The following is a 72,089-nucleotide window of genomic DNA, read 5'->3' as shown; positions in this document are numbered from 1 at the left end:
ATAACAGGCGAGCGAAACTGACCATTTTTACCAAATGACATCTTCCCAGGAGCGAGAGGGGCAGATCCATCCAGTTGTCTAATTCCTGAGTGATTTTAGCAAAAAGTGGGGGGTAATTCAGGTGGTAGAGAGATGACGGGAGTTTCCCTATTTTGATTCCCAAGTAAGAGATATGTGACTTAGCCGTTGTAAAAATTGAGTTTTGAACCCAGGCAGGTGGGGGGAGGGATCCTAATGGCATAATCTCACTTTTGGAGTAGTTTATGCGCAACCCTGAGCATTTCCTGAATAAATCAAAAGTGTATTTTATTGTGGGCATATCTGCAGAAGGGTCAGCGGAGAAGATGAGGACATCATCCGCAAAGAGGGATGTCCTCAGCTCTTGGCTCCCTATTCGAATGCCATGCAGCGGGGCAACTGTTAAGAGATATCTCGAAAGTGGTTCCAGTGCTAAGTTAAAGAGGAGTGGGGAGAGGGGGCAACCCTGTCTCGTGCCTTTGTGAAGGCGAAATTCATTGGAGAGGAGGCCAGCTGCTACCAGCCTAGCCGCCGGGGAGGTGTACATGGAATTAATAAGATGACGGAAAGGGCCAGAGAATCCCATTTTACGTAAAACCATGGCAAGCCAATCAAAGTTTACATTGTCAAAAGCCTTTTCGGCATCAAGAGTGATAATGGCATAATCCCCCCTTGGATGGCATCTGGCGTGTTCTAGCGCCATCATCACTTTTCTAATATTCATCGTCGCCGTTCTGCCCTTCACAAAGCCGGATTGGGCTGGATGGATCAGAAAGGGGACGATGTCAGCCAGTCTCGTGGCTACAATTTTAGAGAGAATCTTAACATCAAGGTTCAGTAGTGAAATGGGTCTGTACGAACCTGGTTCCTGGGGGTCTTTCCCTTTCTTTTCTAATAGTTTAATTATGGCCTGATTGCCCGTGGGAAGGTAAGAGCCACCAGACCACATACATTGATAAACACTATGAAGAGTGGGTGCCAGGAGAGGATGTAGTGATTTGTAGAATTCGCTAGTTAGACCGTCTGGGCCTGGCGCTTTAGAGGATGCTAACTGTCGTATCGTGGTAGTGATTTCCAGAAGAGAAATAGGGGCATTGAGGGTTTCTAATTGGGAGGGAGAGATTGGGGTCAGAGTAACCTTATCTAGGAAGTCGCACGCCGTGGGTTTGTCAATGGGATCTGCAGCATATAGCGTCGAGTAATAGCGCAGCATGGCAGCGTTTATGCCTTTTTGCGTGTTCGTGACAGAACCATCCGGCTCACGGATGGAGGGGATAATGGTCGGGCGCTAGGTTCCCTTGCTAAGGCGGGCTAGAAGCTTACCCGCCTTATTCCCAAATTTGTGAAGGGTGGCGTCTAGGTATGCTTTCTTGGTCGATTCCACAGTGTCTGCCCAGGTGTCAAAAGACTGTTTGGCTAGTTGCCAAGCAGCCCGGTTGTCAGGGGAGTCTTGTGCATACAATGCGCGTTGAGCCATGTGAAGTCTAGAGCTGGAGGAGTCGTAATTGAGGTGAGCATGTTTCTTAAAGGACGACGCATACGAAATGATGCGGCCTCTGAGAAAAGCTTTTCCAGCATCCCAGAATAAGTTCGGGTCGTCAGCGTGCTGAGCATTAGTTTGCGTGTAAAACTGCCATTCTTTAGTGATGTAAGTTTGGAAATCCGCGTTGTGTTGGAGAAAGGAGGGGAAACGCCAAATTCTAGGGTTGGGATGTATGTCTGGGGTCTCAAGGGATAAGGATATGGGGGCGTGGTCAGAAATGGCTATATCATGTATCTCTGCTTCTGGGATGAGAGGAAGGAGATCATCAGAGCAGAAAAGATAATCTATTCTGGTGAAGACATGATGTGGGTGCGAATAAAAGGAAAATTCTCTATCAGTCGGTTGGTGAAATCGCCATATGTCCCGAAGGTGGAGGGTTTCCATAGTTGCTGCAAGTACCGTGGGGTTTAAAGAAGTTGGGACCGAGGTGGGGCGTATTCCTGTGGATTTGTCATCAATCTGGTGGACGACAGAATTAAAGTCGCCCCCAATAATCTGAGGGAGGTGTGGGTGGCGTAGAAGCCAAGTGGTCAGCATATTGAAAAAGTCCTTTGTGGGACTATTAGGGGCATACACGTTGGATATCGTCAGTTCTCTTGTCCCAATGAGGACACGGATAGTGAGAAGTCTGCCCTGGTCGTCCGAGTCTGTGGATAAGAGTTTAAAGGGGAGACGTTTGTGAATGAGAACAAGGACTCCTGCTTTGCGGCCTAGAGCCGCAGAGCCCACAACTGTGCCCACCCAGAGTTTCCTCATCCGAGCAAAGTCGGGTGAGGAAAGATGGGTTTCCTGAAGTAACGCTATGTCTGTGTTCAGTCTTTTGAGATGGCGAAGGATCTTCATCCTTTTAGAAGGAGAACGAAGGCCCTTCACGTTCCACGAAATTATCCGTAGCATTGTGAGGATAAGTTAGGGATATGTTGTAAGGGTTTTATAGATATGAGAACAGCGGGGCCTGAGCGAGGAAGATAGCTAAAAACTGCCGAGGGCTTAGCTTCCCCAGGCCTAGGAAGGGGATCAGTGCAGGGGCTCATAATATCAACGGGCCTTAAGGGGAGATGGGGAGACAAAAGGGGGGAGGGGGAGGGCGGGTATGTGTACCAACAGTATATGGAACAAAAAAGAATATACGCATTAACCAACTTCGCTTTTTTCCGCATGGGGGTCACCGTGAGGACCAGCTCCCATAACCAGCCCTGTGCCTGAAGTGAGGGTTTCCGCCCTACAAATGATAAATAAAGTATAGTAACTGCGGCTGTAAGGAATAGGAGCGTGGGTGTAAATCCGCACAATGGCACCCAGGGGAGGAAGATATGAGCATACAAATAGTAAAAACAACATCTAAGGTATCAATAAAGATAAACTAAACCCTATCATAAACTGTAGCAAAAGAATAGCACCTGAGAACAGCAGAGGTTTCAGGCCATAACGGACCTTGAGGACGCTGGGGATAAACCCCTAACCATAACATTTTCGTCAAACAGTACCTGAGAGGTGTGGACGGTCCAGTAAGGAGAGTCCAAAAACAGTTCACCTGGAGTAGGTCGGTGGGGGCCAGGAAAGGCCTTTCGGGAGAGAAAAGAGAGTGTGCCGGGGGGGCACCGTCAAATGCTTTGCCCCTCAGCGGGCAGTGAGGCCATGTTGTGTTGGGCCGGAAGCCCTAAACCGCTTGGGGGAGTCTTTCCGTGGGCTCCGTTGATCCAAAGTTTGGTTAATTGGTTGGGCTTTGGGTGAGGGGCTCAGATGCGAGCCCGAGCGGGAAGATTTCAAAAAGGATGCCGCCTCCTCAGGATCATGAAAAGAAAGTTGTTCCCCCGGCGGGTGTTTTGATCCGCAGAATGCCTGGGAATGCCAGGGTGAACTGGAGTTGGCGTTGATGAAGTTCTGCGCAGATGTGCTGAAAAGCCTTACGCTTCTTAGAAACGTCCGCCGAGTAATCAGCAAAGATTAGGATTTTGACGCCATCAATCTGCACAGATCTGGATTGACGGTACTTTTGCAGTATGGTGGCCTTGTCGGAGTAGTTGAGGTATTTGGCGATTATCGGTCGCGGTGACTTGCGTTCCGAATTAAAGGCTCCCACTCGGTGAGCGCGTTCAACTGTGTAAGGGCCTCCCAGGCCCAAAGCCTCAGGAATACGGCGGGCACAGAAGTCAGACAGGGCAGATGAGGGAAGCGATTCGGGGAGTCCTACAAATCGCAGGTTGCTCCTCCTGGACCTATTTTCAAGGTCATCGAGTTTTTCCAGAATGAACTTGTTCGTTCTATCTTGGGCATGTTCAAAGGATTGCGTCTGGTAGAGTTCATCTTCAAGATTTGAAATACGGTGTTTTGCCTCATTTAGTCTGGAAGCATGTTCCCCTAGCTGGGCTTGAATCTTTTGCATTCCTGCGCTGACAGCCTTTTCTACTGATGCTGCAATCATAGGGGATAGAAGAGCAGCCACAGCTTGAGCCAAAACTTCAGTGTTGTGGTCCTGCAATGGCTGAGGTATGAGGGGTTGCTGCGCATGGAAAGATAGTGCAGGGCCAGAGATTTGCGGCGATGCCTGGGGTTGTATAGGCAAGGAGTCCCTCTGGTTGGAGTGCGTGGCCGACTGATCGCCTACCTCCATAGCCGGGGCCGTCTCCGCTGGATAGGCCGCGCAGGCCGGTTCCGTGTAGGCCGAAGCCGGGGCCTCGATTTGCGGCGGGGCCGACCGCGCGTTTGCGGCCGCATAGGATCGCGGCCCGGTTTTTTCCACGAACCTGTCCATCGCGCGGTCGGATACGTGGGGATGGTCGCAGGGAGCTTTTTAGGCGAAAAACGTCGAGTTTATATGCCGTTTTGTAGGGCGGTCTACGGGAGCTGTGAGGAGAAACAGCTACTCCATGCGGCGCCGGAACCGGAAGCTTGATGCCTTTTAAGTAACTGACACATTGCCTGTAGTGGAAGGCGTGAGCTGGCGGAAGGGAGAACCTCTCCACTAGGAGTGAAAAGGGCAGAGGGTGGCCAGAGTCCAGATCACAGAGTGCAGCAAAACTGGTGATACCCTGCTCTTTCCAGATGTGGAATGGCTTGTGGAGTAGGCCAGGGGAGAAAGTAGGGTTCCCCTGTATCGGGAGGTGTCTGGAAACAAAAGGGGGGAGTTTGAGGCACTTCCTGGTTTCCCTCCAGGCTATGGCAGTGTCCCTGAGTAGGAGATTATGTTGGAGCAGAGATGGTACCGACTTCCACCTGCAGTGGAGGAGAGCTGTCAACGAGAGTGTGGAGACCATGGCGGCTTCCATGGAATAGTTGGAGTATCTGGAGGATTGAGAGATCCAGTCCAGGCCAGTTCGCAATAAACATGACAGGTTATACAATCTTATATTAGGCAGGCTGATACCCCCCTCGTGTCTGGGAAGATGCAACTTTTTTAAGGCTATACGTGGGCGTTTGCCCTGCCATATAAAGGAAGAAAAAGCCGATTCCAGAGTCTTGATGTCCTTGTGAAGAAGGAGCAAAGGGATGGTTTGAAGCGGGTACAGTAGCCTGGCAAAGCTAACCATTTTTAGCAGGTGGCATTTTCCCAGAAGCGAGAGAGGCAGATCCATCCAGTTCACCATTTCCTGAGAAATTTTCGTGATCGGGGGGGATAGTTGAGATGGTAAAGGGAGGAAGGCAACTTTCCAATTTTAATACCTAGGTAGGTGATGTAGGAGCTGGCAGTCGAAAAGATAGATTGTTGCGTCCAGGGGGGTTTGCGAGAAGACCCTATCGGGAGAATTTTGCTTTTACCATAATTTATACGGAGCCCTGAGCAGGATCTGAAGACGTCAAAGACCTCTTTAATGGTGTGCATGTCGGAAGGGGGGATAATAGGGGGATAATAGGGGGATAATAGAGCAGCCACGGCCTGGGCAATGCGCTCTGTAGTGGAGTCCCCAGCAGGCTGTGTGGGGAGAGTGCCCTGAGATGGAGGGGCTTGAGATGCCGGTAGGGGTTGTCCAGAGAGAGGGGAGGCAGGGTCACAGCTCACCTCCATGTCCGCTGCGCGCTGCGAGGAGAAGGGAGCCGAGTAGGCCGAAGCTGGGGCCTCGATTTGCGTCCGCGCCGCGGTCGTGGGTGGCGCCGTATTCGCTCGCAAGCCGGTTTTCTCTACAAATCTGTCCATGGCTATGGGGAGCGATGCCTGAAGGTGATCCGGTGGGTGCCCGGCCGCTCAGCAGAATTTAGAAGCAGATTTTAGGGTCGCGCTGCGGGAGCTGATGAGGAGAGCAGTCACTCCATGCGGCGCCGGAACCGGAAGTCGAGAGCGATAGATTTAATCTCCCTCATGCAATCTTCATGGGATGGAGGCCCCTCCCAATCAGGATATGTCCTTTCTATAGACCTCCAAAAGGCCTTTGACACAGTCACCTGACCATACCTCTTTACTATTCTACAAAAGTGGGGCTTTGACCCAAAATTTCATAAAACCCTGACATCCCTTTACTCCTTCCCAAAGCACAGATTAAACTGCAAGGTCACCTTTCTGACCAATTTCCAATCCTGAAGGGTACCAGACAGGGTTGCCCCCTTTCCCCCATCCTATTTGCCATTGCGATAGAAACGTTAGCTCTGGCTATCAGACAACACCCGGATATTCATTGAGTAAAATGTGGTCAACAGACCTACAAATGCGCCCTTTTTGCTAATGATGTCCTACTGTTCATTACTTCCCCCCTCATCTCAACTCCCAACATACTCCAACTCCTCAAAACATTTGGTTCAGTCTTGGGCCTCCACATCAACATGTCCAAATCAACTGCCCTCAACATCTCAACTCCCCAAGACCTAGTGGACAAACTTAAAAACCACATCCCCTTCTCCTGGAGCTCCTCCTCTCTGCCCTATTTAGGTATATTCCTCACTCCTAAAATCGAACCACACAATTACCCCCCTATGCTCAAGAGGCTGTCAGAAGATCTTGCACAATGGTAAAAATATGCTGGCTGGGGAGAGTAAATGCGGTCAAGATGACCCTGCTAACCAAGATCTTGTACCTCTTCCATTCCCTACCTATACCCATTAAAAAACGCCTCCTAGACAAACTACAGTCAGCAATTATATGGTTCATCTGGGGGGAAAGGGACATTGCATTTCTAAGAAGGTCCTGTACAGATCAAGGAACAAGGGGGCTGGGACTGCCTAACTTTCAGTGGTATTATCAAACCACCCAACTCTGCCAATTCTCAGTCATTTACTCCAAAGGACCAAAACCAGACTGGGTGAACATAGAAAGACAGGCAACTCCCAATCACACTCTAGATTCCTTAACCTGGAGACCACAAAAAGAGAGACCCCCAATCCTATCCCCCACACTGTCTCATTCAATGGCCCTATGTGACACACTGCATAAAAAAAACGCTCCCTGATCTCTGCATGGCACCCTCTGGCACACATTTTCCACAACCCCCAATTCCCCCCCGGGTCTAAATATCAAGGCTTTTAAAGTGGTGGCTCGACAAGGGCCACTACAGAATAGGGCAATACTTTAACAGCAATGGCTCTCAATCAACTACTGCCTTTCCAAATTGGGCATGCCATCCTCGGAAATTTTCCGCTATAACCAGCTGTCACATTTTTTAAGCATGGTTTGGAAAAGTTCTGGAACCCAGTACGAACTCTGGTGCTCATCAGCCACGGGCTTGAGGGGTGGAATCTCCCTTATCTATTTAGCATTAGCTGATTCCCTGGGGAAAATGAACTATATTTTGAAGTAAGAGCGAGACCTTCAATTTGAATGGGACCTGGGCACCTGGCACACAAATTGTGCCCACTCCTACAGGGGAATACTTAATAACTTCCTTGTGGATGCGGACCTCAAAGTCATTTCCTGATGGTATCTGGTCCCCACCCTTCTCACCAAATTCTATCCTTAGTTCTCTCTGTTTCAGAGGGTGTGGCCATGTAGGCTCACTCCTTCACATAGTTTGGGAGTGTCCCAAAATCAGAGGGTACTGGAATAGAATCTTTAATATCAATCGAAAGTCCACTGGATACACAGTAAAACAAGATCCCAGCATTGCTCTTCGAAAATATGCAAATCCTGGATGTACCTAAATTGATCCTCTCTCCAATCCACTTTATCCTCCTGGGGGCTAAGATTACAATAGCCCTCTCATGGAAATCACCCATGGTCTCCTTCCGCCAGACCAAACAGAAGATTTCCTGGATAATAATAAAAATATCTAATGCGATTTTGGACGACTCAGAAAAATTCAGACTCCCATGGGAGCCCTGGGCTAAGTATATAGGAATCTCTCTACTACCCTAAAACAGAAGCCCCGGCAAGCCCTTTCAGATTATATCACCCTCCAGCCTCCTTTCTCCTCCGCAAAGGTTCCTGCCTCCCTCATCCCTCCTACATCTCTTCCACTTCTTTAGATCTACTCCATGTCCCCCCCTTCCCCGCTCTATGTTTATTTCTTCTCCTTTTCATCAGGCTCAGCGTTAGGTTGATTCGACCTACCACACGGTTCGGAGTAAGTAATACTCCAGTCTGACAATCCAACCATTTGGCCTGACCCATATGCAAACAGTGGGGAGTCTTTCCTCCCTACCTTGACAACCTTAAACCACCCATGTCATATTACTCTGGTTATTAACAGACTCACCTTTTTAATTTTACTCCCACAGGGTTTGTTAGTCTGGTCAGGAGAATGGCTTAGCCCTCCCCCTTTGATTTTTAATTTTTCGTTCACCGGCTCGGCCCACGCACAGCAGTATCCCATTTGGGGTGCGTAGGTCGGACAGGGGAGGGTCCGGAAACAGAACCTCCCCCACCATTTCCATATTTACTGTCGCCTCCGATCCACTCCTCTACATAGTCTGATTGCTGCCTTTTGAAGTTTACCGGTTCTCTTTATGTTTTAATATCAAAGCCTCATATGATCTGGTCTCATTTCTGTAGCAATGTTATACATTTTGTATGAACTTTATTATTGTTCTTTTGCCATTGTTGTACGACTGTTTTGATCTAAGTTTGAATAAACTTTATTTAAAACTCACAAAAAAACAAACTCACTCTGAGCTATATAGTCAGTGTTTATAATACAGTTTCTGCATAAACATTAGTTACCCGACATAATTTTTGGCTAAGATCTGGCTTTGGTGGTAACAGTTTGAGATTCAGAAAGGCTAAATGTTTGTGATTATGAACAGAGGTGAAGGATAAATTACATGGGTTGTTGTTACAATGTTGGACAAAATCCAAAAATCAGGCTCTGGACCATCCCAGATGACAATGTCATCTATGTATCGCCCATAGATGATGATATTGAAAGTGAAGGGACTGTTACACCAGATGGAATTGGATTCCCAAAGCCCTATAGCAATATTTGCATAACTAAGGACAAAATGTGCCCCCATTGCTGTGCCAGTAACCTGTAAGACGTAATCCCCATTGAACTCAAAATAGTTATGAGTTAAACAGAACTCTGTGGAATCCACTATGAATTGGGCCTGCTTAGGGTGAAGTAGTCTCTGCTGTCTCTGGTCTGGATGGGATTCCTCACCTCAGCCCTGGGAAAGATTGTCATCCCTGTCCACTGTCTTCCCTTGGAAATAGGCTGGGCATCAATACTGGGCCACATTGTAAGTTATAGATTTTTTTTTTTATATATGGTTCTCCATTTAAAGGAGTATCCTATATTTATAGATTTCACTGATTTAATTTCAGAGCATTTTACTCCTGATGATTGGCATGAGCCATGAAACTTGCGTCGAGTATACATCGAACTGATGTATCATACCCTGTTTCCCCGAAAATAAGAACTAGCGTGATTGACGGTGATGGTTGCAATATAAGCCCTACCTCCCAAATAAGCCCTACCCTGAAAATAAGACCTACACGGACTTTAACTAGGGCTTATTTGGGGCATAGGGCTTATATTGCAGCCATCACCGACAATCACGCTAGGTCTTATTTTCAGGGAAACAGGGTAGTATATTGTGTCCTTTATCACAGACACTTTTTATAACGACACTTTTTATAATGTGATTTGTATTTAAAAACCGTGAATAATATGAATAAGGTATCCATTCAGTGACATGCCTGACACAAAGTCCCATTAATCTATCTCTTCTGTCATTCAACATATATCAGGGACGAAGGCTTGCCATTGCTATAACCAGTTTGTGCCAGGTCGCATTACTATATTATGTATTTTAACTGTAGTAAAGATTATGACTAGGCTTGGTAACTTTTGGATGTTAACTAAATGTAAATTAGGCACAAATATATCAAAATTAACAGGCTCTGGGGAAAGCCATTTTGGAGTAAATCGAAAAAAATGCTTATTATTATCAAACGACAATCTTTTTACTGAAAATATTTTTAAACATCACCAAGATACAATCAGGAAAATGAACCAAATTAAATATTTAAAAATGCTAATGCTGTGTATAAAACAATATTGCCATTGTCATTAATCTGTAAATAAATGTAAAAATATAATTTTTTTTTTTTTTTTTTTTACTTGATAATACTATGTTCAATAGAACCAACATTTTATTAAGTATGGAACAAATGATGAAATGCAAAAACATACCAGTTGCTAAGATTTTTATTAAGCATGGTCATTTAACAAGCGACAAAAGATTTACCATCGTACAATGAGAGGAGTGTGAGTAAATGAGTAGGTCAGATTCTAGGCACAAAAATGATGTATTCATTTATCACAGCAGAAATGCCCTTGGCCATGGCAAGGATCACAAGGATCAGGACAGCAGGGGACAACACAAGGATTACATGGATTGCATGGATCTGTCAAAGAAAAAAAAAATAGATTAATTAGTTATATATTGCATCCTAACCCCTTTATGACCAGAGGCCATTGAAGCCTAAATGCTCAAAACAAAATTAGCAGCGTCACTATATGTTGGCACTCTTGACAATAACTAATTTGCCTACCTGAATAACTTTTAAATTGTTTAACGACCTATTCATGCACTGTTTTAACCACTTGCCGACTAGCCATCGCAGTTATACGGCTGCAGATCGGCTCTATTGTGTGAATCGCCATAGCTGTACATTGCTTTGACCAATAGATACAGTGGGCATGTGCCCACTGCACGGGTGGGCGTGGGCACGGTGCTGGAGCTGATGCGCATGGGTGGAAGCTGCGATGTCCACCAGCCACCCACGATCGCTCCACAGAGAGCCAGAACAGGGATCTGTCAATATAAACAAACAGATCCCTGTTCTGGCAGGAGAGTACAGAGAGAATGTATTTTCTTAATGATTAGAAACAGCGATCTCTCTGTACTCCCAGTTAGTCCACTCCCCAGTTAAAAACACCTCCCATGGAACACATTTAACCCTTGATCAACCCTAGTGTTAACCCCTTCCCTGTTAGTGACATTTATACAGTAATCAGTAAATTTTTATGGTATTGATCACTGTATAAATGCCACTGGTCCCAAAAAAGTGTCACACCTATTAAGGATCCTAGGATATTTGCAGTTAGTTGTGTGTCACCTTTATTGACTTTTTCTTTGGGCACTTAATTAATTTCCTTTTATTGTGGATTTATATTATATATAACTTAGTTTGTGGAGATTTATACAATAATTATGTGACAACGCAACACTATTAATTTTTTATTTTAGTAAATGCATATAGTTTACACTATGCTAAAGTGGAGGTTGTCAAAACCATTCATATTAGAGTCCTTTTGGCAAGGAGTACCAACCACCACATATTTAAGATGCAGTTAAATTTCACTTCGTGTTGCATTAATGTGCCCGAGCTATAGCGATTGATCTAAAACGCCACTATTTTTACCCACTGTGTTGTGACTGGTATAAGAAAGGTTGCAGCATCAATGCATACATGTGGAGAATGTATATGATTTTTAATTAATTTCTGCCCGTAGTAGGAATGGGGAGTTCATATAAGTATTAGATGGGTAAAATACTTTTTAAGCACAAATAAGAGCGAAAGGTTATAGTTATCATGTTTGGTGTTCTGTTGGACAAAAACATGCATGCTTAACTCTATGGCAATTTTTCCCATTATCAAGTAAAAGTATAAGTGCTTTTATAAACCACCTGTATGAGAAACAGGTGGTTTATACAGAAAATGTGCAGGATTTGTGATCTGTGAACACTAGAGCTAAGAATTGCCCTTCCTAACGATGGGAGGATTGTCTTATTTAAACGTATACACTCTTCATCCATTATCTTTAATGCTCAAAACAATAATCTATTACTCCCCTTTACCTTGTTGGGGAACATAGACAGTGCCATGGTGATGATGATGAGGCTTACATGCTAAAGAAATACAAACATATAATCAAAAACACCAAGTAACTGGTAAAATCAACAAAAGAAACGTTAATGTTACCAACCAGCAAAACACTGCAACTGTAATAAAGTCTACTTACAGTAATTTATTCTTAACCTAAAATGTAGTAAGCTTTTGCACTTAAGCCGCATACACACGGGCGGACTGTCTGGCCTACTTAGTCCGCCGAAACAGATTTCAGCGGACAGTCCGCTCGTGTGCAGGCTTCAGCTGACTTTTTCAGCGTGCAGTCTGGCGGACTAAGTATTTCGGAATTTCCGTAATACTGTCCGTCGGACTCGCATTTCGGCGGACAATCCGCCCGTGTGTGTGCCAGTCCGCCGTACTTTTGAAATGAGCGGACTTTTCCCGCCTGGAGAAAAGTCCGCTCATTTCGAGCGGGTATCCAGGTAGGCGGGGCCCGCGAAGGAGACGTCGCTGGCCCCGCCGCCTGGTATGGACTTAAAGGGGAACCCCAACGCCGAAAAAAAACGGCATGGGGGTCCCCCCCAAGTCCACAACAGACCCTTGTCCGAGCACGCTGCCCGGCCGGCCAGGAAAGGGGGGCGAGCGAGCGCCCCCCCTCCTGAGCCTTACCAGGCTGCGTGCCCTCAACATGGGGGGTGCCTTGGGGAAGGGGGGGCGCGTGGCCCCCCCACCCCAAAGCACCTTGTCCCCATGTTGATGAGGACAAGGGCCTCTTCCCGACAACCCTAGCCGTTGGTTGTCGGGGTCTGCGGGCGGGGGGCTTATCGGAATACGGGAGCCCCCTTTAATAAGGGGGCCCCCGGATACCGGCCCCCCACCCTATGTGAATGAGTATGGGGTACAATGTACCCCTACCCATTCACCTGTAAAATAAAAGTACAAAAAAAACACAACACACGAAATAAAATACTTTATTGCACAGCTCCGGGGGTCTTCCGTCTTCGGGGGTCTTCTCGCCGGACTCCTCCGCTATCTTCTTGTAGCTCTTTTGCTAGCGGAGGAGTCCGGCTTTCTTCCTCGCCGCCGGCCTCTTCTCCTGACTTCGGGGGTCTTGTCCCCCTCTTCGGTTCTTCTGCCGGGCCACCGCGCCTTCTTATAGCTCCTTTACAGGCGGTGGCCCGGTCTTCTGTCGCCGCCGTCGCCGCCGCCTTCCGTTCTTCTTCTTCTTCTTCTTCTTCTTCTCCAGGAGATGTTGCCTCGACGATCTCTCCGGCCGGAATGCCAGGGACGCACTGCGCGGCCACTTATATAGGGACAAGGGGCGGTGTCACATGGCTTTATGTCACATGGGTTGGTCACATGGGCTGATGTCACATGGGGACTATGACATCGTAAGGGGGTGGGGTCACCATGTGACACCAACCCATGTGACATAAAGCCATGTGACACCGCCCCTTGTCCCTATATAAGTGGTCGCGCAGTGCGTCCCTGGCATTCCGGCCGGAGAGATCGTCGAGGCAACATCTCCTGGAGAAGAAGAAGAAGAAGAAGAACGGAAGGCGGCGGCGACGGCGGCGACAGAAGACCGGTAACCTTTAAATAGGCTGTCTGGTGTCAATTGGCACTAGGCACACGCATAGGCACCTAGGGCATTTGCAGTTGCCCATGAGCACGCGCATGCGCCAGACATTTTCCAATGGTTTCTAGCTCTTTTACAAGCGGTCTTCTGTTGCCGCTGTCTTCTGGCCTGCTGTTCTCTTTTTCTCTTCTTCCCTTCTTGAGCTGTTGCCTCGTCGCTGTCTCTGGCCACAATGACAGGCACGCGGCGTGCGGCGACTTATATATTATATATTATTTGGTCTTTGTGAAAGTTATAGAGTCCACAAGCTATGGTGCCAATCTCTGAAAATTGATCACACCTGGAATACTGACGGCCCATCTCATTTCTTGAGGCCCTAACATGCCAGGAAAGTAAAAATACCCCCCCAAATGACCCCTTTTTGGAAAGTAGACATTGAAAGGTACTTAGAGGCATGGGGAGTTTTTTGAAGTTGTCAAATTTTCCCACAATTCTTTGCAAAATCAAGATTTTTTTTTTCACAAAATTGTCATATTAGCAGGTTATTTCTCACACACATCATATGCATACCACAAGTTACACCCCAAAACACATTCTGCTATTACTCCCAAGTATGGAGATACCACATGTGAGACTTTTACACAGCGTGGCCACATAGAGGCCCAACATGCATGGAGCATAAATTATTATTATATTGTATTATCATAAACATCTAATTTCCTGACTACCTCTTACATTTTGAAGGCCCTGAAGCACCAGGACAGTGGAAACTCCCCAAAAATGACCCCATTTTGGAAAGTAAACACCCCAACATATAATCTATGAGGCATAATTATTCTTTTGAACTTCTAATTTTTTCTACAAAATCTTGGAAAATGTGGAAAGAAAATGAAAATGCATTTTTTTTTAACAAAAAGTTGTCCGTTTATACAATATTTCTAACACATAGTATGTACATACCAAAAATGACACCCCAAAATAGATTTTCCTATTCCGCCTGAGTATGGAGATACCACATGTGGGAGGCTTCCACAGCCTGGCCACATACAGAGGCCGAGCACTGCTGGGTATGGCTGGGTATCGCTGAGTATGACTGAGCATGGCTTGGTAAAGCTGGGTATGGCTGAGTATGGCTGGGTATCGCCGAGTATGGCTGAGCATGGCTGGGTACGGCTCGGTATGGCTGAGTATGTCTGGGTACGGCTGATTATGGCTGGGTACAGCTGGGTATGGCTGGGTATGGCTGAGTATGGCTGGAGGTGGATGGGATGGCTGAGCATGGATGGATGGATGAGTATTGCTGAGTATAGTTGGCTGAGCATGGATGGGTGGATAAGTATGACAGCGGGATGGCTGAGCATGGATGGATGAGTATGGATGGATGAGTGTGGATGGCGGGATGGTTGAGCGTGGATGGTGGGATGGCTGAGCGTGGATGGTGGGATGGCTGAGCGTGGATGCATGAGTGTGGATGGCGGGATGCATGAGCGTGGATGGTGGGATGGATGAGTGTGGATGGCGGGATGGATATGCAGGGATGGCGTGATGGCTGAGTGTGGATGGCTATTACAGAGGGATGGATGGATGGATGGCAGAGACTGTAGTGTGGATGGCTAATACAGAGGGATGGATAGATGGATGGCAGAGGCTGAAGTGTGGATGGCTAATACAGAGGGATGGATGGATGGCAGAGGCTGCAGTGTGGATGACTAATACAGAGGGATGGATGGCTGGATTAGGCTGCAGTTGTCACTGAGCAGCGCTGAGGGCACTACACATCCAGCCCACAGCGCTGCTGCATTCAATCTCTCCCCTTTCCACTCACCCTGATTGGAAAGGGGAAAGAGAAACTGGATATCATACCGGTTTGTTTACATGTGATCACTCCGTCATTTGACGAATCGATCACGTGGTAAACGGCCGGCGGTCACGGATACTCCCATGTGCTCACTCCCTGTGTGCGTCCTCCCAGAGTTATCGAACTGCCCTGTAGCCATCATTCGGCTATGGGTCGGTTGTTAAGTGGTTAAGCTCTAAAATCCAGGAGAAAGATAATGAATGAAAGAGTAAAAATTATTTTAGGTGGCAGCCATCCTAAGAGTGTGTCCAAGACTTTGTAGAAAATTATAGAAAAGGAGGGGAAAGGTAGGGGCACCTAAGTGTACTATTAGTAACACAGTTTATTGAACAAGATACATTGCACTTACAAGATAAAAGCTATAAGAAATCATCACCCTCAAAGGCTTCCACGGTCCACTGTGTCTCCCAGGGTCCAGGTGGCTGTGGAGGAGAAAGCTGGGACACAGGACACAGGAAGTGTCAGGAAGTCTGGTCTGTTCCGCATGGACCACACGGGAGGAAGTGATGTCAATCAGAGCATGGATAGGACAGGAGGATGACTGGCTACACACTCGGAGCTCACTGCTCCTTATACTGGCCTGCTGCACCAAGGAGGTTGCAGCTTAAATACACAAACACACTGTGTGTGGCTGACCACGGCCATGGAACTACAACGGCCAGCGGACACTGGACTTTAAATCTATTGTTTATATTTTAATGTACGTTATTTTGATATATTTAAATACTTCATTTAAAAAGTCATATAGACCATTATTTTAATATTAAAAGTTTATCATTCCAAACAGAAGCCAAACAATAGAATGAAAGGAAAAGGGAGGGTGAGGGGGGAGAAAAAGAGGGGCTGGGCTATAATCAGTGACATGAAAAACTAAATAAATAACCAGCCTTGAAGTACTTCATTTAAAAAAAAAACATGATAACATCTCCAAAGCAGGGCTGTCCTTCCTAAAGAGAAGCTTTTATGAAATCTTATTTTTATCACCTGCCAGAGGTCCAAAAGGACCAACAGAATCCCCCAGGACGGCCCATAGTGACCTCCATAGAGAGTGTAATAAGTGGGTTCTTGGTTCTTGATTCACATTGACAGGTTTCTCCAACCCTTGGTCCAAAACCTACCCTCATATACCAGCTTACACTGCGCCCTGATTGGGCCAAGCTTTTCTCAATCGGGGCACAGACTGCACTGTGCAGTGCTCAGTGCATTGCAGGGTGTTCATCTGGGCGAACACCCGGCGAATAACCTGCAAATTTGGGTGTTAAACGAACAGCCGAACAGGCAAATGTTGGGCCCGAACTCATGCTCGAGGCTGAACCGCTTACCCATCCCTATTTTTAAATTAACATTTGTGGGTTTAACTGTAATGGACATACATTTGGCCTTGTTTGAAAGAGTTTTTTTTGTGTAAAGCCGCGTACACACGATCAAACAATCCGCCCGTGTGTATGGGCTCCGGCGGATTTTTTTTACCCAAAAGTCGGACTCGCATTTCGGCCGTGTGTGTGCTAGTCCGGCGGACAATATGGCCGTGTATGTGCTAGTCTGCCGTACTTTTGAAATGAACAGACTTTTCCCGCCCGGAGAAAAGTCCACTCATTTTGAGCATGGCTCCAGGCAGCCGGGACCAGCGAAGGAGGTGTCGCTGGCCCCGTCACCTGGTATGGAGTTAAAGGGGAATCCCTACGCCGAAAAAACGGCATGGGGTCCCCCTCTAGGCCCCCGGATCCCAGCCCCCCACCCTATGTGAATGAGTATGAGGTACAATGTACCCCTACCCATTCACCTGTGAAAAAAAAAAAAAAAAAACAACACACAAGGGTTAAAATAGTTTATTGCACAGCTCCGGGGGTCTTCTTCCGTCTTCGGGGGTCTTCTTGCCGGACTCCTCCCCTATCTATCGCTCTTTTGCTAGCTCTTTTACTAGCGGAGGAGCCAGGCTTTCTTCTTCATTGCCGCCGTCCTCTTCTTCCGACTTCGGGGGTCTTGCCCCCCCTCTGCAGGGGTCTTGTCCCCATCTTCGGTTCTTCTTGCCGGGCCACCGTGCCTTCTTCTAGCTCTTTTACAAGCGGTCTTCTGTTGCCGCTGTCTTCTGGCCTGCTGTTCTCTTTTTCTCTTCTTCCCTTCTTGAGCTGTTGCCTCGTCGCTGTCTCTGGCCACAATGACAGGCACGCGGCGTGCGGCGACTTATATAGGGACATCACCGGATGATGTCCCCGCCCATTATGATGTCACAGTCCCAGCATCCTCTTGTCGGGACAGGGTTGTCGGGAAGAGGCCCTTGTCCTCATCAACATGGGGACAAGGTGCTTTGGGGTGGGGGGGCCGCGCGGCCCCCCCTTCCCCAAAGCACCCCTCATGTTGGGGGCACGCGGCCTGGTACGGCTCAGGAGGGGGGGGCGCTCGCTCGTCCCCACCCGCTTTCCTGACCGGCCAGGTAGCGTGCTCGGATAAGGGTCCGATATGGACCTAGAGGGGGACCCCCACGCCGTTTTTTCGGTGTAGGGATTCCCCTTTAACTCCATACCAGGTGACGGGGCCAGCGACGCCTCCTTCGCTGATCCCGGCTACCTGGAGCCGCGCTCAAAATGAACGGACTTTCCTCTGTGTGTGTGGGCGAGTCCGTTCATTTCAAAAGTACGGAGGATAGTCCGGCGGTACGGCGGACTAAGTCCGCCGGACCTAGTCCGCCGGACCTAGTCCGCCGCAAAAGTACCGTGTGTGTGGGCAGGTAGCTCGTTCAGAAAGTCTGGCGGACAGTCCGGCAGTTTGTCTGCCAGACTAAGTCCGCCGGATAGTCTGATATGTGTGTATGCGGCATAAGACTTGTTTTTAGCTTGATATGTATGTAAGAAATCCAGATTCTGTATGGTCACAGCTTGTCATGTACAGATGCTGTTTTTGAAAAAGTGGTAAGAGCTCTCTACTGTCAGTCTTCAGGTGTAAATACACTTTCCCAGATATCCTTGTGATTGGGCAGTCATTGGTCTAAATACATTAATAATGACAATAAACTATTGTCATAAGCCAAAGTTTATTTTTTACATTGTGTGTTTTAACAGCAGAAATGGTTATGACCAAGCTTGTTAATTTTTGGATACTAAACGTCCAGTAAATTAGACACAAATATCATACCAAAGTTAACAGGTTCTGAGAGAAGCCATTTTGAAAAAAAAAGCTCAATAGTTTTTATGTTTAAGTTATTTTTTGTCATTAATATGATGAGGCATATCAAATGAAAACCTTTTACTGCCCTAAAAATATATTCAGACATCACCATGATGCCATAAGGACCTTTGCCCATTTTGTAAAGCTTTACTGGGGAATAATGCACTCTCAGTAATATATATATAATTGGGATACCTTTTGTGACACATTCAATGAGCATCTATTAACTGCCTGCAGGGCCTCCTCCCACTGTTCCTCTGCAATGGGACCTTAATCTGCTTCCAATTGTGTCGCTGCTTTCATGGGATGTACCTTCAGGAACAATGACAACAGCATATGGTAACATTGAAATAGTATACCTTTTGTGTCTGATGCGTCCTGCAACATATGAAAGACAGGATTGGGAGACTGTACCCAGATCACTGCGTCTCCCTGTGCCCTAAGGCCGCGTACACACGCGGGGACTGTTCGCCCAACTTTGTCCGCTGAACAGTGTTTCGGCGGACAGTCCGCTCGTGTGTGGGCTTTCAGCGGACAGTTTCAGCGAACAGTCCGCTGAACAAGGTTTTTCGGAAATTCCGTAAAACTGTCCGCTGAAACTTTGTTTCAGCGAACAGTCCCCTCGTGTGTAGGCTTGTTCGTCAAACTAAGTTCCGCGCATGCTCAGAAAGGATTTACACGCCGAAAGTTATAATGCAGTGTATAGGACGTTGTATTTTTCGTCCCGTCGTACGTGCCGTTCACGTCATCGCGCACGGTTTCAGCAAACTGTTCGTTCGTCGTGTGTGGCCATGTCCGTCCATGCTAATTTTGAGCGGACTGTTTGCTGAAACTGTTTGACGGACAAAGTTGGGCGAACAGTCCCCGCGTGTGTACGCGGCCTAACAGTATGTCTTAGTTGTAGGTAATAGAAGAGTCTGTTGGATGATAATGCATATTTAGACTATAGGTTGCTGAAGGAAAGCAGAGTCCCATTATGAAAAACATGTCTTAAGTAGGTTATTCCAATTGGGCGCCACCTGGGTCCCTGTTGGATTTTGGCCAATTTTGTATATGTTTTGTTTCCCCAGAGTGGGCTGTAAGCTGTATACCTTGTTATGTTCTGTAGCTGTTTAGCCTTGTTCCACACCTTCTGAAGGAGTGTGTAAGTAGGCATTTGTTTGTTAGGCCGTTGAAACTGCTGAGCCTCTAGGCCCTCTTGTAACTCCACCCCCAAACCAATCAGCATAAGTTTAGCTGGGGAGCTTGCAGGAACGGGAGCCATAACACCTATCAAGTGCTGCAACTGTGCATCCAGGTAGTATATCCAGGTGTTAGGGAGAGCAAGACCCCCTCCCGCCTTTGGGTACTGCAGCTGCTCTAATTTAGTCCTGGGGGGTTTGGAGTGCCATAGTAATAGCCTAAATATGGAGTTAACCACTCTAAATATTTTGAGTGCATTAACTACCAGCGTGTTGAGTAGCGCGTACAGGAATTGAGGCATTAAGATTATCTTAATAAGGTTTGTGCTTCCTGCCAGGGACATTTTGAGTTTGTTCCATATATTTATTTTGTCTCTAAAGCGAGTCAATAGAGGATATATATTCAGTTTACAAAACTCTGTCAGTTTGGGGGATATACTGTGTATATATATAAGTATTTAGAGGAGGTCACTACGGGTACCGGACAAGAAAGTCCTGTGCCCAGCCCAGGGGTCCAATCCAGAAACATCAAAGCTGACTTGGACCAATTGATGGTAAGGCCTGAAAAATTGCCAAAATCTGTGATAAGGGATATTACATGAGCCAATGAATCATCCACGTCTTCTAAAAAGAGGAGCATATTGTTGGCGTAGAGCATTATTTTCTCATGTAATTCACTGTAGCAGAATCCCTTGGTCTGTGGGAAATTCCTCACCTGTGCCGCGAGAGGCTCAATGGCCAGCACAAAAAGGAGGGGAGACAGGGAGCATTCCTGCCTAGTCCCCCTGCTCAGTGCAAAGGTATGTGACATTCTATCTGACATGCGTATGGCGGCCCGTGTCGTGTCATATAGTAGCCTCACCCATGTGATAAACCTGGGCCCAAACCCAAACTTAGCTAATACAGCCCACAGATACTGCCAGCCAACAATATTGGATGCCTTATCGGCGTCAAGAGACCACAGTGCTCTATGCCTGGCCACAGCTGATAGGGTCTGCATATTTAAATAAAGTCCTCTGGGGTTGGTCGCAGTAGACTTTTGTCAAAGCTTAATTGAACATGGTGAAGATAGAAGCTGAATGATTAATATGCACAACTGCATCAGATTCTGTGTGTTCCAGTTTTTAGTAAATTTCCCCCAATAATGCCGTTGTCATTAATCTTTAAATAAATGTGAAAATATCTCCTTTCTACATTTTTTTAAACCTCCTATTGGTATATTAATATGTTTGATACAACCAACAATTTGCTAAGTATATAACAAGTGAGAAAACACAAAAACATCAGTTGCAAAGATTTTATTGAGCAGGGTTATTTAACCAGCGACAAAAGATTCAGAATTTAGCATTGTACAATGAGAGGAGAGTGGTTTATTTTGCAGAGAAGTAAATGAGTAGATCAGATTATAGGACAAACATGACATCTTCATTTATCACAACATAAATGTCCTTGGCCGTGGCAAGGATCAGGACAGCAGGGGACTACACAAGGGTTACACGGATTGCATGGATCTGCCAAAAAAAAAAAAAACCTTCATTAGTCATATATTAGATCCTAACCCCTTCACGACCAGAGGTCATTGAATTTTAAATGCTCAAAATGAGTTTAGCATTATGATTGGCTGTCATAATGATCACATGATGAAAAAAACCTTTCTAATTGGTTCCTGATCATTTTAAATCTTGTTTACATTTGAATTTGGGAGGTGATAAAAACGTGTGACTTAGCTGCATTTTTACTGCCCCTTAATCAATCCCTCTTAAAGCGGACCTTCAGTAATTTTTTTGACTTTCTATCTTTTAAATCTTCTGCATTTAAAAAAAAAAAATATATATATATATATATATATATATATATATATATATATATATATATATATATATATATATATATATATATATATACACATACATGTCCCCCAGACCCCCATACCCCTTTCCATCTTTTTTTTCCTGCCAGTAATTACCTTATACAACCCACTTCCTGTTTCTTGTCTGATAAAAAGCCTAGGCTTATGACATCATGCACAGCTCTCTCACTAACTCTTGTGAGAGTTTGCCTGGAAGGGTGGGGGTGAGTCATAGGAGGGCCAATCAGAGCTGCAGGGCTGCAGAGCTGGAGGTGTGCCTCTGTGTAAATCCAGGAAGTGAACAAGCAGCAGCTTCAGCTGCCCACAGTTAAAACGGCTGCAGCCAGACATAGTAGAGGGAGATTTCTGCAGCATATTTGGTAAATACAGAATCACAGTATATATAAAATAATATGAAAAATGGTTGGAGGAAAGCTTCAGAATGGCAATGATGTTTTATTACAAATTATGTGAGCAGACTGCAGTTTCTCTTTAAGCTGTAAAGGCAGGTGATCACATGCCAAAGCCACAAAGGGCTTTACAGCAGCAAAAAATGCTATACCTGAAAGGGTATGTGCCACTACAGTGTAATGCACAGAGCTGGTGTGAGTTTTTAGGGGTCAAAACATCTCCTAGCTATCCACCATGATCTGCTCTTCGAGAGCCAAACGGTGTGGAAACAGGCACTTAATCTGAGACCTGTGGCTGTGATAAGTCCCAGAATTAGTAAAGGGCAGAGATGTGCACTCCTAGTTCACAGTTGCAATATGGACTAACATTATCATTTTCATGGTAAGGAGAGCTGAGATATCTTTATCTACAGACTGTAGATGAAGCGTGCATAAGCAAAATATATGTGATTAGTAAATGCATATCATTTACAGAGGTTTGCAAAACAATTCATATTACAGTCCACTTGGCAAAGAGTGCCAACCACCTTATTGGTAATTAGTTTGCAATCATGTTTCACTCCATGTTGCATTAATATACCAAAGCTATGGGAAATTAAAACTCCACTATTTTTACCAACTGTGTTGTGACTGGTAGGAAAAGGTTGAAGTATTGCTACATACTTGTGGAGAATTTGTAAGGATATAGTTGTCACTTTTGATCTTCTGTTGGACAAAAACAACTGATATATTCAGTAGTGCTTAATTTTGTGAAGATTTCCCCCATTATCAAGATCATAAGTGCATTTATAAGCCACCTGTAAAAGAAACAACACAAAATGTGCACTGTTTGTGATCTGTGAAGAATCACTTTTCTCAGTGATGGGAGGATTGGCTTATTTTAAAGTATACACTCTTCAACCAATATCCTAAATACTTAAAGAGGAAGTAAACTCAGAGGAAATGTTCCCAGTAATCATATGACCAGTATGTATAGAGTTTATAAACTCACCAGGATAAGAATTAGCATTCTAGGATCTCTCCTGCTGTTTCTGCAGCTTGGTATCTTTTTTATTTTTTAATACCTAAGCCAGCACCATGTTTGCAGTTGCCTTTCAATTCAGCCTCATCTTCCGCCCTTTTCTCTCTGAACAAGCCAGAATCTTGGGCATGTTCAGTAAAGATTAACCAAGCCTCATTTTAGTTAACCATTACCATGGCAATGTCCCGACAAACCAATAAGAGCACACAAGGAAATTTCCTCTTAGTTAAAGAATGAATGTCCTTGTTGACACCCCCTGTGATATAGTTGGTCACATGGGGAGTTTCAACAACGCTGAGATCTCATGGAATTGTGATACCATAAACTCTGCTATCAGAGGCACAGTGAAGCAACGTCACATAGATGAATAGACTGACATCTTGCTGAGTGTGCCATAAATGAGGGACAAAATGCGCGAGTGACGTCACTAAAACGTATATCGGCGATATCTCCCAAACAGAGCAGTTTGTGACATTTTTAAAGCCACCTGCAAGCAAGTGATTGCAAATTGCTTTACATGAGGTAAAGTTGGGCAGGGGGGTTTACAACCACTTTAAAACAATAATCTTTTGCTCCTCTTACCTTGTTGGTGAACATAGACGGTACCATGGTGATGATGGTGAGGCTTACATGCTGAAGATATACAAACATATATTAAAAAACACTAAGTAACAGGTAAAAGCAACAAACTAAACTTTAATGTTCCCAGCCAGCAAAACACTGCAACTGTAGTCAATTCTACTTAATTTATTCGAAAACCCAAGATTTAGTAATCTTTTGCACCTAGAGTTCATCATAAGCTTTTGAGTGGTATTACCACCACAATGACATGATTCTGTCTTCTGCAACTAACTTTTTTTTTTATCTCTTAGGGAAAGGATGGAGGATGCGGTAGGTGAAATAAAAACATCTGACCTTGTTTTCCCCAGGTTGAGGCTTATAGTAGATTCCAGTCAGATTATAAAAATTAATTCTACTCTTCAGTCTGTATGCATAAATTCAAACATTTATCAAATAATATTTAATGTTATTAGCCAAATATCAAAACCACAGTTAAATCTGCATAATTGAATTTTTCCCCGGATTTAATAATCTACTGCAACTGGAGTTGATCATGTTCTTCTGAGTGTTATCACCATCACCATGATATGATTGTCTTTTTTTTTTTTTGCTCTTACATACAGGAAGGAGCCCGCAGTAGGTGAAATCAGAAAACCTGACCTTACTTTCCCAGGGTTGCGGCATATAGTAGACTTCAGTCAGATATTCTGCACATAAGGCCATCTGTTTATTTCATATCAGACCTTTTCAATCTAATTTCTCTTCCAACCTATTTGGGACAACAGATGGAAATTCCCAGTACCACTACAGGAACACAATGCTGTATACTGTATGTAGCTGATGCTACATACATTTTATACAGCACTGACAGCGGACAGAAATCAATTAGTAATGGAAATAGTTTGTTTGGGCCAGCTTATTTGTGTATTTAAAATTAAAGTAAACCTACATTCAAGTTTTTAAAAGAATACAAGTCCAGCTAAAATTTAATTACAGTTATTTATACGATAACTTATACACACGCCTACCCAAACATCTTTAGCAGGAAATTATAGGAAAGAAAGACTTTTACAGTGGAGGAAGTACATTCAACCTTTTTACATTTATCTATGTATAAAAACGATGTAGTTTATAAACACAACACTTACGGTCTTGGCATGGATCTTTGCAGACTACTACGTTTTGGCAAGGGTTGCATGGATCTTGGCATTGGATCTTCTGGGCAACACATTTCCCTTTTGTTCCAGACATATCTGCTTTTAAGTTTGGTTTCCTTCTTGGAAAATTCAGAAGAATTTTTTGATTGTTTGAATAATGTATGAGGGCACCTTTTTATATATACTGTAAGTGGAGGTGGAATTAGAACACATTCCTCCACTGGCTGGTCATACCAGATTTACAAGGTGTTTAAACACTCTCCACATATTTATCGTTTACTTTTGTCTATTTGTTTGGTCTTTATTTAGCACTTTGCTAATTATTTACTGTACCTACACTCTATGATTCACACCTTTTAATAGTTTTTTTTAAATTCATTTTTAATTGTTTTATATACTGATGCATAGTTTTAATTTGGGATTATATGTTAGAGTGCTGATTGAAAAATTGTAGTAGTAGTTATATTTTATATTGCCGCATGTTGCTAATATTAAAACGTGTGATATTACTCAAAAGCTAAACATGTTTGCGTATATGGGTCTTGATTATTCAGAAGTACATCATTACTTGTCCTTTGTTTATGCTCTATTCACATTTACTTTTTAGTGCATATTCAGTTTGACACATAGAGACACAGTCTAACAATCCACATTTTCAGAAGCAGGCCAACTGTGGCAACCTTTGTATCTCATCTTCATGACAAATGTAATGTAAAAACTTGGCTGATAAAGTCTGCTGATTACAGACCCAAATAAATTGGTCTTAAATATGGATTCACAAAGTGTTTTCTCATTAGAACAGCTTGGCAGTGGATGGATCTAAGCCACAGGCCATTACATGTCCTGTAAAATTGCTTTAGCTATTACATTTCCTTATCTTCCTTTCCATGCCATTCAGAGCAGACTGCGCTGTCAGTCAAGCAACTGTCAGAGATGTCACATGACATGTGACGTGCTGCAGGTGTAGCTTTGCCTCAGCCTGGTCTGTGCTGTGGGAATGAGAATCATGATCACATGACCTAATAAGTAAGCCCTGTATAGTAATACACTAAGCATAGTACACATATACTATAGTAATATCCTTAATATACAGTAGTACAATGTACTATACATACCTTATTTATCAGCGTATAACACACACTTTTTTCCCCTTAAAATCAGGGGAAAATCGCGGGTGCATGTTATACGCAGATCCTCCGTGATTTCCGCATGGTTTTTTGGCTCAAGGCGGCTTTCAGCCGCCTTTGGCCCTTCTCGTGGCTTTCGGCCCTTCTCGAAAGATCCGAGAGCGGCCGAAAGCCGCCGAGTACGGCCCAGGTGGCTGAAAGCCGCCGAGTACGGCCGAGGCGGTCGAAAGCTGGCGAGAAGGGCCGAGGTGGCCGAAAGCCGGCGAGAAGGGCCGAGGCGGCCTAAAGCCACCGAGAAGGTCGAGATACACAGGACATCTCGGCGGTGCCATTTTTAAAAACATAAGCTGACATCACTGATGCACAAGGCTACAATGATGGACAAACTGCATGACAAGGCTGCATGACAAGGTTGCATGATGGACAGGCTGCATGACAAGGCTGCATGACAAGGCTGCAATGACAGACAGGCTGCATGACAAGGCTGCATGACGGACAGGCTGCATGACAAGGCTGCATGACGGACAGGCTGCATGACAAGGCTGCAATGATGGACAGGCTGCATGACAAGGCTGCAATGATGGACAGGCTGCATGACAAGGCTGCAATGATGGACAGGCTGCATGACAAGGCTGCAAATGACAGATCTATGTACAACGCTATATATATATCACAGAAAGGGCAGGGGAGAAGGGGGAGGGGGATGACGGGGGATTTTTTATGGTGCAAAGTATAACAAAAGATCTAATTACAATGTACTAAAAATTCATAGAAATGTTATTAATATACATTAAAAAGCATGACAACAGCAAATGCAATATATGAGATTGTTAAAACAATATGTGCAGTGTTACTCTGCAGGTGGAATCCCAGAGATAAGGGTTGACAGGCTAGATAGCACTTATTCCCAACATGTTTCGCAGATTGCTTCGTCAAGGGAGATATGCAACTAACAACAAACAATAATAAAAATTAATTTACAGATAAAGAAAGACATGCACTGAATTCACAATACAAAACAAATACATTTAAATCATTGATAATGATAACAACACAATTGGAAAGACTTATAAGCTTATGGGCCTAAAAAAGTGTGATCTAGTAGGATGGCGCTTACCCACTATTGCCAGACAAACCACATGCCGAAGGATGACAGCATAGATGTAAAACAAAGTATACACCTGACCTAATCACCAGCTGCCTCACCCTAAAGGAGGACATAGATAGGGGTAAGAGCAGTGCTAAGGGAATAAAAAAGAGATGATATGAAATTGAATATATGAGAGAGACATATTATATAGATATATAGATTAAAGGGAATATTTTTTATAGATAGATAAAAATATGTAATACAATAATGGAGCAACCTCAAAACTATGAGGAAAACGGGCAACAGCCTCATTAAATAGAATTGGATAAAAAAAACAAAAAAAAAACAAAAAAACAAGACAAATAAAGGAATAAAGTAATAAAGATATGAGAGATATGAGTGAACGAATTGAAATTAAATTGAAAACTATGAAAAAAAGTTGAGAATAAAAAGGCTAACAAATAAAAATGAAATGTAGAACAAAATAAATGGCAAATGGAAGTGGACTTACTATAATAGTAATGATTGATAATGGAGCAGATAGAAGTGTCCACTAAAAAAACTTTTCACAATGTGGTTTATAAAGCTCAAAAAGTCTACAGCTGAGCCGGTGAGAAAGTGCAGAGCTGGGCTGCCCCTCTATAGGTAGTTTGCCTGGGGAACAACCAAAATAAACCAGGTAAGTAAGAAATAATAAGTAGGGGGGCGTGGCCTAACGTGAAGGCGGAAGGTCGGGTTTTCTCTGAGCTCCGCAGGCCGGCTCTAAAATCCGGAGCCATCCTGCTCCTGCGGCCCGGTTTTTAAGCCACAAACACCTCGGCCGGCCATCCGAGGATCTGACAGTCTCTTCCCCGCAGATTTGGAGACCCGCGGACACCCGATAGGCCCGTGATCAGGCCCGGAGCCACCGCCAGCCACCAGACATTAGCTGCCATCTTACGGCATACGGGAGCTCCGGAGCCACCGCGCTTGATTGCGGAGGGGGGCGGCCATCCTTCAGGCGCGAAACGGAGACGATCTGCTCGGCCTGTCCGCGGATTTGGGGACCCGCGGGCGTCCGATCGGCCCGCGACCAGGCCCGGAGCCGCCGCCAGCCACCGGACACCAGCCACCATCTTGCGGCCTACACAACCTCCGGAGCCACCGCACTTTATTTCTGCAAACGGAAGAAAGCGGCCACCCATCCAGTGCTCACCGGAGACGATCCACTCTGCCTGGGGGCAGTGCTCAGAGGGCACCTGGATATAGCCGACCACACATAGCAGAAGGGAGCACTCCGTGGATAGAGGTAGGTGGCAGCCATCTTGGTGCACCCAAACCTCTCCAGCAAGCCCCTCATCCCCAGACCAGAGCCAGAGCCTAACCCCCTCTAAACCATACTAATACCCCACTTGGAGGACATGACCCGGAGGGGACCCGACATGGCCATGTAAAGGGCCAGCTCCCACATACAGAGGGCATCCATCAGCATTTCAGGGGGCCTAAGTGACACCTCAGCAGCATGGGAAAATCCAATAAAAGCGCATCAACACCCCGCTCCCAAAAGGACCCAGGTGCCCAACTATCTGGAAATATTCCAGAGCTATTCAGAACCCGCCAGGCAACGCACCACGAGGCATCGCAGACGTCCCAAGCGGCACGAGCCTTATCTCCGGCCATGCATAGCTGCTCCGCCGAGTCGATTATGGATGAGGATGACAGTGGACTGCGTACCCCTCACCTCAGCCTTCTGGACATCCAAAGAGACCTCCAAAAGGTTGCCTTGCACATCAAACACACCTTGACAGAAGCTATAGCCGACCTAAAAGCTGATATCCATGAAATGAACAATCGACTCACTGATGTAGAGGAGAACTCCCGGATACAGGCCACAGCGATCAGGCAAGTCCAAAAAACCTATGACTCACACTTACCACACATGTTTGAGCTGCACAGACAAGTGGAGGACCTGGACAATAGGGGACGTAGGCATAACGTGCGAGTAAGGGGAGTCCCCGAGAACATAGATCAGCCCGCACTGCCACAAGCCGTCTGCTCCCTCTTTAACGATCTACTTGACCGCCCCGCAGACTCCCCCATTGAGATGGAACGGTTACATCGAGCACTAAGACCCCCTCCCCGGGACTCGGAACCTCCCAGGGACATTGTCTGCTGCATAGTGAACTTCCCCCTTAAGGAAAAAATCCTCAGAAAGGCTAGGGACAGGGGTCGGGTACTATTCAACGGCACTGAGATAAAACTTTTTCAAGACCTGTCTCAGATCACACTACAGAACAGACGCAGCCTACGCCCCCTGTTGGACGTTCTCCGCGCTCGCAATATCCAATATCGCTGGAAATTCCCTTTCTGCCTCTCTGCCACGAATAGGGGCCGCACGGCACTTCTCCGGACCCCAGAGGACCCGCCCTCCTTCTGTGAGCAGCTGGACCTGCCTCTGGTGGACCTGCCTGATTGGTGTTCCTTCTACTTCCCCACGGAGCCATGGAAGCCAGTAGCCCACAACGCCTCACCTAAAGCGCAAAGACACCGATCCAGACGTCGCAGGCTTGACCCCATGTCACCAGGAGACAGATCTTTGCGCCGAGACTCCTCACTCCGCAGCCCAGGTCCGGCAGTTACACCACGTAGAAGTCACCCAATGGCTTAAGACAGCAAAGCCACGGACCGCGCTGCGCTCACACAGACTATCCTAACTTTTTTTTTTGTATGCTTTTTTTTTTGTTTTTTTGTTTTTTGTTTGTTCTCCTGGATTCTGGTTGTTCCTGATGCCATCACCACACAGGGACCCGGACCACCTTTGGACACTTCTCCAGGATCCAGCAAGATATCAGGTACTCTCTTACCCCCCAGTACACTTACGCCAAGACCAGTGGACGTGTCTCCTTTTCTTCCCCTCGGCGTCTACTGATGCTTGATCTGGCACACCCTAAGGGACCCCTCCCTTTTTTTTTTTTTTCTCTCTCTCTTTCTCCCCCATATGTGTCCTCCTTATATGTATTTCCCCCCCCCCCCATTATGTGTGTTGCTATGTAGGTGTATATCCTTCACAGTAGATCAGCAGGTGGGGGAGGACGGAGCTCTAGCCAACAGGGGATGACCCCTATCCTGATACGATCCGTACGCCACTTAATAGCGACAAACGACAAATGTGGTGGTTCCCCCCCCCCCCCCCCCCCCCCGGTGTGGGCTTCAGCCTCCTCCACCTGGAGCACTGTCTAGAGTTTTGATTATAGCAGTTTTTACGCTTCACACACTGGTACACCTACTATTCCTCTAGTAGAAGAACACTTTCCCGTCCCACAGGTGCCAACAGTGGACTAGGTTCCGGGCCAGCCAGCCAGTGGCAGTTGAAATGCATATATCTCCCATTTGCTAGCCACTGACCACCTTGTTGATATCCATCATTTATTGGCATCCCTCTCTCTCCGTAAGATAAAACTTTAACAGAAGTGCATGAAAGCCGGCCATCAGAAGGGTGAGGGAGTCCTACACGGTAAATCCGGGGGAGCCCCATATTGCCTTCCATACCTCGTACATTATCCACACTACCACTTCTCTCTGGAGGAGAAGACATTTAGCGGGGGGAGTAGTCCTAGCCCTAGGTAGCTGCTACGGTGACCCCCCATGTGCGGGACTGATAGTGTACTAAATCGGGGCTGGTCTCCCTTTCTAAAAAACTGATCACACAACTGCCCCCCAGTAAACGTTAGGTCTCAACCTCCCTAGCTGATAGGGTCCATTGCATACGCCAGGCCCTTTTGACTCTCTGAGTCTTTGAATCTCTTTATATTGTGCTCTCTGAACAATCTAGGTACTGTTCAACTACTCTGTATGATCTCTGGAATACTCAGGATAACCTGTGTGAGGTTTCTGTGACGCAGAGTAGCGTTTTGTTTTGTTTTACATGGTTTCACTTTGATTCGGTTTAGTTCTTGTTTAGTTCTTTCAAAGGGGGGGTGTTTTTTTTTTTTTTTTTTTCTTTTTATCGTTTTTATTGTTGGTCTTGCTTTCCAGCTGTATCTTTGTTTATGACCTCAATGCTGCCCCAGGTTTTTACCTGAGGTTGCTGTTCCTAATGTTCAAGGGCTAATCCCTTCTATGTACCCCTTGCCCTTCCCTATAAGGCAATCCTTACCTTTCGACCCCCCCTCCATTGTTCTGCTATTGAAAGCCTGCCCTCTCCAATGTCGGAGCACTAGTCCACCCTTGGGTTTACAGTCACCCCACAGCTGCCCCTACGGGCCTTAGCTGACACCCCAGCCCTGACCTCCTATTCAGGTGGATTGGAGCCTCCAGTTCCACCTCTGGTAGATAGGCACACAGTATCTGTGTGTACCCTGTAAGTTTAGACGCACACAATCCACTCCGACCTGATCTTCCACCCATCCCTCCCTCCACATCCACCCCCCCACCCCCACCCTAACACCTTTTTTCACAGCTCGCCCCTCTCCTTCGTTCCTTCCCCTCCTCCCCCTTCTTCTTCTTACTCTACCCATTCTTACTCGTTTCCCCTTATAGAGGTGGGAGCCGCCCCCTCCCCGGCCAGCCTCTTGGCCTACCCGCCGACCTCCAGTGATCCCTACGAATTCTCTTCCGAAGTAGAGGGACTTGAAATAGAAATAGTAGTAACTGATTCCCAGACAACGAGTGGCATTAGATCCCTCAGCCGTAGTGTTGAACACAACCCTCCTTGATCATGCAGCAACAACTAACCCTGAAATGCGTATCGCTAAATGTCAAAGGTTTAAACCTTCCAGAGAAAAGATCGCAGGTACTAACAGCCTTGACGAAACACAGAGCCCACTTTCTGCTCTTGCAAGAAACACACTTCCGTACCGACGCTATACCCAAGCTAGCAAACCACATTTACAATAAGGCGTTGCATTCCACTAATCCTGAAGCTAAAACTAAAAGGGTTTCTATCCTTATTGCAAAACACGCTGACTTTCAGCTTAAAGAGACCAAGAGGGGAGATATCTCTTTATCAAGGGCACATTTGCGTCTAAACCAGTCACACTAGCCAACCTTTACTGTCCCAATGAACATCAGATATCCTTCCTCAGAATGGTTTGCGACTTACTAGCCTCCTTCCAAGAAGGCATAGTGATACTGGGGGGAGACTTCAACGTTCCAATGAATCCTCTCCTAGATACCTCCACGGGAACGTCCTCACTCCCATACCGTGCGCTACGCCAAATTAAAAAACTATTTCAAAATCTGACCTTACACGACACTTGGCGGACCCTATACCCGACTGTCAAAGACTATACTTTCTTTTCCTCACCACACCAAAAGTACTCTAGATTAGACTATTTCTTCCTATCCCAACGCGACCTGGACTACCTCTCCCAAGCGTCCATAGAGCCGATGTTTCTATCGGACCACCATCCTATCTCAATGACTCTCACTTTCCTGGAATCAACCACCAAATCCAAAATCTGGAGGTTGAATCCATCCCTTCTAAAAGATCCGACAACTCTGCAACAGATACAGACTCCAACTGTACTTCAAAGAAAATCTAACCCCCGACATGTCGCCCCTTACCATTTGGGAGGCCCATAAATGTGTCATTAGAGGGAAACTAATCTCCCTAGCAACCGCCTCTAAAAAGAAAAGCCAAGAACAGATCAAGCCCTTATTGAACTGATACACAAACTCGAAAGGACACACAAACAGGCCACTTCACTATCAACGCTCCAGGATCTTACGCAAGCGCACGCCAAGCTCCTAGACGAGCTAGGGAAACACACCAGGAGGCGATACATCCTGGGCCAAAAAATATTTAACGAGCATGGTAATAAAAGCAGGAGACTTCTAGCCCACATGATACAGGCGGCCAAGTCCCAAACTACAATCCACCAGATACGTGATAGCAAGGACAACATAATCTCTAAAATCAAGGACATTGCCAAGCACTTTGAAATGTTTTATTCTAAACTCTACATTTACCAGGGGACAAGTCGGGGACACTTAGGGCCGGCGACCGTATCGACAAAATTAAGGACTTCCTATCCCAATACTGCCCCAAACCAATCTGACCCCAGGCCGCATGCTGGAAGCACACAGTTATCCCCAAAAGCGGTAAGGACCCAACGCAAGTGTCAAAACTATAGACCCATATCTCTACTTAACGTGGACATCAAACTCTATGCAAAGATGCTTGCCAACAGACTGCTTCCGCTTATCCCTGACCTCATAGCATTGGATCAAGTGGGCTTCATCCCCGGTAGGGAAGCCAGGGATAACACTATCCGTACGCTGAATATACAGCACTGGCTTAACTCAACACGGTCCCAGGGGTTCTTTCTGTCCCTTGACGCTGAGAAGGCGTTTGACAGGGTGGCCTGGGGCTACATGAGGGCTGTACTGCAAGGAGTGGGACTCCCTCCTGTGCTCCCACATTGACGCCCTGTATGCAAACCCTTCAGCTAAAGTAAAGGTCAATGGCCTCCTGTCGGACGCCTTCTCCATCAGCAACGGGACTCGGCAGGGATGCCCCTTGTCGCCCTTAATCTTTGTGCTGACACTTGAGCCCCTGCTAAACAGACTAAGAGCCAACCCTGACATAAAAGGGGATAGGGAATTTAAGGTGGCAGGCTTTGCTGACGATATCCTGTTGTCATTACAGGCCCCGCGTATTTCCCTACCTAATCTTCTCAGCGATTTGAAACACTTCGGGGAGTTGTCAAACTTAAAAATCAACTAGTCTAAATCATACGCCCTTAACATCTCGCTGCCGCCACAAGAAACTGCCCACTGTCAGGACTCCTTTCCTTTTAGGTGGCAAAAAGATAGCATCACGTATCTAGGTATACAAATTACTAGTCAACTGTCAGAGTTATATAAGCAAAACTTTGTGCCCGCTCTCACCAAAATCCAGACGGAACTAAATGACTGGGCCAACCTAAATGTTTCCTGGTTCGGCAGGGCGGCTTTAATAAAGATGATCGTACTCCCCCGACTCCTGTACCTGATGCAAACAATCCCGATTCACCTCCCTCCCTCATTCTTTGCAACGTATAAAAACACATGTACCACCTTTATCTAAGAACTCTGCCCCCTGTATTAAATACTCCCGCCTAAATCGGGCGAAAACAAAAGGGGGGATTGGACTTCCAGACCTCCCCAAATACCACCTAGCTTGCCACTTAACCAGAGTAGTGGACTGGCGGATACACCAATCCAGAAAGGCTTGGATTCCTCTGGAGAATCATTTTACAGATGGCCTGCTACACTCCCTTCCCTGGCTTACCCCGAATCATTGGAACCAAGCCACCAAATCACATCCTCTCATTTTCCACTCTCTATTGGCCTTCAATCAAGCCTTGCGTCTCTTCAAAATATCCTCGCGACCGGGACCCCTGTCCCCCATACGCAACAACCCAGATTTTCGGGAGAATGTTCTTCATTCTTAAAAAGAGAGTGGCCACACGAGGAGGTGTTAGCGCACCAATTCTTCCACAAAGGTAGACCACGCCCATACGAAAACCTAGCTGCACTCTCCCCGACCCGTGGTTTCCCTTTATGGTCCTATAGACAATTGAGGCATTTCCTCGCCTCAGAAGACCCAGCCACCATTTGGTGTAGACAACTTCTCCCATTTGAGCGCCTATGTACAAGCAGAACCCCGCTGAGACATCTGATATCAAGCATATATGAATTGCTTCAAGATGGGCCTAACCAGATGGCTCACACACTGAGCTCCTGGGAAACAGATTTACAGATTAGCCTTACAAATGATCAGAGGGAACACATATTTACGTACGCTCACAAAGGCTCAATGAATGTAGCAATTCAAGAAAACGGGTATAAGATCGCAACTAAATGGTATAGGACCCCTGCTAGGCTACATAAATTCTCCCCTGCAATTCCCAACGTTTGCTGGAGATGCAAGACAGCGACAGGCTCCATGCTACATATCTGGTGGGAATGCCCCCTAATCCAACCCTTTTGGCAGGAAGTTCACGCCATCATTTCACAGGTCACCACCTACACCTTAAACTACAACCCCGCACAATATCTCCTCCACCTTACGACTCTCCCTAAACAGACCTATCTTAAATCCCTAGCCATGCATATGGTTAACGCTGCCAGGATGTGTATCCCTACACACTGGCGATCTACTGATTTTCCCTCCATTCGGGAATGGCTGTCCAGAGTTGCTAAGATAGAGGAGATGGAGGAGCTGATATATACCTCACATGAACGTTTACAGAAATTCTCAACGATCTGGGCCTGCTGGAAACACTTCCAAACCACAGACAAATATAAGACGTTCTTTCCCCCACTACGTAGGGACACTTCAACTAAGTTACAATGCTAAGAGATGAGAGGTCGGCAGGGAGAGGGGAGGCCGGGAGGGGTGCCCACCCCATCTCTCTCTCCCCCCCCGAAACCCCCCCCATTCTTCCACCCCCTGACCCCCTTTCCTTTACCCCCTTCTGCCTACCCAATCAAACATTGAATATGTTGGTCGACATATTATGACGATATTTGTTTAGCGCAGTTCCTTTAGCCACGACCATCTCAGCATTGAATATGTGTTACCTTGTTTGCGATTTGAAAAGGTCGTGGCAGCATGTTCTATATTTGATGTAAAACCTGTTTCACTTGTGTGTATGCTATGCATCTTTCAATAAAACCTTTTATGGAAAAAAAAAATGAAATAATAAGTAACTAGTGAAGATACAATGTGTCTAAATAAAATAAACAAATTAATTACCAATGAATTTCAGAGTAGCGCTCTAACGTGCAGGGAAATGTACGCCCCGCATGTAGAGCTGCGGAAGAAAGCCTGCCTTATATCTCCCCCATCCATCGAGCCGGCGTCTGACGCCACCGGCTCGATGCGGACAATGTGGGGAGAGAACTGGGCATGTGCAGGAGTGGAAAGGCTAGCGGCGAAACTACAGTATCCAGCATTCCGCTGTGCTGGGAGAGAAACAAACACAGCAGAGCGGACGCCAGCAAGAGATGACAAACAAAGGGGCTGACCATCCTATCATTCGACAACGGCGGAGAGAGGAGGCGGGTGCAGACCTGCCGGCCAATCCATATGTCCCAGACAGAGGGAAAAACGCCCTGGGACCCTCCCAAGACGGGTGTCCCCGGCGGTAACAAGCCCTCGGGGACACCCTGTGTGTCCGTATGCCCTCCAACGATGAGTGAGACGGCATAGCGACCATGTGTCAGGGAAACCTAGGAGTAGATATAAACTCTGAACGGGATGCCGGCAACAAGCGGGGCGCCATCCAATGGGTGAAACTCATAGAGAACAACAGAGATTCGTATGTAAGAGACCCAACTGTCGCACCCATTGAACACACAGCAAGAGGATACAAACGTATTATACAAAATTGAAACATATTAACAGAGAAATAATGTATTTACAGACAGTAATGACATAATAAGATGATAAAAAGAAAAAATAATGAATAAATCAAAATAATAATAAAAAAAAAAAATAATTCAAGGGAGCTACAAGCGGGGATAGAAAGGGACTGTGACCAAAGGGAATATGTCCCCAAAATTCTGGGGATAGGAGATGGAAAAATTATAAAAAGGATCTGAAACTCATATTTTCATTAAAGCCAGGGTATTGGGTAGCCTTTAAAGTGAAGATCCATTTTGCTTCGGTCTGCAAGAGTAATTTATCGACAGACCCTCCTCGTGAATTTAGGGGTATGTGATCCAAAGCTACAAAACGGATCCAATCGGGATCAAAAGAATGATAGATCCCAATATGCCTGCTGATAGCCGTTACAATTTTTTTGTTGAGTATGGGTTTTATGTGATCTTTAATACGGATTGAAAAGAGTCGCTTGGTCTTACCTACGTAAAAACTGCCACACCTGCACTGTGCCAAATACACAATGCCTGGTGTGGCGCAAGTTACGCGGGACTTAGGAACCAACCATCTACCATTAGGTAATTTGACTTTACAAGAATTATTAATGTACGGGCACATCTCACAGTGGCCACAAGGATATGTGCCAGGTTGTGTCACTCTATTAAGTAATGAATTATCGTTAAAATGGCTTTCAACCAAACAATCTTTGAGAGACTGTGCTCTCTTGAAGGTAATTTCAGGTGAATCATGTATGTATTGGTTCACAATGGGGTCAGCCTGTAATAAAGGCCAGAATTGTTGAAGAATGGCCCTAAACCGATTATATTGGAAAATTTAGTAACGAACCGGACAGTGTCAATTTTGGTTTTATTTTTAGTAGAGAAGAGCAAAGTAGCTCTGTCATGTTCTTTGACTCTATTATATGATTTTTTTCAAGGAGGCATGACTATATCCACGTGCTCTAAGTTGTCTGTAAAGATCTTTAGCTGCCGAACGGAAGTCTTCATTATTACTGCAATTCCGTTTGATTCTCAAGTACTGACTGTAAGGAGTGAAAACTGGTAGCGTGCAATATGGTGTTGCCTGCCATAGGTTTTCTGTAAAGGGCAGATTGAAGATTACCTTGTGGATCAATTTTGATGGTTAAATCCAAAAATTCTATTGATTCTTGACTATACTTGAGTGTAAATTTAAGATTAAAGGAGTTCAAGGAAATTAAATCAAAAAAACATTTCAAATCGCATTCCGAGCCTGATCAAAAAAACAGAACATCATCGATGTACCTGTGCCAGGCTAGGATGTTGTCCAAAAATAAGGTAAGATCATCGCGTGAAAAAAATTATTTTTCCCACCCCCCCAGGTACAGGTTGGCATACGATGGGGCACATTTAGTCCCCATCACAACCCCCTGCACCTGGAGGTAGTGGGACTGATTAAACTGGAAGACATTGTGTTTAAGAATGTGATCCAACAATTCAATGACAAAATCATTGTAGGCAGAAGCCGCAGAACCTCTTTTTTCCAAGTAAGTACGCACAATATGTAAACCTTTATGGTGTGGAATAGCGTTATATAAGCACTCCACATCAATGGTAACTAACCAGCAATGTTGAGGTAAAGAGATGCCTTCGAGTGTTTTTAGGAGATCGATTGTGTCCTTTACATAGGAAGAAAGAGAAAGGACATGTGGGGTCAAATAGTTATCAACAAGACAACTGGCGTTTTCGGTTAGGCTTTCACAGCTCGAAACGATAGGACGACCGGGAGGGTCCACTATAGATTAATGCACCTTGGGGAGGGCATAAAAAGTTGGTAATTTGGGGTCCTTTATGTTTAGAAAGTCCCATGTGTTTTTGTCGATGATACCAGATTGATAGGCTCTGAAAATAATTTTGCGATACTGAGAGTCATAATGAGAGATTAAAGAGGTGGAAATAGTACGGTACCAATCACGATTTTTGAGTATTTTAGAGCACATAGCAATATACTGGGTAACATTCATAACTACGATGTTCCCGCCCTTATCGGCGGGCTTGATGACAATATTCGAATTCGTTTGAAGTTGTTTAAGAGCCATCTGTTGATCGTGGGTTAGATTATGCAATTTATTGGACAACAAATTATTTTTTTCTATTGATTTGCAAACTTGTTGGGTGAAAGCCCAGATGTTGGGATTGGTATTAAGAAGTGGGAAAAGTGTGGATCTTGGTTTAAAGATCTGTGGTGGGGGGAAGGACACGGACTTAACCGACAAACCAACAGGGCCGGTGAGCTCCTGGTCTTCGGAAGTTCCGTGACCTTCCTCCCAAAGATCCATTAAATTAGAGAGCACCTGATATTCCAACATATTCTCATCCATAGAAAGATTGGATGTAGATGGACCCTGTATGGTGTTAGGTTTATGAAAAATTGTTCTGAACAGTAATTTACGGGCAAACAAATGTACGTCCTTAATAAGGGAAAACTTATCAGAATTAAAATTGGGACAGAAGGTTAGTCTAAATTTTAGGACCTCTCTTTCAATGTCTGTAAGAGCATGTGATGATAAGTTGATAATAGAGAGTTCCATGCCTGAAAGAGGTTCCTGATCGACAATTGAATCATCAATTATACAGGTGTCAGGGGAGGTTCCTTCCCTAAAAAAAATAGGGGCCAGGCGGAGATCCGCCGGTAGGGGAGCACCACTGGGTGAAATAATGATGTATAGTTTTGAGGTTGCTCCTTTATTGTATTACATATTTTTATCTATCTATAAAAAATATTCCCTTTAATCTATATATCTATATAATATGTCTCTCTCATATATTCAATTTCATATAATCTCTTTCTTATTCCCTTAGCACTGCTCTTACCCCTATCTATGTCCTCCTTTAGGGTGAGGCGGCTGGTGATTAGGTCAGGTGTATACTTTGTTTTACATCTATGCTGTCATCCTTCGGCATGCGGTTTGTCTGGCAATAGTGGGTAAGCACCATCCTACTAGATCACACTTTTTTAGGCCCATAAGCTTATAAGTCTTTCCAATTGTGTTGTTATCATTATCAATGATTTAAATGTATTTGTTTTGTATTGTGAATTCAGTGCATGTCTTTCTTTATCTGTAAATTAATTTTTATTATTGTTTGTTGTTAGTTGCATATCTCCCCTGACGAAGCAATCTGTGAAACATGTTGGGAATAAGTGCTATCTAGCCTGTCAACCCTTATCTCTGGGATTCCACCTGCAGAGTAACACTGCACATGTTGTTTTAACAATCTCATATATTGCATTTGCTGTTGTCATGCTTTTTAATGTATATTAATAAAATTTCAGTGAATTTTTAGTACATTGTAATTAGATCTTTTGTTATACTTTGCACCGTAAAAAAATCCCCCGTCATCCCCCTCCCCCTTCTCCCCTGCCCTTTCTGTGATATATACATTTTTTTGGGGGATGAGGTGACTACCATTTTAGGTGTCACTGGGTAGTTTGGACCATATTGCTACAACGCTATATATATATTTTAAGGTTTAGAATCACTTTAAGCATGGGTTTCAGACCGCTTGTAATTGAAGTTAATCCAAGGTTCCCCTAATGAGTTACTTTCAGCTCTGCTCTTCTAGTAGACCCTGTAAGCCCTTGTATACACGGTCGGACATTCCGACGGAAAATGTCCGATCGGACCGTGTTGTCAGATAATCCGACCGTGTGTGGGCTCCATTGGACTGTTTCCATCGGAATATCTGACCGACAAAGTTTTAGAGCCGGGCTATAAAATTCTCCGACAACATGATCCAATCAGACTTTGTCCGATCGTTTGTAGAGAATTCCGATCGATCAAATTACGAGACCAAAGCTATTGGCTACTAGCCTGAAAGTAGTCCTATCGTAACAAAATTACGTCATCAAGTTCCGAACGATCGGATTTTCCGACAACTTTGTCCTACCGTGTGTATGTAACACCAGTTTCGGACAAAATCCGATGGATTTTGTTGTCGGAATGTCCAACTGTGTGTACAAGGGCTTACAAGTAATTAGACCAGTGAACACCTTATCACAAGAAATACCTTTCATATTGGTCCTGAAGAAGCGGTATTTATTCTGTGAATTGCATTGATCTGTGTCTTTGAAATAGTTTTATATGTATAACAATTGAGTAATAGCTGTTGAAACGTAAATGCTTAAAATGTTTTTTTTCTTACACACTTAGTGGGGATTTACTAAAACTGGTGCACACAGTATCTGGTACAGCTGTGCATAGTAATCAATCAGCATCTAGGTTATATTGTCAAACTCGAATTGAACAAGCTGAAGTTAAAATGGATTGGTTACTATGCAGAGTTTCTGTGTGCACTAGTTTTAGTAAATCTCCCCTTTAATGTACTTGAGGCCATTTATCATGAAAATGTCTAGAGAGATTTTATGGATTTATAAATACATTTTGTATTTTTTATAAACAGTAGTTTCTAATATTTTTCTTGAGTGTGATGTTTAAAGTCCCATTTAGTAGTGATAATACTGTCATTGGGTGGTGAGTCATTTTGGCAGTGGCGAAAAATTGTTGGGCAGTAGCCACTATGATTGACTATAGATCTACATCTGTCACATACCTGACTGAACTGAAGAGAGAGCTTGTCTTAGATCTCCTATCCACTATCCCTTGGAGTTGGTGTAGCAGAATGAGGAGTAGAGTTGGATTGAACACCCCTCAGTTTGGTTTGTGCCAGAACTCTCGAACATCGCAAAAGTTCGAGCCTGAACCACAAACCCCATTAAAGTCTATGGGACCCAAACTTGAAAAATCAAAAGTGCCCATTTTGAAGGCTTATATGCAAGTTATTGGCCATAAAAAGGGTATGGGCAACTGAGTACTGCCCTGGAGCATGTATGAATGCAAATAATGTTTTTAAAAAATATTGTTTTTGAAGGAGCAGTGATTGTAGCTTCCCTGACGGTATGATTATGTCAGATTTTTGCGTCTCAAAGCCGTACAATTGTTTTGCATAGAAATTTTACGTTTTTATATTGTAGGCCTGTAATTCTTAGCAATAGCACACTTAAATCTGTCCAAACAAGAGTCTAGTAGATATCCCGGGTATGGTAAAGTTTGAAACACAAAATCATAAATTATAATATAATAAATAACTATAAATAATTATAAAAAAATAATAATATAATAGTTAAATTGCTCAATTCTGAAAGTGATCTAATTTACTATCACTGTTTTCTAGCTGATCTAAAATCACTTTTGATGTAAAGGGGCACTTCTTGGTTGCTATGGATAATCTCAAGTTTTCAGGCAGAAAGAACAGTATATATAATGTAAAACTGCATGCAGGGCATTGGACAGACTACTAGGGACAAAAGGGTTGTGAAATAATTTCATACAGTAATGTAATCAGCAAGATTACAGTGTACTGTATGTATTATGAATTTTCAATTTTTTGAATTTGCTGCCGGGCTCCACCCCTCGTGCATCGTGATGCTTGCAGGGAATAGAGCCCAGCACACAGGACATCAGGATGGAGGGCAGAGCCTGCAGACACAGTGGGGGGACATCGCAGGAACCTGGAGACAAGGTAAGTACGCTGTACCAGGATCCTGCAATGCAATCCCAAGTGTGGCTCAGGGTTTGCACTAATGGTACTGAAATTCAACCCCGAGCCACACTCGGGAAAAACACCAGGGAGGTTAATGATGCTTAAATTGAAACAATAAAAATGAAAAATTCCTTTAAATATAATGCATGGGGGTCCCCTTAATCTGCCTGTAAAGTTGCACATCTGTACAGTTGCTGCACAGTTGCTGCACAGTTGCTGCAGCAAAATTGACATATTTAATGAAAAAAATTAAATTTAAATTGATTTTCCTGGCTGCAGGTTTTCAAACCATTGTCAGCAGTACATAAATGTGAAAAAAACAGCGTGGGGGTCCCCCATAACCATACCAGGCCCTTTGGGTCTTTTAAATTTTATCCAAGTCCCCACTAGAATGATATAATTCTTCCATAGTACAAGTATATTCCACTCTCCTTAATTTCCCATAGATGGAACTTCTTGCAACTCCAGAACTTTGGACTCAATCCGTTGGCTGCAGTTAATAAATGTGGAATTTAAACCCACTAATTACCCATTAGTAATCAAGACTGTATTGTTAATAACATGTCACAGAATGCACCCTTGTGACTAACAGAAGCCAGGTGATAGCCAGACCGTTGTTCCTGATTTTTATGGACAGTTTACTGACTGGAATGGTACTGGCTGATTGAAGAAAATATCTAAAAAAAGGGCCCAGATTTATATCTGAAACCTATAGGCCAGTCAGTCTAACATTAATAGTTTGTAAACAATTGGAGGGGATGATAAGGGACTATATCCAAGAATTTGCTGAAGAAAACAGTATCAGTAGTAATGAGCATGGATTCATGAAGTATCATTCCTGCCAGACCAACCTGTTAACATTCTTTGAGGAAGTGAGCTGTCGCCTGGATAAAAGTAGGCCTCTGGACGTAGTATACACTATCTGGATTTTGCAAAGGTATTTCATACAGTTCCCCACAAACATATACTTTGCAAACTGTCAGCATGGACCATAGAAAGTGTCCAAAGGGTGGTGTTAAATAGTGAGTACTCAGAATTGTCTGGCGTGGTCAGTGGGGTCCCCCAAAGATCTGTCCTGGGACCAATTCTGTTTCATTTATTCATAAATGACATAGAGGTTGGTATAAATAGCTCAATCTCAGTGTTTGCTGATGATACAAAGCTAAACAGGGTCCTTGTGAAAAAAAAAAAAAAAAAGCTAAACAGGGCAACAACTTCATAGCAAGATGTGGAAACCTTACAAGAATACCTAATTAAAATAATGGGTTGGGCAACTACATGGAAAATTAGGTTTAACCACTTGCGCCCACCCTATTACAAATTGACGGCGGCAAAGTGGTTTCATAATCCTGATCGGCCGTCATATGACGTCCTCAGGATTATGAGCCGCTGCGCGCCCCCTGCAACCCACCCTGCAACTACGATCTCGGTAAAGAGTCTCCGACGGAGACTCTTTACCATGTGATCAGCCGTGTCCAATCACGGCTGATCACAGTGTAAATAGGAAGAGCCGGTGATCGGCTTTTCCTCACTCGCGTCTGTAAGACGCGAGTAGAGGAGAGCCGATCGGCTGCTCCTCTGACAGGGGGGGCCTGTGCTGATCGATTATCAGCGCAGCCCCCCGGAGGATGCCCACACTGGACCACCAGGGACACCACCAGACCACCAGGGATGCCCAGGATAAGGTATGCCACCCTAGACCACCAGGGATTCCAGTCAGTGCCACAATGGATGCCAATCAGTGCCCATAATGGATGCCAATCAGTGCCCACAATGGGCATCACTGATTGGCATGCATTATTGTTTGGCACTGATTGGCATCCATTAGTACAGTATATTATAATACAATGCCGCCTATCAGTTTCCATCCGTGCCGCCTATCAGTGCCCATCCGTGCCACCTATCAGTGCCCATCCATGCCCACCTATGCCGCCTACCCATGCCCACCTGTGCCCCCTACCCATGCCCACCTGTGCCGCCTACCCATGCCCACCTGTGCCACCTATCCATGCCCATCCATGCCGCCCATCCATGCCCATCCATGCCAGCTATCAGTGCCAATTTGTGCCACCTATCAGTGCCCATCTGTGTTGCCCATCCATGCCACCCATCAGTGCCCATCAGTGCCGCCTATCAGTGCCACATATCAGTGTCCATCAATGCCACCTCATCAATGCCACTTCATTGGTGCCACCTCATCGGTGCCCATCAGTGCCGCCTTATCATTGCCCATCAGTGTATTCCCATCAGTGCCCATCAGTGAAGGAGAAAATTTACTTATTTACAAAGTTTTGAAACTAAAACAAAAAAAAACATTATTTTTTCAAAATTTTCGGTATTTTTTTATTTGTTTAGCAAAAAATAAAAACCGCAGAGGTGATCAAATACCACCAAAAGAAAGCTCTATTTGTGGGAAAAAAATGATAACAATTTTATTTGGGTACAGTATAGCATGACCGCGCAATTGTCATTCAAAGTGCGACAGCGCTGATAGCTTAAAATTGGTCTGGGCAGGAAGGTGTTTAAGTGCCCGGTATTGAAGTGGTTAATGTTGAGAAGTGTAAAGTCAACTTCCGGCCAGGCGCCCCATAGAGTAGCTGCGTCCCCTCACAGCTCCCGCAGCGCAATCAGAAATTGGCCAATATAAAATCCTGCCCGACCTCCGATGGCCGCCGCGACTACGACAGGCCGACTGCCTGTCACCAGGCGAATATACTTCAATTCAGCGGGCGCGGACACCCTCCACAGACGGTTCACTCCGCCCGGCCGCTCATCAAATTGAGGCCCTGGCTTCGGCCTGCTCGCACAGCGCCTTCCACCTGTGCATCAATAAATAGACGCTCAGACACATCAAGCGGACTTATCGGGGGCCCCTTTCACCCCCCTTGCACAGACTTGGCCAGGCTTTAGTCCAGAATCCCCTGCGTGCAAGGCCTCGCCACTCTGCTGGACACAGCCATAAATTGAAGCCCCGGTCTTGGCCTACAATCCCAGCAGCACGGCTAAAAAGGGGTTTGGATCACTACAACACCCAGACTCTGGTGTACAGAGGCTCCCCAGGTACCCGCACATGGACCGTTTTGTGGAAAAAACAGAGCACGCTCCCAAACGACCGCATTGATCCACCAGGCCCAATCCCAAATGGAGGCCCCTGCTCCGGCCTCCCCGGTCTAAGAACCAGACATGGAGGTGAGCACTAACATATCATCCTCCCCCCACTCCTGATCTCTTCCCCCCGCATGCTGCTCCCTCATCTCTGAATCAGGGGGACTGCAACACTGACCACATCGCTCAGGCTGTAGCTGCCCTTTTGTCCCACATGATAACGGTCTCAGTCGAAAAGGCGGTGGGTGCGGGGATGAGACAAATAAAAGCGCAACTAGGGGAACACTCCACCAGAATTGGTGAAGTTGAACACAGTCTTAACAGTTTGGAGGAAGAAATCTACCAGACGCAAGCCACGGAACAATCACAGGATAAGACAAATCAATACATACTAGACGATCTAGAAAATAGATATAGAAGGAGCAATTTGAGATTTGTAGGGGTTCCAGAATCGCTACAATCATCGTCACTCATGGAATTCTGTGCCAGACGCATTCCCAATGCACTGGGCCTCCCTGGCCCCTGCACGGTCGAACGGGCTCACCACATGGGCACATATAATTCTGACCGCAAGCTTCCTCACCCGATCACTGCAAAATACCTCAATTATTCAGTTTAAACCACCATCTTGCAAAAGTTCAGACAAACTAGATCTCTTCAAATTGATGTTGTCAAAATCTTGATCTTCGCAGACTACTCCTTGAAGGTCTCAAAAAAGAGGAAAGCGTTCCAACACTTTTGCGCAGAGCTTCATCAACGACAGATGAAATTCACGTTGCCCTTCCTACGACTCTCCGCCTTAAAATCCCCAATGGAGATCAACTATCCTTTCAGGAAGTTTCCAAAGCGAAGCCCTTCCTGCAATCTCTGTGATCAGATACACATTCTGACTCCCCGCTGAAAGCCCCTTCAAACAACCGACTCCTGGACCAGCAAAGCCCGAGAAAGGACTCACCGAGATGCTTCAGGTCGTCTGATCCTGCCCACCGCAATACCCCACGCTGATACGAACTTCTAATGCTACTGTGACCCTCTTAGATCCACAAGTGAAGCTTGCCCTATTAACACTCAAGTCTCCTTTGCAGGCTAACTCAGGTATTGAGCTATGAAACATTTGACTGTGCTCTTGTTTTGACACCAAGTTATCCAGTTTCTCCTTCCATAGTCTCTCTGTGCTTGACCCCCTCCCCTTCTGCCCACATGTTCATGCGCAGGCCGCCATAGTGGTTACCAGCACCGAGCCTGTAAGGGCATGTATTGACCAATTGCCTGGATCACTGAGGGAGTTGATATACACAGAGACTCTATGTTAAAAAAAAGTGAAGTTCCACTTTTGGTTTGTGTTGGTTTTGTTATTCATTTTAACCTCTCCTGTTACATCCCCTCCTATTGTACCTCTCCGGCAGCACTGCTATGCCATAAGCAGGTCGCTCCGGTAAACTTTGATGGGTCCACTAGAACCATCAGGCCTCTACATATTAGGCACAATATACTTTCACATACCACACGCAAGATACTCCCTACAGGAGAGTGACCTCATGGAACGTAAAAGGTCTTAGATCCCCCTTTAAGAGACTAAAAATACTCATCCACCTAAAGAGGCTTAAAACCGATATAGCCCTGCTCCAAGAAACTCATCTAACTTCTTCTGACTTTCAGCATTTGCGGAAACTCTGGGTGGGTACCGTTCTGGGCTCTAGCACACTTAATCACAAGGCAAGGGGTTATCGTTCTGATCCACAAAAATCTCCCTTGCGAAGTACTGTCAATCGACAGATAGTCAGGGTCGCTTCATCACAGTACATATAAAAATGGGAAATAGAACACTGTTGATCTCCAACATTTATGCACCAAACAATCCCGGCAAGCCATTCTTTAGCGAGTTGTCAACTTGGCTGTTACGCACACTGCATCTTCCACACATAGTTGGAGGGTACTTCAACACCATCATGGACCCCTCAGATGATAGGTCCTCCCCTAAATGACAGCGACCTCCTACTTCGCTCTCTGACCCCTCTCACTTTGCTTCAACTATGGACTCCCTCCACCTCCAAGATGTTTGGCGTCTCTACAACCCATCTGACTGAGACTATACCTTCTATTCTATTCCACACAACATTTTCACTAGAATTGACTATCTCTTCTGCTCCGAAAGCCTCATCCCAATGATTTCAGGGACTGACATTCACGATATTGCCACATCGGATCACGCCCCCCACTTCACTTACTCTAGATACCCCCAACTTGCATCCCTCTCCGCAGATCTGGCGTTTTCCCTTCTATCTCCACAACAACGCAGATTTCCAGCACTACATGGAGGGAGCCTGGTATGAATTTTCTGCAGCCAACTCCCCCCATGCAGGCAACCCAAACCTTTTCTGGAAGGCTGCTAAAGCCTTCCTCAGAGGTCGTATCATATCTTACGCTGCCTCATTTAGGAAAAACAATTTAGCAAATTATAAGAAAACCAGCGACGAACAGAGCAGTGCTCTCTCTAGACAAAAGATACACCTGAAAACAGGCGATCGTGGCAGGCTGCAAAAAGTTCCTTTGATACCTGGGCAGACACCCACGAAGGAACACGCAGGGCACACCTGGATGCCACTCTCCATACATTTGGGAATAAAGCCGGCAAATTGTTAGCCAGGCTCTGCAAAGGCCCATTCTGTCCAACACACATTACTTCCCTTCCAGATTCCACGGGCAACATAAAATACTCTCAACAGGACATAAACGAGATAATGCTGCATTACTACTCTTCGCTCTATGCCATAGACCCCATAGACATGAACAAAACCAACTCTTTCCTAGAAAACCTGGACCTACCCACGATTTATCCCTCCTAACTTGAATCCCTCAATGCCCCCATTTCCCTACCTGAAATATCTAAAGCTATTAGGAATCTAGCTCCCTCAAAAGCGCGGGGACCGGGTGGGTCCATCAGGGAATTTTATAAGACCCTACACTCCATAACCGAACCCACTCTCCATGCTGTTTACAATGGTATATGGGCCGGTGGTCCCTACCTACCCACTGGGAACCAGGCCATCATCAAATTGATTTCAAAAAAGGGTAAAGACCCCCAGGAACCAAGCTTGTACCACCCCGTTTCCCTTCTTAATCTGGATATAAAGATACTTTCGAAAATAGCAGCCTCTAGACTAGCTTCCATTATCCCCTCTTTGATTCCCCCAGCCCAATCAGGCTTTGTGAAAGGAAGAACAGCCACCATAAATATCCGAAAGGTCATGATAGCCCTGTAATATGCCAGAAACAATCCGGGGGAGGGGGGGATCACGCCATCATCATCATGGACACGGAAAAAGCTTTCAACAATGTCAGCTTGGATTGGTTGTTTTTGACGTTGTCAAAAATGGGCTTCATGAGTCCCACTCAGCATCTTGTTCATGCCATGTACACTTACCCCGCAGCCAGGTTGGTGGTGGCTGGTCTCCTCTCACCAGAATTTCATCTCCACAAGGGCACAAGACAGGGCTTCCCCCTTTCACCTCTTCTTTTTAATATAGCTATAGAACCCCTTTCTTGTTATCTCACGCATAAGGCCCCTTTACACTGTATCAAAATAGGCACACAAGAACTAAGTACATCACTATTTGCTGATGACATACTCATCTTCTCGACAAACCCCTCCTCTAATATGCAGACTATAAAAACAATCTTTGATGACCTTAAACTCTGCTCAGGTTTACGCATAAATTATGGTAAAAGCAAAATACTCCCTATAGGCACATCTTCCTATCCTACCTGGGCTCACGACTCACCTTTCACAGTGGACAGTTCCCACATATCATATCTTAGTATTAAGATAGGGAGGCTACCATCCTCCATATACCACCTTAATTATCCCCCATTGATTAAAAAAATCTCACAGGAACTGAGTAACTGGATGGACCTGCCTCTTTCGCTCATGGGAAGATGCCACCTGATAAAAATGGTCAGCTTTGCCCGTTTGTTTTATCCTCTCAGAACGATCCATTTGCTTTTGAAACACAAAGATATTATAACCCTCAACAATACATTCTCCAAAGTTTTATGGCGCAACAAGCGACCACGTATAGCCTTTGCAAAATTGTATCTTCCAGGCGCGAAGGAGGTATTAGCCTCCCCAATGTTAGAGCCTACAACCTCTCTTGCCTTTTGAGGATAGGATTGGACTGGATATCTCAACTCTCTCATTATTCGTTTACCTCCTGGAATCATCAATGGCCCACCCATACTCCCTAGCAGCCCTTCTTCACTGCAGGTGGAAAATTGTCCCCCCACTTCTACAACATTCTCTTCTTAGGGATACAGCCTGGAGGGAAACGGTAAAAGCACTGAAATGATCACCCTTCATGTCAAGCCATCTCCTGTTTCAAGGCAACCCCAGTTTCATACCGGGCGTAGATTGCAAGATCTTCTCAATCTGGCAAAAAAGGGTCTTACAAATTTCTCAGATCTGTGCAATATAGACGCAGGCGCCCCCTTACTTTCTCAAGCATAGCAGGACCTTCTCCCTCCCTCAATCGCATGTTTTCCATTATGCGCAATATGGCAGCTTTCTGAGAGACTCCTGTGGTGAAGAGAACAAGAGATTCCAGCTATCTTTCTTGCACCAGCTACTACGGGGTGACTCATATAAGATTTCGGGCATATACAAACCCTTCTTGCTAAAATGCTCACCCCCTTTAGCTTCTTCATCAGTAGCGAACTGGAGCAAAGACTTTCCTAAACCAGACTTAGTGCAAAAGCTACTGCAAGGCTACAAAAGAACCCTTCAGTTGTTTCCCAACGAAGTTTGGAGAGATACTCAATTAAACATTTTACACCGTGCTTACATTCCCTTTCTGTCAGATAAGAACGTTGAGGGCGGAGCCAGATGCCCCAAATGCCGCCAGCCAAAACCTCCCCTCGCTCACGGGTTTTGGGCATGCCCCTATATCTCTACTTTCTGGAACCAGGTTCTCTCATACATCTTCGAAATTACATTGCTAAAAGTACCCAATGACCCCCTACTACTCATCTTTGGATACTGGGATGACCAACTGCTGCCGTGGTCCCCTACCACCCATCCAGTCAGCAAGGACTGGGTCTCGATTAGTCTTTTATTAGCCAGAAGATTAATCCTGAAAGAATGGATCCCCCCACACGGCTCTCAGACCTTCCAACTCAAACAAGAGCTTCTGAGGTTGCTTCTAAAGGACAAACGTAACACCGATTTCAAGCAGGACAAGGCCAAAACACGTTTCTACTCCAGATGGTGGACTTTCATGCACACAACCTTGTCGCAAGAGGAACTGCAAAACTTTGAAAGCTTTGCATTCTCCTACTATAGATCTCCTTCGGCCACTCCAGAAGAAGCAGACACCTCAGTTTTAACTGTATCTGTGGACCCAGAGAACGCAAATGCCTCTCAGCTTAACCTTTCTCCCTCATCGCCGTCCATCTCAACCACTCCTGCCTTACATGAGTGATCCTAATTTGTCATTTGTAACTTGTACCTGCATCCCAATCTTAGTGACGGACTCCTAGGTCGAGTCTCTCTCTTGCCTGTGGACATTGTTTAGTGTTGTCCCCCTAGTTCTTTTTTATTTTTCCTTTCCTTTTCTTCTCCCCCTTCCCCCCCACTACACCCCTCCAGTACCCCCTCTTCTTCAGGGACCCTCAGTATTCAATCTATTCAGTTGTATCAGCGTGGTATTTGTCTCTGAGTCCCCAGGCACGTTTACCTGAGTTATTTTTTCCCATATATATCTGATAACTATCAGACCACTGTGTTATACCAAATGCTCAAAATTGATTGTAACACGATTGTATAATCACTGTTATGACTCTTTGTACTGCCTTTCTTTCAATAAAATCTATTGAAAAAAAAAGAAAAAGATAACTGTAAAGTAATGCATTTGGGTGCTAAAAATATGATCGTAAGTTACTTGCTAGGGGGAGAACCACTGAAGGAATCCAGGATGAGAAAAGATCTGGGGGTCCTAGTGGATAACAGGCTCAGCAATGGCATGCAATGACAAGCTACTGCATAGACATGTGCAAAAGGAAAAATTTTGTTTGGTTTTGTTTCGTTTTAATTTGATAATTAAATAATTTCGTTTAGTTATATTCGTTAAATTCATTAAATTCATTTTCAGATTTCGTTTAGTTTTCTACTGAATTCGATAAATCAGTCCCATTCAAAAATATTTCAACCAAATTCGAAAATATTTCTACCGGATTCGAAATTATTTCAACCGCATTGGAAACTATTTCAACCGGATTCGAAAATATTTTGCGACCTGACTTTAGGGCCAAGTATCTCAGGGTGACTTGGTGCTAGAAACAAATTTGGAGATGTTGTAGTGCTAGTTCTATTGTGTTTTCATACCAAATTTGGTGTTTCTAGCTATAAGTGACCCCGAGATATGTGGCCCCAAAGTCGGGTCGCAAAATGTCATTCTCTGCTGCAGAAAAGTACTTGGCCCCAATTCTATGCTAATTGTAAACCTGAACATACTCTCAATAAAACCTTTTTGACTGTGAAAAAAAAAAATTCCCCCAATAATGCCGTTGTCATTAATCTTTAAATAAATGTGAAAATATCTCCTTTCTACATTTTTTTAAACCTCCTAATAGTATATTAGTATGTTTGATACAACCAACAATTTGCTAAGTATTTAACAAGTGAGAAAACGCAAAAACATCAGTTGCAAAGATTTTATTGAGCAGGGTTATTTAACCAGCGACAAAAGATTCAGAATTTAGCATTGTACAATGAGAGGAGAGTGGTTTATTTTGCAGAGAAGTAAATGAGTAGATCAAATTATAGGACAAACATGACGTCTTCATTTATCACAGCAGAAATGTCCTTGGCCGTGGCAAGGATCACAAGGATCAGGACAGCACGGGACTACACAAGGGTTACACGGATTGCATGGATCTGCCAAGAAAAAAAACCTTCATTAGTCATATATTAGATCCTAACCCCTTCACGACCAGAGGTCATTGAATTTTAAATGCTCAAAATTAGTTTAGCATTATGATTGGCTGTCATAATGATCACATGATGAAAAAACCTATCTAATTAGTTCCTGATCATTTTAAATCTTGTTTACATTTGCATTTGGGAGGTGATAAAAATGTGTGACTTAGCTGCATTTTTACTGCCCCTTAATCAATCCCTCTAAAAGCAGACCTTCAGTCATTTTTTCGACTTTCCATCTTTTAAATCTGCATTAAAAAAATATATATATATATTTGACACATGTCCCCCAGACCCCCATACCCCTTTCCGTCTTTTTTTTTTTCCTGCCAGTAATTACCTTATATAACCCACTTTCTATTTCTTATCTGATAAAAAGCCTAGGCTTATAACATCATGCACAGCTCTCTCTCTAACTCTTGTGAGAGTTTGCCAGGAAGGGTGGGGGGGAGTCATAGGAGGGCCAATCAGGGCTGCAGAGTTGGAGGTGTGCCTCTGTGTGTCTGTGTAAATCCAGGAAGTGAACAAGCAGCAGCTTCAGCTGCCCACAGTTAAAACGGCTGCAGCCAGACATAGTAGAGGGAGATTTCTGCAGCATATTTGGTAAATACAGAATCACAGTATATATAAAATAATATGAAAAATGGTTGGAGGAAAGCTTCAGAATGGCAATGATGTTTTATTACAAATTATGTGAGCAGACTGCAGTTTCTCTTTAAGCTGTAAAAGCAGGGGATAGCATGCCAAAGCCACAAAGGGCTTTACAGCAGCAAAAATGATATACCTGAAAGGGTATGTGCCGCTACAGTGCAATGCACAGAGCTGGTGTGAGTTTTTAGGGGTCAAAACATCTCCTAGCTATCCACCATGATCTGCTCTTCGAGAGCCAAACTCTGTGGAAACAGACACTTAATCTGAGACCTGTGGCTGTGATAAGTCCCAGAATTAGTAGAGGGCAGAGATGTGCACTCTTAGTTCACAGTTGCAATATGGACTAACATTATCATTTTCATGGTAAGGAGAGCTGAGATATCTTTATCTACAGACTGTAGATGAAGCGTGCATAAGCAAAATATATGTGATTAGTAAATGCATATCATTGGTTTGCAAAACAATTCATTTTACAGTCCTCTTGGCAAAGAGTGCCAACCACCCTATTGGTAATTAAATTGCAATCATGTTTCACTCCATGTTGCATTAATATGCCAAAGCTATGGGGAATTAAAACTCCACTATTTATACCAACTGTGTTGTGACTGGTAGGAAAAGGTTGAAGTATTGCTACATACTTGTGGAGAATTTGTAAGGATATAGTTGTCACTTTTGATCTTCTGTTGGACAAAAACAACTGATATATTCAGTAGTGCTTAATTTTGTGCAGATGTCCCCCCATTATCAAGATCATAAGTGCATTTATAAGCCACCTGTAAAAGAAACAACACAAAATGTGTACTGTTTGTGATATGTGAAAAATCACCTTTCTCAGAGATGGGAGGATTGGCTTATTTATACACTCTTCATTCAATATCCTAAATACTTAAAGAGGAAGTAAACTCAGAGAAAATGTTCCCAGTAATCATATGACCAGTATGTATAGAGTTTATAAACTCACCAGGATAAGAATTAGCATTCTAGGATCTTTCCTGCTGTTTCTGCAGCTTGGTATATTTTTTATCTTTTCCTGCCTAAGCCAGCACCATCTTTGCAGTTGACTTTCAATTCAGCCTCATCTGTATTTCTGCCCTTTTCTCTCTGAACAAGCCAGAATCTCGAGCATGCTCAGTAAAGATTAACCAAACCTCATTTTAGTTAACCATTACCATGGCAATGACCCGACAAACCAATAAGAGCACACAAGGAAATTTCCTCTTAGTGAAAGAATGAATGTCCTTGTTGACACCCCCTGTGATATAGTTGGTCACATGGGGAGTTTCAAGAACACTGAGATCTCATGGAATTGTGATACCATAAACTTTGCTATCGGAGGCACAGTGAAGCAACGTCACATAGATGAATAGACTGACATCTTGCTGAGTGTGCCGTAAATGAGGGACAAAATGCGCGAGTGACGTCACTAAAATGTATATCGGCGATATCTCCCAAACAGAGCAGTTTGTGACATTTTTAAAGCCACCTGCAAGCAAGTGATTGCAAATTGCTTTACATGAGGTAAAGTTGGGCAGGGGGGTTTACAACCACTTTAAAACAATAATCTATTGCTCCTCTTACCTTGTTGGCGAACATAGACGGTACCATGGTGATGATGGTGAGGCTTACATGCTGAAGATATAGAAACATATATTAAAAAACACCAAGTAACAGGTAAAAGCAACAAACTAAACTTTAATGTTCCCAGCCAGCAAAACACTGCAACTGTAGTCAATTCTACTTAATTTATTCGTAACCCAAGATTTAGTAATCTTTTGCACCTAGAGTTCATCATAAGCTTTTGAGTGGTATTACCACCACAATGACATGATTCTGTCTTCTGCAACTAACTTTTTTATCTCTTAGGGAAAGGATGGAGGATGCGGTAGGTGAAATAAAAACATCTGACCTTATTTTCTCCAGGTTGAGGCTTATAGTAGACTCCAGTCAGATTATAAAAATTAATTCTACTCTTCAGTCTGTATGCATAAATTCAAAAATTTATCAAATAACATTTAATGTTATTAGCCAAATATCGAAACCACAGTTAAATCTGCATAATTCAATTTTTCCCCGGATTTAATAATCTACTGCAACTGGAGTTGATCATGTTCTTCTGAGTGTTATCACCATCACCATGATATGGTTGTCTTTTTTTTTTTTTGCTCTTGCGTACAGGAAGGAGCCCGCGGTAGGTGAAATCAGAAAACCTGACCTTACTTTCCCAGGGTTGCGGCATATAGTAGACTTCAGTCAGATATTCTGCACATAAGGCCATCTGTTTATTTCATATCAGACCTTTTCAATCTAATTTCTCTTCCAACCTATTTGGGATAACAGATGGAAATTCCCAGTACCACTACAGGAACACAATGCTGTATACTGTATGCAGCTGATGCTACATACATTTTATGCAGCACTGATAGCGGACAGAAATCAATTAGTAATGGAAATAGTTTGTTTGGGCCAGCTTATTTGTGTATTTAAAATTAAAGTAAACCTACATTCAAGTTTTTAAAAGAATACAAGTCCGGCTAAAATTTAATTACAGTTATTTATACGATAACTTATACACACGCCTACCCAAACATCTTTAGCAGGAAATTATAGGAAAGAAAGACTTTTACAGTGGAAGAAGTACATACAACCTTTTTACATTTATCTATGTATAAAAACGATGTAGTTTATAAACATAACACTTACGGTCTTGGCATGGATCTTTGCAGACTACTACCTTTTGGCAAGGGTTGCATGGATCTTGGCAGACTACTACCTTTTGGCAAGGGTTGCATGGATCTTGGCAGACTACTACCTTTTGGCAAGGGTTGCATGGATCTTGGCATTGGATCTTCTGGGCAACACATTTCCCTTTGATTCCAGACATATCTGCTTTTAAGTTTGGTTTCCTTCTTGGAAAATTCAGAAGAATTTTTTGATTGTTTGAATAATGTATGAGGGCACCTTTTTATATATACTGTAAGTGGAGGTGGAATTAGAACACATTCCTCCACTGGCTGGTCATACCAGATTTACAAGGTGTTTAAACACTCTCCACATATTTATCGTTTACTTTTGTCTATTTGTTTGGTCTTTATTTAGCACTTTGCTAATTATTTACTGTACCTACACTCTATGATTTACTCTTTTTAATATTTTTTTTTAATTAATTTTTAATTGTTTTATATACTGATGCATAGTTTTAATTTGGGATTATGTGTTAGAGTGCTGATTGAAAAATTGTAGTAGTAGTTATATTTTATATTGCAGCATGTTGCTAATATTAAGATGTGTGACATTACTCAAAAGCTAAACATGTTTGCGTATATGGGTCTTGATTATTCAGAAGTAGGGATGAGCTTTGAATTCGACTCGAACATTGCCTGTTCGCCTGTTCAGCGAACAGTGAACAATTTGGGCTGTTCGCGGCAAATTCGAAAAGCCGGGAACACCCTATACAAGTCTAAGGGAGAAATCTAAAGTGCTAATTTTTAAATGGTAATATGCAGGTTACTGTCCTAAAAAGTGTTTGGGGACCTGGGTCCTGCCCCAGGGGACATGGATCAATGCAAAAAAAAGTTTTAAAAATGGCAGTTTTTTCAGGAGCAGTGATTTTAATAATGATTAAAGTGAAACAATAAAAGTGTAATACTCCTTTAAATGTGGTACCTGGAGGGTGTCTGTAGTATGCCTGTGAAGGGGCGCATGTTTCTGGTGCTTAGAACTGTCCCTGCACAAAGTGTCATTTGTGCAGGAAAAAGTCTTTTAAAATCACTTGCGGCTATATTGTCGGCTCCCGTAATACAGAGAACCCTCAATGAGTGTTCTCTGTATTAGCCGACAATTCATTCATTCATTGATAAAAAAAAAAAAGCGCGGGGGTTCCCCTAAATTCGATTACCAGGCCCTTCAGGTCTGATATGGATATTAAGGGGAACCTGTGTCAATTTTTTAAAAAAAATTACGTGGGGGTCCCCCTAAATATCCATACCAGACCCTTCAGGTCTGGTATGGATATTAAGGGGAACCCCGCATCAAATTAAAAAAAAAATTAACGTGGGGGTCCCCCTAAAAATCCATACCAGACCCTTTATCCAAGCACGCAACCTGGCCGGCCGCAGGAAAAGAGGGGGGACGAGAGAGCGCCCCCCCTCCCTCCTGAACCGTACCAGGCCACATGCCCTCAACATTGGGAGGATGCTTTGGGGGTCTGTGACCCCTAAAAGCACCATGTCCCCATGTTGATGGGGACAAGGGCCTCATCCCCACAACCCTGAGCGGTGGTTGTGGGGGTCTGCGGGCGGGGGGCTTATCAGAATCTGGAAGCCCCCTTTAACAAGGGGACCCCCAGATCCCGGCCCCCCCCCTGTTTGAAATGGTAAGGGGATACAAAAGTACCCCTACCATTTCACAAAGAAAGTGTAAAAATGGTTAAATAAGACAAACACACTTTTGAAAAATACCTTTATTAAAAATAAAAAATAAATAAAAAAAAGATTCCAGCGGTGGTAATCCACTCTTGCTATCCAGCGATGGGGGATCTCTCAGTCCAGCGCTGTCCATACATCCGTCTTCTGTCTCCACTCCGGAGACACTGCGGGGATCCCAGCGCTGACGTTTCTTATATTAGGAGGGCGGGGCCACCCGTCACCTGACCCTGCCCCTCTGACGCTGGTGAGGGGAGCCAGGGGTTCCCCAGTGACGTATGGGTTACCCCGCCCCCTCTGATGTAATGGAAACCTGCGTTACATCAGAGGGAACGGGGTCACCCATACGTCACTGTGGAACCCCTGGTCTGGTATGGATATTTAGGGGGACCCCCACGTCAATTTTTTTTTTAAATTTGACACAGGGTTCCCCTTAATATCCATATCAGACCTGAAGGGCCTGGTAATTGAATTTAGGGGAAACCCCACGCTTTTTTTTTTTTTATCAATGAATGAATGAATTGTCGGCTAATACAGAGAACACTCATTGAGTGTTCTCTGTATTACGGGAGCCGTCAATATAGCCGCAAGTGATTTTAAAAGACTTTTTTTCCTGCACAAATGCTGACAGTTCTAAGCACCAGAAACATGGGCCCCTTCACAGGCATACTACAGACACCCCCCAGGTACCACATTTAAAGGAATATTACACTTTTATTGTTTCACTTCAATCATTATTAAAATCACTGCTCCTGAAAAAACGGCTGTTTTTAAAACTTTTTTTTGCATTGATCCATGTCCCTTGGGGCAGGACCCAGGTCGCCAAACATTTTTTGGGACAGTAACTTGCATATTAGCCTTTAAAATTAGCACTTTAGATTGTGAACGTTCGAGTCCCATAGACTTTAATAGGGTTCTAAAGTTCACACAAAATTTAGGTCTGTTCGCAGGTTCTGGTGCGAACCGAACAGGGGGGTGTTCGGCTCATCCCTATTCAGAAGTACATCATTACTTGTCCTTTGTTTATGCTCTATTCACATTTACTTTTTAGTGCATATTCAGTTTGACACATAGAGACACAGTCTAACAATCCACATTTTCAGAAGCAGGCCAACTGTGGCAACCTTTGTATCTCATCTTCATGACAAATGTAATGTAAAAACTTGGCTGATAAAGTCTGCTGATTACAGACCCCAACAAATTGGTCTTAAATATGGATTCACAAAGTGTTTTCTCATTAGAACAGCTTGGCAGTGGATGGATCTAAGCCACAGGCCACTACATGTCCTGTAAAATTGCTTTAGCTATTACATTCCCTTATCTTCCTTTCCATGCCATTCAGAGCAGACTGCGCTGTCAGTCAAGCAACTGATCAAGCTAGAGAGGGGAACACATGTCATACTGCACTTCACTCTGAATGCCTTGAGCCAGGGCATGTAATAGCTAAAGAGATGTCACATGACATGTGACGTGCTGCAGGTGTAGCTTTGCCTCAGCCTGGTCTGTGCTGTGGGAATGAGAATCATGATCACATGACCTAATAAGTAAGCCCTGTGTAGTAATACACTAAGCATAGTACACATATACTATAGTAATATCCTTAATATACAGTAGTACAATATACTATACATACCTTATTTATCGGCGTATAACACGCACTTTTTTCCCCTTAAAATCAGGGGAAAATCGCGGGTGCATGTTATACGCAGATCCTCCGTGATTTCCGCACGATTTTTGTGCTCTGGGCGGCTTTCAGCCGCCTTCGGCCCTTCTCGTGGCTTTCGGCCGCCTTTGTCCCTTCTCGCCGAGAAGGGCCGAGGCGGCCTAAAGCCACCGAGAAGGTCCGAGAGCAGCCAAAAGCCACCAAGAACTTCCAGACGTTGCCGAGATACACAGGACATCTCGGTGGTGCCATTTTTAAAAACATAAGCTGACATCACTGATGCACAAGGCTACAATGATGGACAAACTGCATGACAAGGCTGCATGACAAGGTTGCATGACGGACAGGCTGCATGACAAGGCTGCATGACAAGGCTGCAATGACAGACAGGCTGCATGACAAGGCTGCATGACGGACAGGCTGCATGACAAGGCTGCAATGATGGACAGGCTGCAATGATGGACAGGCTGCAATGATGGACAGGCTGCATGACAAGGCTGCAAATGACACTGACAAGGCTTCAGATGGACACTGATAAGGCTGCATTGATGGGAATTTAAATGTAAGTTTTTTTTTTTCTTAAATTTCCCTCCTAAAAGTTTTTCCCACAAAATTCTCTCCTAAACTTGGGGTGCATGTTATACGCTGGCGCCTGTTATATGCCGATAAATACGGTAAAACTTAGCTAAATAGGAGCATGTGCATTGTGGTGGCAACAATCTGCAGGCTCTATGTTGCCACCAGGAAGGGGAACAAGAATGGCAGGGTCACCAGGTATTTTCCATTAAAGGAAATATTTATATTTAAAAATACCAGCACATATATTTAACACATGTATTTAGGAAGATCTATGTACAACGCTATATATATATTTTAAGGTTTAGAATCACTTTAAGCATGGGTTTCAGATCACTTGTAATTGAAGTTAATTCAAGGTTCCCCTAATGAGTTACTTTCAGCTCTGCTCTTCTAGTAGACCCTGTAAGCCCTTGTACACACGGTCGGACATTCCGACGGAAAATGTCCGATCGGACCATGTTGTCAGATAATCCGACCGTGTGTGGGCTCCATTGGACTGTTTCCATTAGAATATCCGACCGACAAAGTTTTAGAGCTGGGCTATAAAATTTTCCGACAACATGATCCAATCAGACCTTTTCCGATCATTTTTAGAGAATTCCGATCGGACAAAGTGCCCCGCATGCTCATATCAAATTACGAGACCAAAGCTATTGGCTACTAGCCTGAACGTAGTCCTATCGTAACAAAATTACGTCATCAAGTTCCGAAAGATCGGATTTTCCGACAACTTTGTCCTACCGTGTGTATGTAACACCAGTTTCGGACAAAATCCAATGGATTTTGTTGTCGGAATGTCCAACTGTGTGTACAAGGGCTTACAAGTAATTAGACCAGTAAACATCTTATCACAAGAAATACCTTTCATGTTGGTCCTGAAGAAGCGGATTTATTCTGTGAATTGCATTGATCTGTGTCTTTGAAATAGCTTAATATGTAAAACAATTGAGTAATAGCTGTTGAAACGTAAATGCTTAAAATGTTTTTTTTCTTACACACTTAGTGGGGATTTACTAAAACTGGTGCACACAGTATCTGGTACAGCTGTGCATAGTAATCAATCAGCATCTATTTTATATTGTCAAACTCGAATTGAACAAGCTGAAGTTAAAATGGATTGGTTACTATGCAGAGTTTATGTTTGCACCAGTTTTAGTAAATCTCCCCTTTAATGTACTTGAGGCCATGTTTATCATGAAAATGTCTAGAGAGATTTTATGGATTTATAAATACATTTTGTATTTTTTTATAAACAGTAGTTTATAATATTTTTCTTGAGTGTGATGTTTAAAGTCCCATTTAGTAGTGATAATACTGTCATTGGGTGGTGAGTCATTTTGGCAGTGGCGAAAAATTGTCGGGCAGTAGCCACCATGATTGACTATAAATCTATACCTGACTGAACTGAAGAGAGAGCTTCTCTTAGATCTCCTATCCACTATCCCTTGGAGTTGGTGTAGCAGAATGAGGAGTAGAGTTGGATTGAACACCCCTCAGTTTGGTTTGTGCCAGAACTCTCGAACATCGCAAAAGTTCGAGCCTGAACCACAAACCCCATTAAAGTCTATGGGACCCAAACTTGAAAAATCAAAAATGCCCATTTTGAAGGCTTATATGCAAGTTATTGGCCATAAAAAGGGTATGGGCAACCGAGTACTGCCCTGGAGCATGTATCAATGCAAATAATGTTTTAAAAAAATATTGTTTTTGAAGGAGCAGTGATTGTAGCCTCCCTGGCGGTATGATTATGTCAGATTTTTGCGTCTCAAAGCAGTACAATTGTTTTGCATAGAAATTTGACGTTTTTATATTGTAGGCCTGTAATTCTTAGCAATGGCACACTTAAATCTGCCCAAACAAGAGTCTAGTAGATATCCCGGGTATGGTAAAGTTTGAAACACAAAATCATAAATCATAATATAATAAATAACTATAAATAATTATAAAAAATAATAATATAATAGTTAAATTGCTCAATTCTGAAAGTGATCTAATTTACTATCACTGTTTTCTAGCTGATCTAAAATCACTTTTGATGTAAAGGGGCACTTCTTGGTTGCTATGGATAATCTCAAGTTTCCAGGCAGAAAGAACAGTATATATAATGTAAAACTGCATGCAGGGCATTGGATAGAACACTAGGGACAAAAGGGTTGTGAAATAATTTCATACAGTAATGTAATCAGTAAGATTACAGTGTACTGTATGTATTATGAATTTTCAATTTTTTGAATTTGCTGCCGGGCTCCACTCCTCTTGCGTCGTGATGCTCGCAGGGAATGGAGCCCAGCACACAGGACATCGGGACGGTGGACAGAGCCTGCAGACACAGTGGGGGGACATCGCAGGAACCTGGAGACAAGGTAAGTACACTGTACCAGGATCCTGCAATGCAATCCCAAGTGTGGCTCAGGGTTTGCACTAATGGTACTGAAATTCAACCCCGAGCCACACTCGGGAAAACCACCAGGGAGGTTAATGATGCTTAAATTGAAACAATAAAAATGAAAAATTCCTTTAAATATAATGCATGGGGGTCCCCTTAATCTGCCTGTAAAGTTGCACATCTGTACAGTTGCTGCACAGTTGCTGCACAGTTGCTGCAGCAAAATTGACATATTTAATGAAAAAAATTAAATTTAAATTGATTTTCCTGGCTGCAGGTTTTCAAACCATTGTCAGCAGTACATAAATGTGAAAAAAACAGCGTGGGGGTCCCCCATAACCATACCAGGCCCTTTGGGTCTTTTAAATTTTATCCAAGTCCCCACTAGAATGATATAATTCTTCCATAGTACAAGTATATTCCACTCTCCTTAATTTCCCATAGATGGAACTTCTTGCAAGCTCCAGAACTTTGGAATCAATCCGTTGGCTGCAGTTAATAAATGTGGAATTTAAACCCACTAATTACCCATTAGTAATCAAGACTGTATTGTTAATAACATGTCACAGAATGCACCCTTGTGACTAACAGAAGCCAGGTGATAGCTAGACCGTTGTTCCTGATTTTTATGGACAGTTTACTGACTGGAATGGTACTGGCTGATTGAAGAAAATATCTAAAAAAGGGCCCAGATTTATATCTGAAACCTATAGGCCAGTCAGTCTAACATTAATAGTTTGTAAACAATTGGAGGGGATGATAAGGGACTTTGAGGAAGTGAGCTGTCGTCTGGATAAAACTAGGCCTCTGGACGTAGTATACACTATCTGGATTTTGCAAAGGTATTTCATTCAGTTCCCCACAAACATATACTTTGCAAACTGTCAGCATGGACCATAGAAAGTGTCCAAAGGGTGGTGTTAAATAGTGAGTACTCAGAATTGTCTGGTGTGGTCAGTGGGGTCCCCCAAAGATCTGTCCTGAGACCAATTCTGTTTCATTTATTCATAAATGACATAGAGGTTGGTATAAATAGCTCAATCTCAGTGTTTGCTGATGATACAAAGCTAAACAGGGCAACAACTTCATAGCAAGATGTGGAAACCTTACAAGAATGCCTAATTAAAATAATGGGCTGGGCAACTACATGGCAAATGAGGTTTAATGTTGAGAAGTGTAAAGTCAACTTCTGGCCAGGCGCCCCATGGAGTAGCTGCGTCCCCTCACAGCTCCCACAGCGCAATCAGAAATTGGCCAATATAAAATCCTGCCCGACCTCCGGCGGACTACGACAGGCCGACTGCCTGTCACCACTGGAACCGGCGAATATACTTCGATTCAGTGGGTGCGGACACCCTCCACAGCCGGTTCACTCCGCCTGGCCGCTCATCAAATTGAGGCCCTGGCTTCGGCCTACTCGCACAGCGCCTTCCACCCAGGGGCCTGTGCATCAATAAATAGACGCTCAGACACATCAAGCGGACTTATCGGGGGCCCCTTTCACCCCCCTTGCACAGACTTGGCCAGGCTTTAGTCCAGACTAGCCTGCATGCAAGGCCTCGCCGCTCCGATGGACACAGCCATAAATTGAGGCCCCGGTCTTGGCCTACAATCCCAGCATGGCTAAAAAGGGGTTTGGATCACTACAACACCCAGACTCTGGTGTACAGAGGCTCCCCAGGTACCCGCACATGGACCATTTTGTGGAAAAAAAACAGAGCATGCTCCCAAACAACGGAATTGATCCACCAGGCCCAATCCCAAATGGAGGCCCCTGCTCCGCCCTCCCCGGTCGAAGAACCAGACATGGAGGTGAGCACTAACATATCATCCTCTCCCCACTCCTGATCTCTCCCCCACGCATTCAGCTCCCTCATCTCTGAATCAGGGGGACTGCAACACTGACCACATCGCTCAGGCTGTAGCTGCCCTTTTGTCCCACATGATAACTGTCTCAGTCGAAAAAGCGGTGGATGCGGGGATGAGAAAAATAAAAGCACAACTAGGGGAACACTCCACCAGAATTGGTGAAGTTGAACACAGTCTTTCCAGTTTGGAGGAAGAAATCTACCAGACGCAAGCCACAGAACAATCGCAGGATAAGACAAATCAATACATACTAGACGATCTAGAAAATAGATCTAGAAGGAGCAATTTGAGATTTGTTGGGGTTCCAGAATCGCTACAATCATCGTCACTCATGGAATTCTGTGCCAGACGCATTCCCAAGGCACTGGGCCTCCCTGGCCCCTGCACAGTCGAACGAGATCACCACATGGGCGCATATAATTCTGACCGCAAGCTTCCTCGCCCGATCATTGCAAAATACCTCAATTATTCAGTTAAAACCACCATCTTGCAAAAGTTCACACAAACTAGATCTCTTCAAATTGATGTTGTCAAAATCTTGATCTTCACAGACTACTCAAAAAAGGTCTCAAAAAAGAGGAAAGCGTTCCAACACTTTTGCGCAGAGCTTCATCAACAACAGATGAAATTCACGTTGCCCTTCCCTGCGACTCTCCGCCTTAAAGGTACCCAATGGAGATCAACTATCCTTTCAGGAAGTTTCCAAAGCGGAGCCCTTCCTGCAATCTCTGTGATCAGATACACATTCTGACTCCCCGATTAAAGCCCCTTCAAACAACCGACTCCTGGACCAGCAAAGCCCGATAAACGACTCACCGAGACGCTTCAGGTCGTCTGATCCTGCCCACTGCAAAACCCCACGCTGATACAAACTTCTAATGCTACTGTGACCCTCTTAGATCCACAAGTCAAGCTTGTCCTATTAACACTCAAGTCTCCTTTGCAGGCTAACTCAGGTATTGAGCTATGAAACATTTGACTGTGCTCTTGTTTTGACTGTTTATTGTTGTTTTTATGTACTTATCTTAACACCAAGTTATCCAGTTTCTCCTTCCATAGTCTCTCTGTGCTTGACCCCCTCCCCTTCTGCCCACAAGTTCATGCGCGGGCTGCCATAGTGGTTGCCAGCACCGAGCCTGTAAGGGCATGTATTGACCAATTGCCTGGATCACTGAGTGAGTTGATATACACAGAGACTCCACTTTTGGTTTGTGTTGGTTTTGTTATTCATTTTAACCTCTCCTGTTACATCCCCTCCTATTGTACCTCTCCGGCAGCACTGCTATGCCATAGTCAGGTCGCTCTGGTAAACTTTGATGGGTCCACTAGAACCATCAGGCCTCTACATATTAGGCACAATATACTTTCACATACCACACGCAAGATACTCCCTACAGGAGAGTGACCTCATTCAACGTAAAAGGTCTTAGATCCCCCTTTAAGAGACTAAAAATACTCATCCACCTAAATAGGCTTAAAACCGATATAGCCCTGCTCCAAGAAACTCATCTAACTTCTTCTGACTTTCAGCATTTGCGGAAACTCTAGGTGGGTACCATTCTGGGCTCTAGCACACTTAATCACAAGGCGAGGGGTTATCGTTCTGATCCACAAAAATCTCCCTTGCGAAGTACTGTCAATCGACAGATAGCCAGGGTCGCTTCATCACGGTACATATAAAAATGGGAAATAGAACACTGTTGATCTCCAACATTTATGCACCAAACAATCCCGGCAAGCCATTCTTTAGCGAGTTGTCAACTTGGCTGTTACGCACACCGCATCTTCCACACCTAGTTAGAGGGTACTTCAACACCATCATGGATCCCTCAGATGATAGGTCCTCCCCTAAACGACAACGACCTCCTACTTCGCTCTCTGACCCCTCTCACTTTGCTTCAACTATGGACTCCCTCCACCCCCAAGATGTTTGGCGTCTCTACAACCCATCTGACTGAGACTATACCTTCTATTCTATTCCACACAACATTTTCACTAGAATTGACTATCTCTTCTGCTCCGACACCCTTATCCCAATGATCTCAGGGACTGACATTCACGATATTGCCACATCGGATCACGCCCCCACTTCACTTACTCTAGATACCCCCAACTTGCATCCCTCTCCGCAGATCTGGCGTTTTCCCTTCTATCTCCACAACAACGCAGATTTCCAGCACTACATGGAGGGAGCCTGGTCTGAATTTTCTGCAGCCAACTCCCCCCATACAGGCGACCCAAACCTTTTCTGGGAGGCTGCTAAAGCCTTCCTCAGAGGTCGTATCATATCTTATGCTGCCTCATTTAAGAAAAATTATTTGGCAAATTATAAGAAAACCAACGACGAACAGAGCAGTGCTCTCTGTAGACAAAAGATACACCTGAAAACAGGCGATCGTGACAGGCTGCAAAAAGCTCCTTTGATATCTGGGCGGACACCCACGAAGGAACACGCAGGGCACACCTGGATGCCACTCTCCATACATTTGGGAATAAAGCCGGCAAATTGTTAGCCAGGCTCTGCAAAGGCCCATTCCGTCCAACACACATTACTTCCCTTCGAGATTCCACGGGCAACATAAAACACTCTCAACAGGACATAAACGAGATAATGCTGCATTACTACTCTTCGCTCTATGCCATAGACCCCTAAGACATGAACAAGACCAACTCTTTCCTAGAAAACCTGGACCTACCCACGATTTATCCCTCCCAACTTGAATCCCTCAATGCCCCCATTTCCCTACCTGAAATATCTAAAGCTATTAGGAATCTAACTCCCTCAAAAGCGCGGGGACTGGGTGGGTCCACCGGGGAATTTTATAAGACCCTACACTCCATAACCGAACCCACTCTCCATGCTGTTTACAATGGTATACCCAATAAGAACCAGGCCATCATCAAATTGATTTAAAAAACGGGTAAAGACCCCCAGGAACCAAGCTCGTACCACCCCATTTCCCTTCTTAATCTGGATATAAAGATACTTTCGAAAATAGCAGCCTCTAGACTAGCTTCCATTATCCCCTCTTTGATTCCCCCAGCCCAATCAGGCTTTGTGAAAGGAAGAACAGCCACCATAAATATCCGAAAGGTCATGATAGCCCTGGAATATGCCAGAAACAATCCGGGGGAGGGGGGGGATCACGCCATCATCACCATGGACACGGAAAAAGCTTTCAACAATGTCAGCTTGGATTGGTTGTTTTTGATGTTGTCACAAGACAGGGCTGCCCCCTTTCACCTCTTCTTTTTAATATAGCTATAGAACCCGTTTCTTGTTATCTCACGCATAAGGCCCCTTTACACTGTATCAAAATAGGCACACAAGAACTAAGTACATCACTATTTGCTGATGACATACTCATCTTCTCGACAAACCCCTCACGACTCACCTTTCACAGTGGCCATTTCCCACATATCATATCTTAGTATTAAGATAGGGAGGCTACCATCCTCCATATACCACCTTAATTATCCCCCATTGATTAAAAAAATCTCACAGGAACTGAGTAACTGGATGGGCCTGCCTCTTTCGCTCATGGGAAGATGCCACCTGATAAAAATGATCAGCTTTGCCCTTTTGTTATACCCTCTCAAAACGATCCTTTTGCTTTTGAAACACAAAGATATTATAACCCTCAACAACGCATTCTCCAAAGTTTTATGGCGCAACAAGGGACCATGTATAGCCTTTGCAAAATTGTATCTTCCAGGCGCGAAGGAGGTATTAGCCTCCCCAATGTTAGAGCCTACAACCTCTCTTGCCTTTTGAGGATAGGATTGGACTGGATATCTCATCTCTCCTATTATTCCATTTACCTCCTGGAATCATCAATGGCCCACCCATACTCCCTAGCAGCCCTTCTTCACTGCAGGTGGAAAATTGTCCCCCCACTTCTACAACATTCTCTTCTTAGGGATACAGCCATAGCCTGGAGGGAAACGTGAAAAGCACTGAAATGATCACCCTTCATGTCAATCAAGGCAACCCCAGTTTCATACCGGGCGTAGATTGCAACATCTTCTCAATCTGGCAAAAAAAGAGTCTTACAAATTTCTCAGATCTGTACAATATAGACACAGGGTGCCCCCTTACTTTCTCAAGCATAGCAGGACCTTCTCCCTCCCTCAATCGCATGTTTTCCATTATGCGCAATATGGCAGCTTTCTGAGAGACTCCTGTGGTGAAGAGAACAAGAGATTCCAGCTATCTTTCTTGCACCAGCTACTATGGGGTGACTCATATAAGATTTCGGGCATATACAAACCCTTCTTGCTAAAATCCTCATCCCCTTTAGCTTCTTCATCAGTAGTGAACTGGAGCAAAGACTTTCCTGAACCAGACTTAGTGGAAAAGCTACTGCAAGGCTACAAAAGAACCCTTCAGTTGTTTCCCAACGAAGTTTGGAGAGATACTCAATTAAACATTTTACACCGTGCTTACATTCCCTTTCTGTCAGATAAAAACTTTGAGGGCGGAGCCAGATGCCCCAAATGCCGCCAGCCAAAACCTCCCCTCGCTCACGGGTTTTGGGCATGCCCCTATATCTCTACTTTCTGGAACCAGGTTCTCTCATACATCTTCGAAATGACATTGCTAAAAGTACCCAAGGACCCCCTACTACTCATCTTTGGATACTGGGATGACCAACTGCTACCGTGGTCCCCTACCGCCCATCCAGTCAGCAAGAACTGGGTCTCGATTAGTCTTTTATTAGCCAGAAGATTAATCCTGAAAGAATGGATCCCCCCACACGGCTCTCAGACCTCCCAACTCAAACAAGAGCTTCCGAGTTTGCTTCTAAAGGACAAATGTAACACAGATTTCAAGCAGGACAAGGCCAAAACACGTTTCTACTCCAGATGGTGGACTTTCATGCACACGACCTTGTCGCAAGAGGAACTGCAAAACTTTGAAAACTTCGCATTCTCCTACTTTAGATCTCCTTCGGCCACTCCCGAAGAAGCAGACACCTCAGTTTTAACTGTATCTGTGGACTCAGAGAACGCAAATGCCTCTCAGCTTAACCTTTCTCCTTCATCGCCGTCCATCTCAACCACTTCTGCCTTACATGAGTGATCCTAATTTGTAATTTGTAACTTGTACCTGCATCCCAATCTTAGTGACGGACTCCTAGGTCGAGTCTATCTCTTGCCTGTGGACATTGTTTAGTGTTGCCCCCCCTAGTTCTTTTTTTCTTTTTCCTTTCCTTTTCTTCTCCCCCCCCCACTACACCCCTGCAGTACCCCCTCTTCCTCAGGGACCCTCAGTATTCAATCTATTCAGTTGTATCAGCATGGTATTTGTCTCTGAGTCACCAGGCACGTTTACCTGAGTTATTTTTTCCCATATATATCTGATAACTATCAGACCACTGTGTTATACCAAATGCTCAAAATTGATTGTAACACGATTGTACAATCACTGTTATGACTCTTTGCACTGCCTTTCTTTCAATAAAATCTATTGAAAAAAAAAAAAAAAAAAAGATAACTGTAAAGTAATGCATTTGGGTGCTAAAAATATGATCGTAAGTTACTTGCTAGGGGGAGAACCACTGAAGGAATCCAAGAACGAGAAAAGATCTGGGGGTCCTAGTGGATAACAGGCTCAGCAATGGCATGCAATGACAAGCTACTGCATAGACATGTGCAAAAGGAAAACATGTGTTTAGTTTTGTTTCGTTTTAATTAGTTAATTAATTAATTTTGTTTAGTTATATTCGTTAAATTCATTAAATTCATTTTCGGATTTCGTTTCGTTTTCTTCTGAATTCGAAAAATCGGTCGCATTCAAAAATATTTCAACCAAATTCGAAAATATTTCTACCGGATTCGAAATGATTTCAACATGTTTCAAAATGATTTCAACCGCATTGGAAACTATTTCAACCAGATTCGAAAATATTTTGCGACCCAAATTTAGGGCCATGTATCTCGGGGTCACTTGGTGCTAGAAAACCCAAATTTGGATATGTTGTAGTGCTAGTTCTATTGTGTTTTCTTTGGTGTTTCTAGCTATAAGTGACCCCGAGATATGTGGCCCAAAGTCGGGTAGCAAAATGTCATTCTCTGCTGCAGAAAAGTACTTGGCATATTGCCCATATCTGGGGTCACTTGGTGGCAGGTGACGTAGAAAAGTGCTTGACATTTTGTGACCCAAATTTGGGGCCCCTTAACTTGGGGTCACTTGGAGATAGAAACCCCAAATTTAGAGAGGTTGTAGTGCTAGGTCAACTGTGTTAACATACCAAATTTTGGGTTTCTAGCTACAAGTGGCCCCGAGATATGTGACCCCAAAGTCGGGTCGCAAAATGTCATTCTCTGCTGCAGAAAAGTGCTTGATATTTTGCGACCTGACTTTGGGGCCCCATAACTCGGGGTCACTTGGAGCTAGAAACCCTGAATATCAGCATACATTAAAAAGGGATTCACTCCAGAGGTAAACAATAGTTATCTCCCTCTACAAGACCCTTTTCCGGCCGCATCTTGAGTATCCTGTTCAGTTCTGGGCACCAGTCCTCAAGAAGAATGTGCTGGAACTGGAGAGCATCCAGAGAAGGGCAACAAAGCTAATAAGAACTAAAGGACCACAGTTATGAGGAAAGACTAAAAGCATTAAATGTATTCTCTCTGGAGAAGAGACGCTTGAGATGAGATATAATAGCAATATACAAATGCCTTAATGGTGACCTTAGCATAAGGAAAAAACTTTTCAGTGGGAGGGAGTTTAAAAAAGACACTTGGCAATTCATTGAAATTTGAAGCAAAGCGGTTTAACCTTAAACTGATTACAGGGTTTTTTACTGGCAGAGCAGTAACGATGTTGAAATCCCTTCCACAAGCAGTGGTATCAGCAGGGAGCATCAATAGCTTAAAATGCCTATTAAATGGGCATCTTACAATCGCAACATACAGGAATATGGGATTCACTATTGACATAAACACACATACAGACATACCACAGGTTGCACTAATGGACTGGTGTCTTTATTCTGCCTTACAAACTATGTAACTCAACACCTGCTAAATGATATTAAAAACAAAAATATTGGGGCGTGGCCTGCAGCGGAACCGAATGGACGCTTGATTCCAGAGCTCCTGCTTCCCCAAAGGCAACACGGCTGCAAGCGGCTAATAGGACCCCGATATTCGTCCACATACCTGGCGTTTTGAGAGGGGCACACCTGGAGAGCATGATGGGCAAGCGAAAAGGCTCATCGAAGCCCCAGCGGCTCACGGATTTCTTCCTCCAACCGCGCCATCAAGGTAAGCAAGATGGCGCCGACCACCCTTCTCCACTGACTGCAAAGCATAAACTAAAACTGCCCACAAATACCTCATCCCCTAACAATATAGACTCCTACAGCGACCAGGCTTCCCCACCGGCATCCTCTCCCTCGGGGAGCCCAGCTAAAGTGAAATTGAAGCTGGATGGCTCTGGATGCAGTCCCGCGCTGAGCCCGGCTGCAGACTCTGAGGATGACACCAGGGAACTCCATGACTCTATTTCTAATTATCCTACTACCAATCAACCAGTGCTGGATACGGTACTGAAGGACATGCTGGTCTCCCTGAGGAGCACACTCCAAGCTGACTTGATGGGCTGCATGAATAGACTCAGTGGAGCTGTGAGAAAAGTGGAAGACAGGGTTGATCATTTGGAAGGCAAGATGGGGGAATTTGCTTCCACCATAAATGACTTGGTAGATGCGCACGATCTGCAAGAAGGGGAGTCCACATGGGTTAGAGATAAGCTGGCCGATATTGAGGACAGGTCCAGGAGGAACAACCTCAAGATTAGAGGAATTCCCGAATCCGTCCAAGCCTCGGATTTGCGCTCCTATGCTACCGACCTGTTCACCTCTTTATTACCCAATCTTTCAGCCATTGAACTGTCTATCGACCGGATACACCGACTACCAAAACCTTCGTATCTTCCAGACAAAATCCCCAGGGATGTGATTCTTCGTATGCACTTCTATTACTCAAAGGAACAACTGATGCAATACGTTCGTAAGCAAGAGCAGCTCCCTCCTCAATACCAACACCTTCAGTTCTATGCTGACCTGTCCCAGCATACGCTACAAAAACGAAGAAATCTAAATACGATCACGAAAGTTTTACGCAACCATCAAATCCCCTATCGTTGGGGGTATCCTACCAAAATTACGATCACACATCAGGAACGCTCGTTTGTCATAGACTCCTTGGACAAAGGTATTACCTTACTAAAGGAATGGAAGATTCTCCCTGATCCTAAGGACAACAATGCAGACGCCTCCAATCGTCGGACGCTCAGCCCGGACTGGAAGTCAGCGACACCGCGAAACGCCAACTCACAAATTTGACTGTACACCAACGGGGTCCCTTCTCCTCTAGTTGGGGAGGCAGGTCGTTCGTTGGGCCTGAACTGTTACCCCGAATTACCTGAGCAACACTTGGTTGCTTACGACTCACCCTTTCCCCCTAGAGGGGTGTCTTGGTTCTAAGTTAGAGCTTATCATGCTCTCTTTCTTTCAATATTTTAGTTATGTTTATACAAGTTGGATTTTCTTCTTTTTTTTTCATTCAATTACTTTTTATGCATTTTCTCTTTTCCTGGAGTTTTACCAGTTCCTGCAAACCCGGCAATTCACCTTAAGACCACCTGTTCATCGTACGGACAGCAACTTGCAAGACCAACTTCAAAAAAGGTTTACAGACCGCACTCAATCTCGGCCTAAATGTGAGTAC

The 72,089-nt window shown here is 44.4% G+C and overlaps 3 long non-coding RNA genes across 3 annotated transcripts; all 3 read right to left on the bottom strand.

Annotated features, from left to right (window-relative positions):
* Positions 1-20,846: 20,846 nt before the first annotated feature.
* Positions 20,847-22,934, bottom strand: LOC143929906 (uncharacterized). Its single transcript, XR_013262639.1, has 2 exons — positions 22,814-22,934; positions 20,847-21,074 (listed from the first exon to the last, which is right to left on the bottom strand). It is a non-coding gene; the product is annotated as an uncharacterized LOC143929906 (long non-coding RNA).
* A 28,568-nt stretch (positions 22,935-51,502) lies between these two features.
* On the bottom strand, positions 51,503-53,529 carry LOC143929905 (uncharacterized). Its single transcript, XR_013262638.1, has 2 exons — positions 53,394-53,529; positions 51,503-51,739 (listed from the first exon to the last, which is right to left on the bottom strand). It is a non-coding gene; the product is annotated as an uncharacterized LOC143929905 (long non-coding RNA).
* A 509-nt stretch (positions 53,530-54,038) lies between these two features.
* On the bottom strand, positions 54,039-55,325 carry LOC143929904 (uncharacterized). Its single transcript, XR_013262637.1, has 3 exons — positions 55,242-55,325; positions 55,133-55,202; positions 54,039-54,061 (listed from the first exon to the last, which is right to left on the bottom strand). It is a non-coding gene; the product is annotated as an uncharacterized LOC143929904 (long non-coding RNA).
* Positions 55,326-72,089: the final 16,764 nt, after the last annotated feature.

Source organism: Lithobates pipiens, unplaced genomic scaffold, assembly GCF_037356315.1.
Source record: "Lithobates pipiens isolate NorthernLeopardFrog02 unplaced genomic scaffold, aLitPip1_a1.2 Scaffold_25, whole genome shotgun sequence".
NCBI lineage: Eukaryota > Metazoa > Chordata > Amphibia > Anura > Ranidae > Lithobates > Lithobates pipiens.
This window is presented reverse-complemented; position numbering and strand designations above follow the sequence as displayed.